Genomic DNA, 72,089 nt, shown 5'->3' with positions numbered 1-72,089 from the left:
CAACCTTGATATTTTACCGTGATTAACTTAGGCTTGGGCCTTTTAAAGGCCCACTAACACATTTAAACACAATTCCCATATTCAGAACACCAAAATATCAAAATTTACCAAAAACCACAAAAACCCGAAAAATTCTAAAAATCAGGGCGTTACAAAATGTCATGTTCCAATCATGGTCTTACATGGTATCCTTGTCTTAGTGCCAATGCCACATCTTGATGTGGTCTTACATGGAGTCTTTAATCAATGCCGATGCCATGTCTTGACATGGTCTTACACGGGATCCTTGCCTTACCAATGCCATGTCTTGACATGGTCTTACATGGTATCCTTAACCGTCAATTCCTCATTAAATGTCATGTTATGAACATGGACTTTTTCATCAATTCTGCCTTAATTGCCATGGTACAACCATGTACTTTGAAATATCAATGCCTTGTCAAGTCATAGCTGAAACATACTTGCTCAAATTCTCAAGGTTATTCACATAACTCAATAATAACAATACTAATAACAATAATTGCATGATAATAAAATGCTACTCAACTTACATACTTACATTCTCAATCTCATCATATCATCAACTTAACTTATTCTCATCAAACTATGCTAGTCAATACTTTCTTGTTATCATACAAAGCCATAATACAAAATATGGTCTTACATATAAATTATACAAGTTCTCTTTCTAATATCAAATTATTATCGAACATTAATCATTATATCTGAAACGCCATACTAAAGTATTTTTGGCCAAAATATCAATTTATCATTCAAATATGCATAATTAAATGCTTATTAAACATATGAACTTACCTCGATACCAAAACGACCATTTTACCAACTTTCTCGATTTTCAGTTTTTCTCCCGTTCTAGGTCCAAATCTCACTTTCTGGGATATAAAACATCATATTTCACTTATTTAATTAATGTACTATTCAAAACTTTCCCTAACTCAAACTTTAGCAAAATTATAATTTTGCCCCTAAACTTTTGTAGAATTACGAATTTGCCCCTAAGCTCGGAAATTAAAATTTATCCATTTTTATTATGTTTTATGACACACTGAACATTTTTCCCTTATATGGAAATATCAAATTCCACTCTATCATGTACTTATGAACATTAGGTATTTTTACCGATTATGTCGTTTTACTCATTTTCACTTAAAATTGCTTAGCAAAAGTTGTTTAACATAATTTCAAGCTCATATTCTACCATAAAACATCAAAATAAATACATTTAACCTATGGGTATTTTCCAAATATGAACCCCAGCATGAATTATTGTTAGAATAAGCTAAATCAAGTTACCGGGACTCAAAAAACGTAAAAAAATGTTAAAAATGAGGCTAGAATAGACTTACTATTGAGTTTGAAAAGCTTGGAAACCCTAACCATGGCTTCCTCCATGCTATATTCAGCCTCCATGAAGAAGATGAACCAATTTTGGCTTTATTTTCCCTTTTTAATTCTTTTAATTACTAAATGACCAAAATGCCCTTAAAGGCTTTTCTTTCAAATTTGTCCTATTCTTACCCATTTTTGTCCAAACTTAAATATAATGGTCTAATTACTAAATAAGGACCTCCACTTTAAGAACCCATTTCAATTAAATCCCCTTTATTATCTAGAACACACATTTTTCTAATTTTACAATTTAGTCCTAATTATCAAATTAGGCACTTATACATAAAATTTCTTCACGAAATTTTCACACAATTATTCAATCTAGATTCGTGGTTTCGTAACCACTATTCCGTTTAGGCCCTACTTTGGGATGTTACAATTATAATCAATAGCAGTAGATCTATAATCAGTACACTAAAATGCATCCACAACAAGGCCAGACATATCCAAACCAAAATCTGATGCAACTGCAACACTCTTCAATACCAAATCAGCATATTCAAGGACATCAATAGCAACTGTACACTCAAACTTCTACTTCTGACCTGTTAGAACCTCTTGAGGCGTTATTGTGGGAGTATATTATTGGTATGGAAGCTATCATACAAGGGAATTCATCTTCCATTTGAGTATTGGAAGCGCAATTAGGACAACTTGCTTCAAATTTGAATACTCGACCACCAGGCTCAATACCTAGTGACACGGCTATCACTCTTAGGAATAGTAAACAAATTGGTGAACCTTTTATCGGCTCTATTGCAGCACCTCACTATATGGATGGAGTAATCACTGATGAGAAGGTTGAATCTGAAGAATTTGTCAATGGATTAGACAAATAAGTTCCACAAATTCACTCATATGCCTAATGTCCAACCTTCTAAACTGTCGATTCAATCAAAGATGTCAGCACAAGGAGATATATCTCTACCTTTACCCTTCCCATAAAGATTCAGGAAGAATGAGCATGACAAGCAGTATTAGTAGTTCCTGGACACATTGAAGCAACTGTAAATCAACATTCCTTTAGTAGATGCTTTAGTACAAATTCTGAGTTATGGGAAATTTATGAAAGACATCTTGTTCAAGAAGAAAAAGCTCACGAATATTGAAACTATTGCACTCACAGAAGGCTATAGTGTTGTTTTGACAAATAAGTTGCCCCATAAATTGAAAGATCCTTGGAGTTTATCATCCCATGTTCAATTGGCAATCATTATTTGGGTAAGACTTTATGCGACTTGGGAGCTAGCATTAACCTAATGCCACTATCTACTTTTAGAAAGTTGGGAATTGGTCACATAAAATCTACTGCAGTGACATTACAACTAGCCGATCGATTCTTGGCTCAACCTGAAGGGCAAATAAAAGAAGTCTTAGATAAATTCATTTTTTGGCTGATTTTATCATACTTGACTGCGAGACAAACAAGGAGGTTACCATAATCTTGGGATGACCATTTTTATCCACCTGTCGAACTCTTATTGATGTTTATAAGGGTGAACTAACTATGTGACTTAATGATGAGCAAGTCACCTATAGTGTTTTTTAATCTGTTCAATGCAAGGACAAAGAAGAATGTTATATTATTTATGTGCTAGATGATCTAATTGAGGAAGAATTCAATGACCAAAGCACCACACTTTTGGAGAGTTTGCAGTGACATCTGATGTCGAATCCTTAGACGATTGTGACAACATGGTTAAAGCTAATAATCTTGAACTCAAGCATGGATAGCATATTGAATCCTTAGACCTAGCCAACAGAACAACCTTAATTTTCAACGGTACTTTCACTTTTTGCGGTATGGCTTTCGGTCTTTGCAACGCATCAACCACATTTAAAATGTGCATGATGGCAATATTCTCAGATATGATCGAAGAATCTATAGAGGTTTTTATGGATGATTTCTCAGTTGATGGGAATGATTTTGATCATTGCACTGACAATTTGGATAAAGTACTGAAGTGATGTAAGGATACACATCTTGTCCTGAATTGGGAAAAATGTCATTTCATGGCAACTGAAGGTATTGTGTTAGGACACCGTATCTCTAGCTAAGGTGGAAATCATTGAGAAATTACCTTTACCAAAAAACATGAGGGGTATTCGCAGTTTTCTATGACATGCGGGGTTTTACCGATGGTTTATTAGAGATTTTTCAAAAATTGCAAATCCCTTATGCTCATTGTTGGAACAAAATAAAAAATTCTTCTTTAATGATGCATGTCTGAATGCCTTTATTCAGTTAAAAAAGAAGCTAGTAAATGCAACCATTGTCATTGCACCAGATTGATCTCAACCTTTTGAAATTATGTACGATGCAAGCAACTTTGCTATAGGTGCAGTGCTAGTACTACGAAAAGGAAAAATATTTCATGTCATCTATTATGCTAGCAAAACTCTTACAGAGGCTCAACTCAATTATACAACTACAGAGAAATAATTGTTGGCTGTAGTCTTTGCTTTTGACAAGTTTTGTTTCTATCTTATCGGTGCAAAGGTAACGATATTCACTGATCACTTGGCGTTGAGATATCTCTTTGCGAAAAAGGATGTCAAACCAAGACTGATACGTTGGATATTACTGTTGCAAGAATTTGACATCGAGATAAAAAACTATAAGAGTTCAAAGAATCAAGTTACAGACCATCTGTCTCAATTGGAAGTTGGCAGAGAAGACAGAAACATACTTTAAATTGTCGACGCATTCCTAGATGAGAAGTTATTTGCTGTAGATGCAACTCCTTGATATGCAGATTTTGTTAATTATCTAGTGTGTGAAAACTCCCATTGGGTGTCACAAGCCATAAAAAAGAAAGATTTCTTCGTGACGTAATGAAGCATCATTGGAACGAGCTGTATTTATTCAAGGTATGCAATGACAACATCATTTGACGTTGTGTTCCAGAAGAGGAGATGCATTCAATCCTGAAGCATTGTCATGATGCTCCTTACAGAGATCATTTCAGTGGTATGAGAACTGCTATTAAAGTTCTCCAATCAAGATTCTACTGGCCAACATTATTCAAAGACGCCCACAATTTTGTGAATCAATGCGATAGGTGTCAACACACAGGTTCCATATCCCGACACAATAAAATGTTGCAGCAGCCAATTATGGATGTTAAATTATTCGATGTTTGGGGTATGGATTTTATGGGACCATTTCTGAGCTCATTTGGAAATCTTTATATATTAGTAGATGTTGATGGTAATTACCCTAACTCGTAACCGTCGCCGAAATAGGTTAAGAGGCATTACCGGACTTGTAACTCAATTCAACACAATCATTTTCCAATTATTATCTCATTTCAGTAACTATCATTCAATCACCTTTAATATGTACTTAAAACGAGCATAGGAAGCTTAAAACATGCATTCGGGACTAAATCAGAAACATATTAAAATTTTGGAAACTTAGAAAAATTTCAATATTTCAAGTATCACACGCCCATATGAATGCTAATAGACACACCCGTATTTTAAACCGTGTGGAAACAGGGCATACATACTGACTTGGGTCACACGGCCGACCACACGCCCATGTGTCAGCCCGTGTGTTACACACGGCAAGTAGACACGCCCGTGTGTCTAGGCCATGCCAAACTTGTAGGGTATATTGGCTTAATTCGAAAGGTAGCCCAGGGGACACATAGTCTTGTCTCTGCCCCTGTGGACAAAAATAGAATATTTGTAAAGCCATTTTTCCACCCTAAAAACACAAGCATTCATAAACATAGATAACCATATTTTTACAACTCAATAGGCAGCCAAGATAACCCTTTCAATACACATTATTACCAATTCAACTTGTTATTCAATTACCTATTTAATACCGATCATAATTCATTCATCTAACAAATACATATCAATACCTCATTTGCATATTTTCATTCAAAAAATACCTTGCCAAAACATACCATAACTAAACACTTAATTTAACCAAAACATGGTGCCAAAATAAGCCAAATCACGTGGCTTAACACATATACAAAATATACCAAAAATCATGATATCAAGTAACATAACTAACATAATTTAAACTAGCCTATACATGCCATATTTACATATCCACAAGTTCAAAAATACCAATAAAAAATTGGATAGTGTGATGTGCAACTCTATCTTATCCAGAACAAGTAAGCTAACGAGCCTCTATAAAATATGGAAAAAGAAATAGAGTAAGCTTTATAGCTTAGTAAGCCGTATAATGCAGAATTAAACTTACTATTTATACATAATCAAAGCAACATTAAAATACCAGCAATTCAATTAACCAACACCTAATCATAAGTATCCATCACATGTTAAACATTTGGAAAATACATAAAACCATCAATTAATACAATACTTTGCATCAATCCAAAATTCACATATCATATATATAGCATTAGTAACATTTATAATCCGTAATTTATCCGTATAGACAGTATTTAGGCTTGTTGAATCTATTAGAACTTCAAAGGATACTCAAGTGAACAATGTCAGTAATCCGTCAATTCATTATCATATATGCTCTTTCGAGCCATGATCTGTAAGCTTCACCTGAGTTGATGAACAGTAAGCTCTAATGAATTAAAACGGTAAGCCCTATCGAGCTGAACAGTAAGCTCATACGAGCTGAAATGGTAAGCTCCAATGAGCTGAAAATAGTAAGCTCTTACAAGCTGTGGTGAGTCCGCAACAAATTCAGAAGCTCGACCAAAATGGTAATCCCAGTAACATGTCACTCGTATCCAATGAATTCATACAGTTCAAACAGGGCTCAGTAACAAATACATCATATCAATAAGGCATTTTGATCGCATGATTCGTAACAAGAAATAAATATTAATAATGAAGATCAAACCTAGACTAACTATTATCACGACAAAAAGGCAAGCGCACCTATCGAACAATAGTATAGTAATGGCAAGACTGGGATATCGTACCCAAGGGAACCAAAAGTACTAGTAATAACTATCTTTTTATTATCTAGCCTAAGAATAAAAGGGGTTTGTTTTAATTAACTAATTATTTAAACTAAAAATGCACAGAGAAAAGAATTAGGGAATTGCTTTTGGGAAAATCGATTGACTTGAGACAATACCTAAGGAAAAATCCACCTAGACTTTACTTGTTATTCTGGCTTCGAATCGGACGATTTATTCATTCAACTTGTTCCGTAGAGATCCCTAAGTTATGTTATTATCCCTATTCAAGACTAATAACATCTAATCCCTAGATTGAATAACCGAGACTTGTCTCTAATTAACACTCTAGAGTTGCATTAACTCAATCTATGGATCCCCTTATTAGGTTTCACCCTAATCTGACAAAATCTTGTCACCCTATTTCTAGGCGCGCAATCAACTCTGCTTAATTATGACAAATGTACTCTTAGACAGGGTTTATTCCTCCTCTGAATAAGAGCGTGTCTTGAATCAGTATCCTGGGATATCAAAACAAGAATTAAGAACACATAATTAAGAACAAGTTAAATATTTATCATATGATTCAAAAAATAATAACAAGATTCGTCTTAGGTTTCGTTCCCCTTAGGTATTTAGGGGATTTAGTTCATAACTAAATAAGAAAACATTTCAGAAGAATAAAGAATACAAAACATAAAGAAAACCCAAAACTCCTGAAGGGGAATTAGGGAGAGATCTTCAGTCTTGATGATGAATCTGGCTTCTGAAATGGATCAATCGGCTTCCTTGGGGTAATTCCTTACCCCTCTTCTCCATCTCCCTTTTTCTCCTCCTCTAGTGCGTATTTATAGGCTTTGGAATGCCTAGAAACTCTTCAAAGTGGCCTTTTCTGAATTGGATTTAACTTGGGCTCAACAGGGACAGCCTATGTGACACGGCCGTGTGACGTGATTACCAGGCCGTGTTCGATCCGTTAAATTGCACACGGCCGTGTGGGTCAATGTCAGGCCATGTGAATCGTGAAAGCCTTGGTCGACACCCTCGTAAGACACGGGCGTGTGAGCTACCCGTGTGGCAAGGCTTAAGCCGTGTCATCTTCTCGATTTGGTATGTTTTGTCCCTTTTTGGCTCGTTTTTGGCTCCTTTTGACTCTTGGTGCTCCCCTGAGTACAAAACATGAAATTAAAGCATTAGGAGCATCGAATTCACCAATTCTAATGAGAAATCATCTATAAAATGCATTAAACATGGGGTAAAAATATGTATAATTTACGGTTTATCAAATACCCCCACACTTAAGCATTTGCTTGTCCTCAACCAAAATTCTCAACTCATAATCAAGATAAATTCTTCTCAACTTATAATTCTTATCGATAATATCTCAAAATAATCCGCAGGTAATCATACATTGAGAGTTCAACTAAAAGAACATAAAAGTTTCAAACATTCCAAGTTGAGTATTTTATTCATGCAAACATGGATGTCTCCCATCATCTAAGTAATTACCTTTGATTCAGAATATCATAGAGTTTCACATCCTCACTACAGATTCACTCAAATCACTCGAGGTGTTTAAGGACAATAAATGAAGCACTCAATAGTCAACAATGAAAAGTCATTACCATAGGCGTGCATAAAAATCAAATCTCCACCACTATAATTTAAGATGATACATCAATCAAAAGGTCTTTAGAGGGTTGTAATGAGGTTTGGTTAGGGGGTGTGGTCACAAGCTGAAAGAAAGGGTTAGAATCAAGATTGAATTGAAAAATTGCCTAACTAGAAAAAGAGTTAACCTTCACTTGCATACAACAGAGTTTCTTCTCAGAATATGAAATTACAAAAATGCATACATAGTTTTTTTTAGAACAAGTTAAATAAAGAAGAAAACATAGCTAAGCAACTTTTTCAACTCAGATCTCGACAAAAATAAGGATCAAATTAATTTGGGGGAGTTCAACTATAATGGGTTAATGGTTAATATTAAGGGTAATACAAGGAATGACTTGTTAGGCTCAAGGGGGTTTACTAGGGGTTAATCGCAGAGGTAGGCTTTTTATGGCATGAGTGGGTTAATCCTATGTGCCTTAATCATTTTGACATATCAAATCAAATGGTGTGGTCTCGACATGCATAATCAAGCAAGTTCTAGAATAATAGTTCAATACTGACGCACTCAAAGCAATAATAAAAGTGAGCATGAAAGGATGAATAGATGCTCAAAAGGCTCAAAAATCTCACAAAAATTATGGCTTTTTGATGTTTAGACTCGTGAATTCTATTCAAAGTAATACCTAGAGTTGGGGAAACAGCCTATAATTTTAATTTCTTAAAAATCAACTTATTATGCTTGATTCTCTAATGTCTTAAAGTTTAAATAATCAATGCATAAATCCCTATGTTTTAATTCAAGATATATCAATCAAAATCATCAATCAATTAAAATTTATCCTAAATATGATATGAGAGCTTTTTAAGAGAACAAGGCAATCATTAATAAATACCCCCTACACTTAAGATGTACATTGCCCTCAATGTACAAAGATAGATATTAGAGAATAAAAATAAGATAGGGAGAGAAGTGAAACTTCCTGTATGATGAATTCCTTGAATTTAGAGTTTTGGAGAGTGATCGGTTTGAGAGTGGAGGAGGATACTCCGATGGTCGTAGAGGTTCATTAGGCCATAAGTCCTGCGCCAAAAGAGTATTATATCTAGTGGTAGCTATTGTCGTGGTCGAGCAGGACATGGCAGTCGTGGAGAACCATTTTTTGGTGGAGTTTTAGTTCCTCTGTGATGATGAGCTTAAGAGCTCTATATAACTGTGATAAAATTAGGAACTTTTTAGGGATATTAGGAAGAATAAGTACTCAAAAAAAAGGAATAACCGAAATTCATGATTAAAAATAAAATTCTAAAATCTAAAAAAAAAGTAGTTTCAATTTAAAACATAAAATGATAAATAAATATTTTTAAATATCCTCATCGCTGGATGGTTCGTGAGGTGGAACTGGCGATGAGATGTGGAGGGCTTTGGAAAGGAAGAAGAAAATGAACAGTGATTTGCTTATATAGGGGAGGGCCACACGGCTTAGGGCCACGCCTGTGTACTTATGAGGGTAAGCCCGTGTGTTTCAAATTTTGCAATTTTAGGTCGTGATTGGTTATTCTCCCACGTCCGTGTGTCTTGGGCGTGTGTGGTGCACGGTCATATTGCACGGCCGTGTCTAGCTTTGTTTGCTTCTCCCATACCCGTGTGTTATGGTAGCACGCCCGTGGATTGTTGTACATGGCTGAAGGGCACGGGCATGTCGTACTCTCGTGTCAAAGAAACAGAATTGAGCGTTGTCCTTGGCACACCTGTGGGTTTCCATCCCCACGCCCGTGTTTTTCCTATCAAGTGCACCCACGACCATGTAGCACGGCCGTGGGGATTTACTGTACCCCATGTTTTAGGGAAAATCATTTACCCTGTTTTTGCACGGTCATATCGCACGACTATGTTTCCCTCCGTGTTGGGCACACGGCCTTAAGCACGACATTGTGATTGGCCGTATCTCTATGGAAACACCTGTATTCAAGATTTCTATTAGTAGGTTAGGAGATAGATATCAGAATTTAAAGAAATTAATAATGTTAATGCTTGGGTTGCCTCCCGAAAAGCGCTTATTTATAGTCTAAGCTTGACTTACCTCTCTGTTGAATGATCATGGTGGTTCGAGGAGTTCATACTCCTTATTCATGTTGTCAATTTTAAAATAAGGTTTTAATCGGGAGTTGTTTACCTTAAAAGTACCGAACTTGGGATGACTCTTCTCAACCGTACCAAATGGGCAAATACTGAGTACCGTAAGAGGGATTTCCTCATTTGGTGTGGTAGTGACAATGTGAGGATCAAAGGCATCTAGTAAGATTGTATCACCAACCTTAAGTTGATTAAGAGAGGTATCGAGCTTGTTTTTACGTAGTTTCAGTTTATCACTTGTTCTCGGTTTGTGTTCTCGCCATTCGTCTAGCTCCTCTATCCGTAGTCTTCGTTCTTCATGGACATCTTTGTTCTCTTCATGTAGTAGCGCACTGTCTCTGTTGTCTTGGTTTGAAGAAATTCCTGCAAGGACGAGTGAATATTAGTTTTATCATTGACAGGTTTTATAGCATTAACTTGAGTCTTAGAGGTTTTGACTAAGTCGCGTACTTGAAGTGTTACTGCGTCGTCACCTGCACGAAGTGTTAGCTCTCGGGTGCCTACATTAATAATGGTTCTGGCAGCTGCTAAAAAGGGTCGTCCCAAAATTAAAGGTACCTCGTTATCCTCATCCATATCTAAGACAATGAATTCTACTGGGTAAATAAATTTATCAATTTTAACGAGAACATCTTCAATAATACCCTTATGAAATCTAACTATTTTGTCAGCCAATTGTATGCTCATCCTAGTTTGTTTGGGTTTTCCGAAACCTAGTTGTTTAAAAATTTTATACGGCATAACATTTATACTTGCTCTTAGATCAACTAAAGCATTATTCACAAATAGACTACCAATTAAACAAGGAATTGTAAAACTCCCTGGATCTTTTAATTTGTTAGGTAGCTCATTCTTTAGAATAGCTGAGCAGACTGCATTGAGTTCCACGTGCGATGTAGCGTCTAATTTCCTTTTATTGCTCAGAAGTTCCTTTAAGAATTTTGCTGAGTTGGGCATCTGCGAAAGAACTTCAATAAAGGGTAAGTTAATATGTAATTTCTTTAAGAGTTTGACAAACTTACCGAATTGTTCTTTTGTTCTGTCTTTCATCATCGCTTTAGGATATGGCACACGAAGTTCATGATTTGTACTTACTTGTTTGGGATCATTATTATTTACCTCTTCTCGTCCTTTGTTCATCGCGTTGTCTTACTGTGTTTCTGGCTCGAGTGCAATGAGTCCATCCTTATTTTGAGTGCTAATTGCATTGAGGTGTTCCCTCGGATTAGGTTCAGTATTACTTGGTAGGCTACCTCGTGGTTGTTCGGAGATTAGTTTGGACAACTGGCCTATCTGAGTTTCGAGTCCTTGGATCGATGCTTGTTGATTCTTAAGTGCTGTCTCAGTATTTTGGAAACTGGTTTCTGACACCGAGATGAATTTAGAAAGCATCTCTTCAAGGTTTGGTTTTTTCTCCTGTTGATAAGGTGGCTGTTGAAAACCCTGAGGATTTTGTGGCTTTGGATTTCCTTGACCTCCCCAGGAAAAATTGGGGTGGTTCCTCCAACCTACATTATAAGTATTACTGTATGGGTTATTTTGAGATCTAAAGTTATTGTTACCCATATAGTTGACTTGTTCTTCTTCAGTTGTAGGATTGAAGGATTGGTATTCTGTATGCACACCTCCTCCGCTTGAGTCACACCTCATTATTGGATGTACTTGCGTAGACCCAAGAAAACTATCAATCTTTTTTTATTGAGAAGTTCTACCTGATTAGAAAGCACGGTGACTGAATCGATGTTATAAACGCCGGCTATTTTCGTTGGCTTTGTCCTCATAACTTGCCACTGATAGTTATTTAGTGACATCTCCTCTATAAATTCATAGGCATCTTCCAGTGTTTTATTGTTGATGGTTCCACTAGCAGCCGCGTCAATCATTTGTCTTGTTGAGGGATTCACACCATTGTAGAATGTTTGAACTTGCAGCCAAAGTGGTAACCCATGGTGAGGGCACCTTCTCAGTAAGTCCTTGTATCTCTCCCATGCATCGTAAAGTGTTCCTAAATCCATCTGCACAAAAGAAGAGATATCATTACGTAATTTGGCCGTTTTAGCTGGCGAAAAATATTTTAGTAAAAATTTCTCGGTCATTTGTTCCCAAGTAGTGATAGACCCTCGTGGTAACAAGTTCAACCACTGTTTAGCTTTGTTTCTCAGCAAAAAGGGAAATAACTGAAGACGAATGGCATCATCAGAAACGCCATTGATTTTGAATGTATCGCAAAATTCAAGAAAATTCGCCAAGTGCGTGTTGGGATCCTCATCCTGCAAACCATCAAACTGAACAAACTGCTGTATCATCTGAATTGTGTTAGGTTTTAGTTCGAAATTATTCGCAGCAATAGCAGCTCTAACTATACTAGACTCACCTGTTAAATAAGGTTTAGCGTAATCATACATAGTACATGGAGCAGGATTTTGATTAGCTGCAATTGCAGGAGGCAGCTGATCGTCTGGGTTTTCAGCCATCTCGTCAGTTGGGGTTTGAGTATCGTCTTCTCGCTCATTCTCCATGTAGCATAAACTACGCCTTATTTCTCTTTAATTTTTTTGATTTTGTACGATCAATTTCTTCATCAAAGAGTAATGGTCCTGACGAGTTTCTTCTAGTCATAAACTATAAAAATCTGCCAAGAGAGAGAAAAAAAGTAAATTAATAAATAATAAAATAAAATAAAATTGCAAGAAAAATAAATGGCTAAAGTACTAAAAATTTAGTGTTCCAAATATTTCAGTTCCCCAGCAACAGCGCCAAAAACTTGATCGCATGATTCGTAACAAGTAATAAATATTAATAATGAAGATCAAACCTAGACTAACTATTATCACAACGAAAAGGCAAGCGCACCTATCGAATAATAGTATAGTAAAGGCAAGACCGGGATATCATACCCAAGGGAACCAAAAGTACTAGTAATAACTATCTTTTTATTATCTAGCCTAAGAATAAACGGGGTTTGTTTTAATTAACTAATTATTTAAACTAAAAATGCACAGAGAAAAGAATTGGGGAATTGCTTTTGGGAAAATCGATTGACTTGAGACAATACCGAAGGAAAAATCCACCTAGACTTTACTTGTTATTTTGGCTCCGAATCGGACAATTTATTCATTCAACTTGTTCCGTAGAGATCCCTAAGTTATGTTATTATCCCTATTCAAGACTAATAATGTCTAATCCCTAGATTGAATAACCTAGACTTTTCTCTAATTAACACTCTAGGGTTGCATTAACTCGATTTATGGATCCCCTTATTAGGTTTCACCCTAATCCGACAAAATCTTGTCACCCTATTTCTAAGCACGCAATCAACTCCGCTTATTTATGGAAAATGTACTCTTAGACAGGGTCTATTCCTCCTCTGAATAAGAGCGTGCCTTGAATCAGTATCCTGGGATATCAAAACAAGAATTAAGAACACATAATTAAGAACAAGTTAAATATTTATACGATTCAGAAAATAATAACAAGATTCGTCTTAGGTTTCATTCCCCTTAGGTATTTAGGGGATTTAGTTCATAACTAAATAAGAAAACATCTCAGAAGAATAAAGAATACAAAACATAAAGAAAACCCAAAACTCCTAAAAGGGAATTGAGGAGAGATCTTCAGTCTGATGAATCCGGCTTCTAAAATGGATCAATCGGCTTCCTTGGGGTAATTCCTTACCCCTCTTCTCCGTCTCCCTTTTCCTCCTCCTTTAGTGCGTATTTATAGGCTTTGGAATTCTTAGAAACTCTCCAAAGTGGCCTTTTCCGAATTGGACTTAACTTGGGCTCAGCAGGGACACGGCCGTGTGACGTGGCCGTGTGACGTGGTTGCCAGGCTGTGTTCGATCCGTTAAGTTACACACGGCCGTGTGGGTCAATGGCCCGGCCGTGTGAATCGTGAAAGCCTTGGTCGACACCCTTGAAAGACACGAGCGTGTGAGCTGCCCGGTGGCAAGGCTTAAGCCGTGTCACTTCTCGATTTGGTCCGTTTTGTCCCTTTTTGGCTCCTTTTGACTCTTGGTGCTCTCCTGAGTACAAAACATGAAATTAAAGCATTAGGAGCATCGAATTCACCAATTCTAATGAGAAATCATCTATAAAATGCATTAAACATAGGATAAAAATATGTATAATTTACGGTTTATCACATTTATACTTCAAATATTTCCATTATACACATTCATTTCAATAATTACAAGTATATAAAAGTTCGATTCTAATTATATGAACTTACCTCGTATTCTCGGATAAAACTATCGGCTATTCGTTGATCTTTCATTTTCCCCAATCTAAACTCGATTTCAACTTATCTTGATCTATATATTATCAAATTTAGTACATTTAGCATTCAATCTATTCAATTTAGTCCATAATTCATATTTTGGTAAATTTGCATATTTGCCCCTATACTTTACAATTTTTACAATTTAGACCTTATCACCTAAAATTGCAAATTTATGCAATTTAGTACCAACCCATGTCTAGCCAAATTTACTATGTATTACTAGCAACCCATATCTTTCATTATTTTACACTTTTAACCACCACACTTTACAATTTCACAATTTAATCCCTATTTTGCATTTTTGTCAAAAAATCACTTTATAAAATTTGTAAAACCATCATCAAGCTTCCATAATCTATCATTAAACATCAAAGAACTCAAGCATTCAAAAATGGCATCATTCAAAATCTATAACAGTTTGAAAAATGAAGGTACAGGCTAGCTAGATTAAGTTGCAACGAGCTCAAAAACGTAAAAATCATTAAAAATCGAGCTAAAATCGTACCTTAATTAACAAATGAAACTTGGCTGAATGAAAACCTAAAAATTTTGGCTTTTCTCCTTGCAAGAATCAGCTAAGGAAGATGATGATAACATAAAATGAATTTTTGTTTTAATTATTATAACATTTATTAACCATTTACCAATTTAACCTTAAAATTAATTCAAAATTACACCAATTTCCATTCTATCATCCTCCACTAACCATAAATGGCCTATTTATCACTTAAGGGCCTTTACTTTAATGTTCTATAGCTATTTGACACTTTTAGCTAATAGGACACAAGTTTTACACTTTACGCAATTTAGTCCTTTTTACCGAATTAAGCATTTAAACAGTAAAATTTCTTTATGAAACTTTCACATAATTAATCTATCATGCTGTAGACCTTATTAAAATAATAAAATAAATATTTTGACTTCATATTTGTGGTCGCGAAACCAATGTTCCGATTTGACCTAAATACGGACTGTTACATTGACTATGTCTCGAAGTGGGTGGAAGCTATTGTAGTCCCAAAGGATAATGTAAAGCTAGTACTAAATTTTTTTCACAAGCATATACTCACCCACTTTGCCACACCAAATGCATTGGTTAGTGATCAGGGTACACACTTTCATTGCAATGAAGTAGCGACCATACTGAAGAGATATAGAGTTAATAATAGAATGGCTACTACTTATCATCTGAAAACCAATGGACAAGCTGAAGTATCGAATCGACAAATTAAAAAGATTCTTGAAAAGGTAGTAAACTCTTCAAGGAAAGATTGGTCTTTCTAATTGGATGACGCTTTATGGGCATTGCGGACAACATACAAAACTCCATTAGGGATGTCGCCGTATTAGTTGGTTTTTGGGAAAGCATGTCACTTGCCAGTTGAACTGGAACACAAAACAATGTGGGCAATTAAGCAAGTGAACATGGACTATGAAGCAGTTGGAAAGAAAAGACTGTTGGATATCATTGAACTAGAGGAGATTAGGAGAAATGCTTATGAAAATGCTGCAATTTACAAGGAAAAGACCAAATGATGGCATGACAAGATTATTTTATAACGACAATTTATCGCGGGTCAACAGGTTTTATTAGTCAATTCTTGACTCGAATTGCAACCCAGGTAAATTGTGTTCACGTTGGTCTAGAACTTTTGAAGTTGTCTTCATATTTCCTCATGGTGTAGTCAAATTTTTTATTGTTACGTGATGGACACCAGTTCAAAGTAAATGGACAGAGGCTGAAACACTATTTTGGCAATAGTGATCAAAAGCAGACAAAGACCATTAAATTGGTCAAAAAGTTTACTTTTTAATTATTACTCCGTAATTTTAATTTATTTTATTTATGTTTTGTTAAAGTTTATTTTCCATCCTTTTTGTAGAATAATTAGGTACCATTGTCGACGCACTGAAATCTTGCTGTCAGCGTATTCCATAAAGCCTGTATTACCATTTATAACTCATCAGAATTCAGAAAAATCAGATTCCACTGTTGGATCAAAAAATTACTCAATCGTTGGATCCTTCTGAGTGGGCACAATTTCTATTGTACACAGCTCTTCCCATCATCCTTATATCTCTCCACAAAATAACAAGCCTCTCTATCTTCCTCTTTCACCCACTATAAATCCTCTCCCACTATACTGACTGTAACGCATACAAGCAACCATTTTTATTTCTCTTCTCTTTTAAAAATCATATCTTTTTACCTTTAAACCATTCTCCCTTAACAAAAGATGGCCAAAACAAGAGGCTCGGTCAAGAAAGTTACCAAATCTATTGGGGAACATGCATCCTCTACTATCACAGTCCATGAATCGGAATCCCCCAGGCCAGTGCTGACAAAGGAGCCAGTAACCTTTTTGAATAAAGTGGCTAAGGGATGATTTCATGACAACATATTGAAGCACAACTTCCATCCCGAGTAGGGCATTTCCCTTTTTCCACAACAAGACTTGGGTAAACAAGTCTCCAAAACCATCTCGAAGTTAAAATGGGAAACTTTTTGCACCCATCCTGGAAGCTACTCGCCTTCACTGGTACGTGAGTTCTATGCTAATCTTTACGATCATGAGTTAGAGTTTATTTTCATTCGAGAAGGTTTAATACCATGGGACGCTACAAAAATTAACGAGTTGTACAAGACCAATGTCAATGTTAAAGAACACTTCGAGTTCATTGATGACATCACAGATGAAAAACAAGACCTGTTGGTGAGAGACTTGTGTGTCGAGGGAGCAATGTGGATGGGTTCCAATCAAAATAACTACATAATACACCGTCACTTTCTAACATTGCAAGGAAAAATTTGGTTTCATTTTTTCAACTGCAGGCTCAAACCTTCCACTCACATCACCACAGTCACCCTAGATAGAATGTGTCTAATACATTCTATTGTAAAGGGCAGAAAAATTGATGTGGGTGCAATACTTTATGAAGAAATAGCTGACTGTGCCGCAAGGTAGACTAAGATCTTAGTTTTCCCATCACTAGTGATGTTATTATGCCAACAAAGAGGAATCGTGCCCCATGCTAGTAAAGAAGTCTCGAAAAATAAGAGCCCAGTCAATGAAGCCTCTGTAAAAAGAATAACTCGAGGGAAGGACACACTAATACTAAAGGAGGCGGAGACCAGCAAGACAAGAAAGGGCAAAACCAAAATCGACAAAAAAGGAACAAAACTGCATGTAGAGACATCATTATGGTGCAAACTAAAGGATGTCGAAAAAATGATCAATTCCATCAACAACAGGTAGATCATACTTGTGGCTACAATTGAAGATATGAAGAAATCACAAAATTTTTTCTATGCTTATACCAGAGCCTGGAATAGTTCTATTGTAGCAATATTAGGCCAACTGAGCCCATCCCCACTACCAAAATTTCCTATGTTTCCACCAGTCATTCGCAATTATGACCCATCTTCCTCAGATGACCACTAAGAAGACCAAGACAGAGCGATGGCATCCCCACCCATTGTACAAGTCTCTGATACTAAGAAAGAAAAGGAATCTAGGGACATTGAAGAATGTCTGCGAAATATAGAAAACTTGTTTGAGGATGGTATTTTTTGTTGATTAAGAGGACATTGTTGTTGAAAAGGAAGTAACCAGTATAGTTCGAAATAAAGAACTATCGAGGGTTCGAATCCCTCTCTCTCCTTTTTCTCAATAGATAGATTTCTTTCTTTATTGATTTTTCTTTGCTACAGAAGAGGAAATTGTTGCAGAAGAGGCAGTGGTTACTGAAAAATAAGAAGTCCCTAAAAATGAGAAAGAAAAAGAAGAAGATTTTGTTGAGAAGATTATCACAATACCCGAGTCTGTGGGTGCAAATATTGATAATTTGGAGCAAACTGGAGCAAGATCAGCAAAAGTTGCTGAGGTAACCAATGAGGAGCAATGTAATTCACTGGCAATAGTGTCCTACACTGGGCCACTCCAAGTGGCCTCTCCTACCCAAACAGCAGCTGATAATGCCAAGGTAGAGCCGGGAATTGAAGAGCAATCCAAAGACTGTACAAAGCCCAAAGAAAAGAAAAGGAAGTGCTCTAAGGACAAAAAATGAAAGAATAAGGAGAAAAAAAGGAGGAGAAAGAAACATCATGTAGCCACATCAACAGCCACATCGACATCATGTAGCTATAGGTTTTATTTTGGTAAATATATATTGTCATTTCATTTTCATGTTAGTGCATTGGGACAATGCAAATATTAAGTTTGGGGGAATGTACACGAGGCTTGGAAACGCACCCACATTTAAAAAAAATTGAAAATAAAGCTGCAAGGTTAATTATAGTTAATGAAAATTGTTCAAAAAAATTTTTGTTACATTCAATGCTTAATTCTTAAATCATGTAAATTAGCAATTAATGAGTTGGGTAAATTTAACAGAAGGTTGTAGCTTCAATTCTTTGATGAATGGATTAGGTTGCACTAGTAATGGATGATTGCCATCATTCGTTAAATCTTGAATAAATCTGCTTTTTACAGCTGCTTATATATGCATATATAGTTATAAAGTAGAGACACTCCAAAGTGGTTGTAGTAGAGAATGTTAAAAAGGGAACACTCCAATACAAGCGTTAGAAAAATCAATCTGGCCAAAGGCTGTCGCTACATGAGTGTGTCTCGAGGCAATTTCGTACTCTTTGGGGGTTTGTTGCACCCCATCGTTACTTCTTAGGAATAAGGTTACAATAATGCAACGATATCCCATATTCTGAAATAATAATATGTATATATATACTTAGTGTTGTACAATAAATGTTGTAATGGTAGATAAAACTTAGGGTTTGAAGCATGATGCTAGCATTTATAAAGTTGCAACCTTATTCATTAATGCTTATTAATTTTCAATACAATATTCTTCCATCTAAATGTGATTCATCCATTAGGAATTTAGAGGGTTCACGTTGCAAGAATGATCATTTGCCTTAGTAAAATTTTTTGTAGCCTTGCTAGTTTCTATTTTACTTGAGGACAAGTAAAAACTCAAGTTTGGCGGTGTGATAGCAATAGAAAGAACACAGGTTTTCCCCTTTACTTTTTGGTTAAATTGTTCCCATTTCATTATCCTTAGCATACATTTTAGCATTTTCAGTTTAGTAAATTGCATTTTATAACTCAATGAATCCTAGCCTATTTTATCCTTAAATTTGCTATCTTATTGCATTAATGTCACAGTAAAAGTTAATACCAGATTACGTTTGGAATTGTCGCCACACCTGACAGCTGCCTCCAATGTCACTACATGAGTTAATTCCAGATTGCGTCCATAATTGTCATCGCACTTGATAGCTATACGGATAAGAACCAAAACTGTGTGAGCTGTCTAGTCTAGCATAACCAACCTGTACGTATAAGGACAGAATAATTTTGAGGAAAGGAAACCTGTACTGTTGGAGGAGGACATAAAATATGGACGTAAGAAGAAAAAGAAAGTTTTTTTCTCCACCATCATCTTCATCATCCTACCTTGAAGCTTGCGGCCATGGTAGCTTAAGCCTCTTACGAGTGAGCCAATGTGAAAACTAGATGCAGACTAGCTTCTGACGAGGAGACCTAAGTGCTCGACAAGAGGGAATAGAGAGATTCAGTTGACTTGTCTAGGAATAATATTCTCTACCCGACTCTTTCTTATTTCTTTCTGAATGTTGGTGATTATTCTCTATTTTCTATAGTATGGAAGTGCAAATGAATTCTTGGTTAAATGTTATCTTATTCAATCTTGCTTTTATCATTTAATCTTAGGTTTTGAATGTTTTTTAACATAGAAGTATTATTGCAGTCACTAACACTGGAAAGTGCAATGACAGTTTGAGCCAACAAGCATTTCAACAGAAGTTGAGTGAGGATTAAAGGAATTTAGTCCACTTGTTATTAATAGTGTCGTATTGCCATCATTGGAAGGTGAGGTTAATATAAATGTTTAAGTCTCAGATTAAATAGAGGAGTTACGCTGGGTAAGATATACATTGAATTTTATTGCCTCGACAATCACCTATATTTTTGTACCTTGTGAGCACTTAGTATTCTGCTGAAGATTCATGTTGGGGATCCCAGTTTATCATTATCATATTTTATTTTATTGTTTTCAAGTTATTGCATCGACAACTATTCTCACAATTTATCTCGTTTCTATCTAGTTGTGCACCGACTTCAATAGACAAAAGACTACCATCCTTATGGGATTGATATCCGACAGACTCACATTTGTCTACTATACTTGCATCAACAATGTACGCTTGCACATTATTGTTGTGACGTTAGTAGCCGATCAGCTGGGTCTTGAAAAAGAAAACCTTTCTCCATACAGAAGGGTCACTTAGATGTGTTCGTGGTGTACTTCTCTTCAGCAGCTTTGCTGAAAAATGTTCTTAGTGACACAAAGGGAGTAGCATGTCGAGCCATTTAGAGTAAGAAAGGGTAACTATAAAATAAAAATGAAAACTTTATATTTATGGAATAAACAAGGAAAATGGTAAAGAAGAAGACATTGTTCGTAATCGTGAAAGAAATTGAATCGGTTAAGGTAAAAGTGAGAGAAAATAGGGTTGTTATGTGGGTGATAAGAAGGCTGAAATCATGGCCTAGTCCGTAATATACCTGCAAAGAAAAAATTTTAATTGTTTCAAATGAGCTATCCACTAAACTACAAGGCCTAGGCTGTAATATACCTGCAAAGAAAAAAAATTAATTAACTGATCAAAGAAATCAAAAGCAAATAAAGTAAAGAGACAAATGTAGATTTGCACACTACGCCGTTCAAAGAGTAAGAGAAAGTTTATCTCGAGTCAAAGGAACACCCCAATAATACTTTAAACATTGGCCATTGACTTTGAAAGTAATACTAGTCTTGACGTCTTTAACTTTTACAGCTCCATGAGGGTAAACATGAACTATCTTAAATGGTCCTGACCAGAGAGGCTTCAATTTGCCAGGAAATAACTTAAGTCTGGAATTGAACAACAACCCTTGTTGTCCAGGTATAAATTGCCATGGTAAAAATCTTTTTATCATGTCATCACTTAGTCTTTTCTTTGTACAGTCGAGCATTCTCGTAAACCTAAGCTTTGAATTCCTCTATCTCATTCAGTTCAGGTAGTCGGTTACTACCAGTAGTAACCCAATCCATGTTCAATTTCTTAATTGCCCAAAATGCTTTATGTTCAAGTTCAACCGGTAAATAACGAGGCTTCCCATAGACAAGCTTCAAAGGTGACATTCCAAATGGTGTCTTGAATGCAGTACCATATGCCCACAAAGCTTCATCTAATCTGGATGACCAATCTCTGCAAGTGGGATTGACTACTTTCTCTAAAATTTGCTTAATATCTCTATTAGAGACCTCCGCTTGTCTATTTGTCTGGGTATGGTATGTCATGGCAATCTTATGTTTGACAACATATCTATTCAATGCAGTAGCAACTAATTTGTAGTCCAAATGGGAGCCTTTAGCACTAATAAGGGCACGAGGTGCACAAAACCCGGTGAAAATATTCTTATGCAAGAACTTCACCACTTATTTGGCATCATTAGTAGGGAGAGTGACAGCTTTAACCCATTTGGAAACAAAATCTACAGCCACAAGCATGTATATATTTCCCCAAAAAGGTGGAAATGGACCCATAAAGTCGATTCCCTACATGTCAGACAACTCAACTTCTAAGATATTTTTCAATGGCATTTCATACCTCTTTGATAAGTTCCCAGTTCGTTGACAATGATCGCAAGCTTGGTAAAAGTCATGTGCATCTTTAAACGTGTTTGGTCGATAAAAGCTAGATTGAAGATCTTTTGCGACAATTCACATTCCCCCAAAATGTCCTTCATATTGTGTTGAATGGCAGTGATGCAAAATACTATGAATCTCATCATCTGGAACACATCTCTGAATTATTTGATCTGCACAATGTTTGAATAAAAATGGCTCATCCCAATAATATTTCTTGGCATCATGAAGAAATTTCCTTCTCCTTTGACTGTTGAGCTTAGGTGGCAGCAATCCACTTACTAGAAAATTACCGATATTAGTACACTAAGGTTGTAACACCCCTAACCCATATCCAACACCGGGACAGGGCTCGAGGCATTACCGGAACTTTACACTTTCAGTATACTAACTCAGGTCACAAAATTTCATTTAAATTTAAAACTTTTCAATCATGAACATCTCGTCTCTTCTACAGGACTTCGAGACCTATAACATATCGAAAGGCAATGCGGGACAAATACGGGCACGTTCGTTTAGCCTTGGGCTTCTAAGAAAATTTTTCTTAACATAAAGGGACACACGCCCGTGTAGATTGGGCCGTGTGAACTCACACGCCCGTGTATCTTGGGGCAGGCCCATGCCCTTCAAACGTGGGCAACACTGACTTATCAACACGGCCATGGAAACACGCCCGTGCTTCCTACCTATGGACAAAACTGTCATTTTAACACGGCCGTGATGCACGCCCATGTGGCCTACCCGTGTACAACTTTGAGCTAAAATTTTAAGTGCAGGGGACACACGGCCATAGCACACGCCCATGGGAGGGAACCGTGTGTCACACACGGCTTAGACACACACCCGTGTGTCCAACCATGTGGACTTTATTAGGCTATTTTTCAAGCCTTTAGTCACCCATTTGTACTACTTGTGCCTAATGGTTACCAAGTTTGAGAAGAAGCGTGATTATATATTTGTAAATAATCTTAATGAAGATAATTGTATGGAAACCTCATGTCATTGGTTTCATACATAAATGGTTATTTCCTATTTAGTATCATGGGTTCCCATATTACTTTAATCCATCTGAAATTGGCTCATTCATGTGATTCATTGCCAATTGATAGCAACCCATCCTTCGTAATTAAAACCATGCATAAAATCGTAGGTCATAGCCTACTTAAATTAAGCCAATTTTCATGGCCATATACAAAGAGGTAAACATATTTTTACATGCCTTTACTGGGCAAAGCAAATGACACATATAACAAAATACTCAAAAATACTATACATGCCATTTAACAAAATAAACAGAGTCTTTATACGAAAGCTTGTTTAGTTGATAGTGTGTTGACTCTCCAATTATCCTCCAATCCTTTTGAGTCCTCGAGCTCTGTGAGACAGGAAAAAAGAGAGGGGTAAGCATTTACATGCTTAGTAAACTCGAATAACTGAAAAGTAAACTTACCGAGTAATTAGCATACATCATATCTAAATCATGAAATCATCCATTATGAAATGATTTCCTATCACATGCACTCAATCAATGAGTTAGTTACATAACAAAGCATCATGTAATTTATATAGATGAGCTCATCATTCATCATCTTGTTAACATACATCATATTATCCCGTTGAGTTTCTAGGAAACCTCGATGGAGTACCTATTATCCGTCAATTCTTATGAATGATCATTTCACATATATGCACTCTCGCGAACCTCACATCCTATGGCAGGATTACCAGTCCAGGCTAAATCCTCCATATCTTGAACTCGTAAGGTGATGTCGTTGTTACCAGTCCAGGCTAAATCCCTTATAGCGACAAACACCCTTAATGAGTTCAGATCTAAATTACCAGTCCAGGTTAAATTCAGACCCTAATCGGACTACCCATCTGGGCTAAATCCATAATGCACACATATTCTTCGGGAGGCCTGATCATTCAAGGAACACCCGTCCGGGCTAGATTCCTTTCCATATTTGAGATCACGGATTACCCGTCCGGGCTAAATCCTTACCGCAACACATGCAGGTTCTCATTTCACATGTAAAACATGGTTTATCCATTGAATTCCCTTTTTAACCTCAACCGAGACAGTTATCAACAAATCATTACCAAAGGTGCATTTCATGCATTTTCATACCATCAATAAATGCAAATATCATGCATTCATAATTCATACAATTATGTATATTAAGGGTTTACTTTAAGTTATCCGAACTTACCTGGTATTCTTTTCGGGATTGTGTTTCGGTTATTCCGAAACCTTGCGTTTACCACGATTGACCTCCAAAATTTGTTCCTCGGGGTCTATAACAGCAAAATTAACTCATTAATACACTACATTATGCATTTCAAGTTTAATATCTACCCCTGGTCCAAATGATTGTTTTGCCCCTAACCTTTCACATTTTTACGATTTAGTCCCTAGGCTCGGATAATGAAACACATGCACTATCTATCTTACCCAAGCCTAATCGAACATTATTCTCTCTTATGGCAACCCACATTTTTCATTATTTTCCTCATTTCTACCACACATTTACATCTTTTGCAAAATAGTCCCTATAAGGGTTTCTCACGAAAACCAACTTGGAAAAGATGTTTAACACACATTTATCTTTCATATTCTTTCATAATCCATCAAAATACCAATAACTCGTGCATGGGTAAATTTTTGAACATGAGCCCTAGCATGAAATATGAGTAGAAATGAAGAGAGCAAACTACTGGGATTTCAAAAATACAAAGAACATGAAAAACAGGGCTTGGGAGCACTTACTATTGAGCTTAAAAATTGTAGAAACCCTAGGTATGGTGTCCTCCAAATTTCAGCAGCTATGGGAAGAAGATGAGCATATTTTTACTCCATTTTTCTCTTTTTATTTCATTAAAATGCTTAATGACCAAAATGCCCTTATGCCCTTTCTTTAAAATTTCATCCATGCAAGCTCATTTTTGTCCAAAAATTTAGAATTTGGGAAAATTGCTCTCCAAGACCTTCTAATTCATAATCTAAAGCAATTTCATACAAATTGCTTCTAGAAACCAAGTTTTACAATTTATTCAATTTAGTCCCTAATTTCCAATTGGACGTCTTATACTTAGAATTTCTTCATGAAACTTTACAAAATACATATACTCATATTCTAGGCCTCATAATAACCATGAAATAAATATTTTGATGTTAGATTTGTGGTTCCAAAACCACTATTCCGGCTAGACCCTATTTCGGGATGTTACAAAGGTAATGCCATGGCAACCAACAGTTTCTCATTTGGGAAATCCTTCTTAATGAGTTGAATATTGCGGCCATAATTGCCTGCTTCAAGTCTTGACAACTGATCAGCCACTTAATTCTCTGCGCTTTTCCTATCTCAAATTTCAAGATCAAATTTTTGTAGCAGTAATATCCATCGAATTAACCTTGGCTTGGTGCCTTTCTTGGTCACCAAATACTTAATTGTAAAATGGTACGTATAAACTGTAACTTTGGTGCCAACTAAATAAGATCTGAAATTTTCAAATGTCAATACCACAACCAATAATTCCTTATCAATAGTAGTGTAGTTCAACTACATATTTGTCAGTGTCTGGCTTGCATAGTAGATGGCATGAAACACTTTATCCTTCATTTTCCCAAGCACTGCTCCTACAACGAAATCATTGGCATTGCACATAAATTCAAAAGGTAATGTCCAATCCGATGCTATGAAAATTGGTGTTGTTACCAGTTGCTTTTTCAATTCCTCAAATGCTTACACACAAGGCTCATTAAAATTGAAAGCTCTATTATGTTCTAACAATGCACATAGGGGTTTGGATATCTTCAAAAAATCCTTAATAAATTATCGATAAAATCTTGCACGGCTAAGGAAACTTCAAATACCTTTAACTGTAGTGGGTGGTGGAAATTTCTCAATAACCTCAATATTCGCTTTGCCTACGGCAATCCTTTCCTATGAAATTTTATGTCCCAGAATAATGCCTTCACAGACCATGAAATGACATTTTTCCCAATTCAGAACAAGGTTAGTTTCTTCACAACAAAAAAGAACTAGCTCCAGATTTTGTAAACAACTCTCAAAAGTATCTCCAAACTCCGAGAAGACATCCATAAAAACTTTCAAAAAAATTTTCGCCATGTTCGAAAATATTGCCATCATGCAATGCTGAAATGCCGCAGGGGCATTGTACAATCCAAACGACATTCATTTGAAAGAAAAGGTTTATAGGGACACATGAACGTGGTCTTCTCTTAGTCAGTAGGAGCTATGGAAATTTAGTTAAACCCTGAATAACCATTCAAGAAGTAATAAAAAGGCTTTCCTCGATAATCTATCTAGTATTTGATCGATGGATGACAAAGGAAAATGGTCATACCGAGTTGCTTTGTTAAGTTTTCAATAGTCCATGCAAACTCTTCATCCTATGATAGTACTAGTTGGAATGAGCTCATTATTTTCATTGCTCACAACGGTGACACCCCTCTTCTCAGGTACACATTGAACATGGCTCACTCATAAACTATCAGAAATAGGGTATATAATTCCAACATCAAGCCATTTGATAATCTTTTCTTGACGACTTCCTTCATAATGGGGTTTATTCTTCTCTAGTGCTCAATAAAATTACCATGGCAATCCTCTAGTAAAAACTTATGCACGCAGATGGCATGACTAATTCCCTTTATATCAGCAATTGTCCACCCCAACGCCTTTTTAGATCTCTTCAAGACTTCTAACAATTTAGCCTCTTGATCAAATCTTAACTCTACAGAGATAACTACTGTCAAAGTGTTGGTGTCTCCCAAGTAGGCGTACTTTAAATATAGTGGAAAAGGCTTTAACTCCAAAGTAGAAAGGTCCTCTATGGAAGGTCGAGGAGGCTTAAAAGAATGATCTGATAAATTTAAAGATTCGAAACTCTTCCTTGACATATTCTCAAGTTGCTTGGACTCCATTAGTTCACTAAGTTCTTCAATTATTTCCACTTCAGTCAACTCAAATAGGTCTACTTCATTGTCATAATTGTTGTGACAAAATTTTGCGAATTCTTTCTCTACTGCTGTGTCAATAAACCCAATGGCATGACATTTTTCATTTTCATTTGCACGCTTCATAACATCAAAAACATTAAAAGTTATTTGTTGGTCATTAACCCTCATTGTTAATTCACCTTTCTGTAGATCAATTAATGTTCTATAGTGGCTAAAAAAGGTCTTCCAAGATAATTGGTACCTCTTTATCAGCATCACATTCTAGAATAATAAAATCTTCTAGAAAAATAAATTTGTCAACTCTTACCAACACATCTTCAATATTACCTTCTAGGTGCGCAAAAGAGCGATCAGGTAGCTACAGCATTACTGTTGTGGGTCTCGCCTTCCCAATTCCTAGCTTCCTAAAAATAAACATACTGTTGTGGGTCTCGCCTTCCCAATTCCTAGCTTCCTGAAAATAAACATAGGCATTAAATTTATACTTGCTCCTAAATCACATAATGATTTGCCTACATAATGATTTGCAATTGAGCAAGGAATAGTAAAACTCCCTGGGTTCTTCAGTTTTGGTGGCAATTTATTCATCAACATGTAAGAGTATTCCCAAAGATCAATCACGAGATGGTTGTAATAACATACTTGATTTATCATGTTTATTGATATAAGGCATTGCCATTATTATTTCAGTTACTTTTCTGTGTACATAAATAAACTGTTTTATAATAATGTCCGGAGAATAATATGATTATTCTTAAAAGATCCTTAGTCAAGTATTATTGTTGGCTAGGACAACAATAATGCATTAAGACTAACATGTAGTTGATTGATGATAAAGAGTTGTCATTGATATGGAGTGTCAAAATCAGTGCATGAATATGTGTGTTAGAGAACAACATATTGGACTGACCTGCTATGGGTATGTTTCTTGGATTATTATGTAATTGTCACAACATTACTCATAGTGATTAATATGTATATGATCCTCATACTTGAGATCATCATTATCCCAACATCGTGAGTTGTATATTTTGATATAGTCAAACGAACATCGTAACTGGTTGTTCTATAAACACTAATGTTGGATATACCACAATTTATGTAGAGGGATATGGTTGATCAATATAGGATAAGTCCCCCCTACATAATGGGAGTAATATCTTAGGCCACTTGATTGAGTGAGACTAGAAATGCATGGCCATGCTCAAATAAGTTGATATGAGATGTCATACTTATTTGTGTATCATAGTTCACTTAAGGTATCAAAAAACATGGGATGGACTATGCAAGTGTGACTATTCCATGACTTGTGTCCATTCCAAATATATAGGACTTAAGGATTAATGCATGAAAGGTTAATCACAAAAGGTTATGTCGAACCACGACTTCTCATAACTTAGGTAGCAATGATGCATTGCTAGATGCCACTCATTGTTTGTAACATTAGAATCGTTCTAATATTACTGCTAACGTTACAAGAACCTATAGGGTCACACCCTATGGTTGAAATGAACGGAGTAAAACATAGCTAGTATTGTATTTTGATTGTCAGATGAATTAAATTAATTATAGAATTAATTTAATTAGGCAATCAAATTGTTGAACATACTATACGTACAAGGATGTTGTACACATAATCAGAACATAATTTCATTAGTATATGAATTTGGTTCGTATATAAGTTTAAATAAATATAGTTTACCGAAATCTTTATTATAATTAATGTAATTATAATTTTCGGTTAAACATTATTATATTTTAATGATGACTATTATGTTCAGATTAATTTTAATGAATTAATATTCATTAAAAAGATATACCAATTAAAAGAGTGTTATATATGGCAAGGGTAAAAAACCTAAAGAGATAATATATAAATAAGCCCGAAACTATGCAAAAGGGTCTAGCAACCGTCAAGCATAAAAATCACTGAAATAGTTTCTGAGATTTTTCTACTGTTCATTGTCAACTGGGTGGACTACGTAGAGGCTGACATAGGAAAGGTTGCGGCTTGGTTCGATAGTGGTTCAGGATTCCCGTTGCCTAGGCGTTGTTGTCTACTCAAATTGAAGTTTCGGTAATTTCGAAACCTTTTATCACCCCGATACGTTCCTTACACATGGATCCATGGTTTGGATCGCCAGAATGTCTTTAATTATTTTATTTTTCCACTGCGCCTTGGAGGTACCGGCATTCCAACAACATTGCTGTGCACCCTTCAGTAAGAGCAACAGTTTCAAATTCCCCTAATATGCAACTCTTTGATAATATGTCCTTCATGAACTTTGCGTAATTGGGCATTTGCTTCAATGCTTCCACCAATGTTATGTTGATATGAAGTTGCTTCAGGACATCCAAGAATTTTTTAAATTGAAAATTTTGCTTCAACTTCTAAAATCGCTGAGGAAAAGGTAGAGGTGGCATTCCTCCGAATTGTTGAGGTTGTTTTACCGTGGCATTCTTATTGGAAGCACGAACTAATTCTTCTTCAACATTTTTTTGTTTGATCTTCTTAGTTGTATATTGCTCCTCTACTGGTTCTGAATTCTTCTTATGTGTAAAATTTGAGCTATCTTCTTCAACAATGGCATTTTTAACAAGTTTAGATAAGTGAGTACCCCTTCTAAGTTGTAATGGCTTTGCAATGCTCCTTCCCTTAAGATCTTGAATTTTTAGTATGACTCAACAATGCTCCTTGTGATCTTGAGCTTAATGCATTGGCAACTTGCCCCACTTGATTTTTTAAAGCTTTTAGAGATGGAGCTTGGCTCTGAATTAAAACATCATTCTTGGTCGTGTATTCCTTCAACAATGCTTCGAAGATGAAGAAGATGATTATAACAGCCCTTTTTGGGTCAAATCAGAACAGTGCTTTTGGGACCACAAATCCAAAGTAGAAATATTTATTTTACTATTTCTTTAAGATCTGCAGCATGATAGAATAATTGTGTGAAAATTTCATTAAGAAATTCTATCGATTGAGTACTCAATTTGACTAGAAGGACTAAATTGCAATAGGTGCAAAATTTGAATTCTATAGGCTAAAGGTAGTAAATTGTTATAAAATTCTAAATTAGATGTCCTTAAATGGTAATTAGACCATTATGCTTTGGGATGGATAAAAATGGACATGGAGTAAGTAAAATTTCAAAGTTTAAGTGAGGGGTAAATAGGCAATTTGGTAAATAAAGCCAAAATAACAAAATAACAGATGTCATCTTCTTCAATTTAGTCCCCTATAGCCGAAATTTTGGGGGAAACCATACCTAGGGTTTTAGCCAAGCTTTCAAGTTCGATTGTAAGTCCATTCTTGTCCCCTTTTTAATGATTTTTACATTTTTGAGATCGTTGTAACTTAATTTAGCTATTTCAAGGACTAATTTGAAGGAAAGTTGAAGTCTAAAACTTGACCCATGTTGAATATGCTTGTATTTTGATGTTAGATGGTAGAAAATGCACGTTTGTTGCTTGTTAAACGACTTTTCTAAAGTGATTTTCAGTAAAAAGGTTAAATAGGGACCTATTTGTAAAAGTTTATAAAATGTGTAGAAAAGTGTGAATAAATGAAAAATGTAGGTTTTATGAGTATAAATAATATTCAATTAGGCTTGGGTTGTGATGAAATCGAAGAAATTCATTTTACGAGCCTAGAGACTAAATTGTAAAATGTTGAAAAGTTAGGGGTAAAAATATAATTTTTGTCATAATGTGTTTTTGCGCTGAATTGAATAATGTGATGATTAAATAAGTAAATGTGGTATTATAGATCAAGAAAAATGAAGTTCGGGTCTAGATCAGGGGAAAAACAAAGTAATTGACGAATAGATCCCTTTGGCCATTTTTGTAATTGAGGTAAGTTCATATGTTAAATAAGCTTCATTATAATTGTATTTTAATTGCTTTAATACTTCATGAATTGTGTAAATTACTTTACAGACACATTCGTTTTGGCAAGTGAGAAATCCCAATCAAACCTTAGGAATAAATTAGGATACAAGTGACATGTCACTAGGGTTTTATGTTATGTGATCCGGGTGCTGGTCTTGTATGTCCTACTGGTGGCTGAGTATACCGACATATGTTGCAATTACTTGACAGCTTGTATGAGTAGCACCGAGTAGTCACGTCTTAACTGACAGCTTGTGTGAGTAGCACCGAGTAGTTACGTCTTGACTGACTGCTTATGTGAGCAAGCCGGTTAATGGCTCGAGAGCGAGTAGATATGTGTTATGAGATAGAGGTAGCAATGGCTACATATGTGGCACCTTGTGTGTAAGGTTTTCCTGTCTATCTGATATTATTATTCTGAGTGGTTCATTGGGTATGACAAAGATGAGAATGAGTATGAAACCATTATGAGTGGTACAGGTATGTACACAAAACTTATGATTATTAAATTCACGTAATGATGAACTCAAGGTAAGTTGTGATGGAATGAATTATGATCATGAGAGTATGATAAATTGCATTACTGTATGTTAAATCTCTTGCATGTTAATGTATGGTAAGATTAACTTATTTCTTTCATACGAGCTTACTAAGATATATAGCTTACTCCGTTTTATTTTCCATGTTTTATAGTGTCACCGAGCTAGCTCAGGTTGGATATTATCGGAGTTCGCATCACACTATCAAACTGTTATTTTGGGTACCGATGATTTAATCATTTTGTGAATATGGCATGTATAGGGACTTGGACATTTTGTTATATATGTCGTTATAAATTAGGCCAAATGTATTGGCTTGTAATTGTCAAAGGCTTGATGTGGTATTTGGCCATGTAACTTGGCTCATTTTGGTTGAATTGGTTGTAAGCTTATATATATACATATATGCATGCACATGCAATTATCGCCTCTGTGATGTGGTTTATAAATGCTTGGTAAATGGTTGAATGAGGCTTAATGGTTTTGTTGTTGAATGGTTAAGATTAGCTTATTGGTATGCTAGCAAAACTAAGTAAAATCATGCATGTTATTGGTAGCCATATTGGAACTTGTAGGATGTGAGTTTGGTATGATTTGGTTTGGTAAAATATGTCGAGTATGCATAATGGAATGACATGATTTGGCCTTGTTTGTGGGTGGTTTGGTTGCCTAAATATGCCATGGTTTGTGCCAATAAGATTTGGGTGTTTATGTGCAAATGAGGGTGACAAATGGCTTGGTAAATAGCCTTTATTTTGTCCACACGGGTAGACACACGAGCGTGTGTCTAGGCCGTGTGTAACACACGGCTTGCCCCACAAGCATGTGTTTTGGCTGTGTGTCCCCTGCACCGTAATTTTGATAAATAGAATGCTCAGTATTGAGCACACGGGTGTGTGTTCCGACCATGTGAAGTCTACACCTATTTTATGAAAATTAAATTAACAACACGGCTTAGCACACGAATGTGTGACTTGGCCGTGTGACCTCAATTTGTTCATGATTTGCAAAACAGAGAGTTACACATGTTAGGGACACGGGCGTTTGTGACCACACGCCTGCCCACACGGGTATGTCCCAAACCACACGAGCGTGTGACCCCTGTTCATAACAAAAATTTTCTAAGTTTTGTAAAATTTTCCTAAGTACTCGGTTTAGTCCCGAACCACTTTCAAAGCATGTTTTGGGCTTCGTAGGCTCGTATTAGGGACTTTATGATTGAATACAAATGGTTTTAATTTGGATGCAAATTTATGACTTGATTTGTATGTTTGCTTGCAACGTAAGTCCAGTAATGCCTCGTATCATGTTCCGGCGTTGAACACTAGTAAGGGGTGTTAGAATGATGCTGAACTTTGTTGAACATTTTTCATGGCATGGGTTGATTATATCTAGGTGGTGTACTTGTGACATTCTGTTGAACATTATTATTGGAATTTCCCACCCCTTTATTACTCTAATTGAAATTAGGATGTTGTTTCCATCCTGGATTATACGTATTAGAATATGGGTTATTATTTCGATTGAAATTTCCCATGTAATATACTGAGGCTAGGTTCGATGGGCATTCATCAAAAACATGATCTTCTCTACAATAAACACATGTTAGCCTAGATGCTTTCATTTCCTACACTACAGCTGCTCTCTTCATTGTTTTAATCATATTACTTAGGGATGATACCTGAGCTATTAATAAAATGATCACATCAAGCTCCATAGCTCCAACAAGTCTTTTGCCTGTCCCTACTGTTGTAGTTGGATATTGATAATCATTATTGGCTATCCTTTCCAAAATCTCATATGCCTTATTATACGATTTATCCAGCAAAGTGCCATTGGCATATGCATCAACTATCATTCTTGTATGTGCATTTAATCCATTGTAAAACACTTCCATCTGTGTCTAGAGTTGGAAACCATGCATCGGGCATTTTCTAATGAATTCCTTGAATCACTCCCAAGCTTCATACAATGTCTCATCCTCAAATTGCTGAAAAGAGGTAATATCATTCCTTAATTTGGCATCATATTTTGAGGATTGTACCTTAACAAAAACCTCTGATAAAGTTCATTCCAAGATGCCTCCGTTCTTGATGGCAAAGAATTCAACCATACTCTGCCATGATCTTGCAATGAATAAGGAAATAGCTTGAGTCTCAGGGCAACTTCAGGAACACTTTGTTGCCTGAATGAATCACGGACCTCCAAAAAGAGTCTTAAATGCAACCGTGGATCTTCAGTAGGTAATCCACTAAACTGTCCTACTGTTTTTAGCTTTTGAAACATCACTGGTTTCAACTCAAAATATTGACCTTGAATATGTGGCCTGATAATCCCTGGATTCAAATCATCCAAGATTGGCACTACATGTTCTCTAATGGGTCTGTCTCTATCATCTATCACATGAGGAATATCAGCGTCCCTACCATTTAGATATAAATGGATCTTATCTGCCTAGATCATTTCCAATCCTTGCCATTTCTTACAATTATTTTCTCATTCTCTTCAAAGTTCTCTCAATTTCTGCGTCAAAAGAATACTCTTCGTTCTCAAGAATACCTCGACTCATAAACTAATAACAAACCTGATAAAACTAAGTAAGATAAAACTAAAAAAATTAAATAGATAATCACAACTAAATTTCACCAAATTGTCGACCTCTGGCAACGGCGCCAAAAACTTGTTGCATGTGATGCGAATGTACAAGTATACACATCGAATCAAGTAATAAAGTGGTAAGTGAGATTGTCTCCATAGAAATCGGAATGGATTAAAATGGTTGAGTTATCACTATGAACTATACTAATTAAGCTATAGCAAAATAAACATAATAACAATTTGATGATGCCTATTAATATATGAAATATTAAATCAAATACTGAATAAATTGTTGTGGCAAATCTACTAGACAAAGTTGGTAGGATTTATACTATTGAAAGGGAAAGTTGGAATTACTCAGATTATATCTTTATAACATAATAATGTCATGGCAAAACCTTAACCAAATTACTGTTTAGAGTATAACTCCTACAGTCTGCTTCTTTCGAGAGCTAGACTGTAAACTACCATTCCAAGACTTTGTATGTCTACAAGTCTTAAGAACAATAGCTAACACTCTCCTTCCATTCTATGTATAGAACATAGCTCTATGTCTAGAGTGCTACGAGTATTTTTTTGAGTACTCATTTACATCATTTGATTATAATCTAACTCACTTAACCTTTTCAAAATTAAATCAAGTCTAAGAACATGCCATGCATTCATCTATGTTTAGAGCTAACATGCATGTATTTAAGATAATCCAAATCTAATGAAATAGTAGATCTACTCAAGATAATATCATGGTCATTAAAAGTAATAAAAATTCACCCAATAATTCTAACCCAATGAAATTAGCTCATGGGTTGGGAATTAAAATCCCAAATATCAACATTATTCAACATCACCATCCACAATTTAAAAAAAAATCAATTAATAGAATGAAGGTAGAACTGCAGGAAGTTTTCGCCACTCCAGCTTTAACTCTAATGCTACAAAATTGTGCAAGACCCAAGGTTGAATGCGTCGTCCCCTTCTTTGTGTCTTTATTCTCTTCTTAAGCTGCTACCCTCTTCCTTTTTTCTCTAAAATTTCCACGAGATTTTTTCTGGAGAGAAAAAATTTATTCTTCTTCTCTTTCTCTTTCTTTTTTTATAAGGTAGGTCCCCCCTCTCTCAGCACACACATTTTCTCCCTCTTTTTTAGGTGAATTTATCTGGTACACGTATAGCTAGAAAAGAGTGACGAGGACTAAATGTTACGTCAGCATCTTCCTAGAATTGCCATGGCTTTTTTGTTGGCAATCTGTCCAACCTTTTGCCGTGGCTATATTCAGTTCCTTCATTCCCTTCCTCCTTTTTCTCATTGTCTTTGTCCTTCCTACACCTGATGCATACAACAACCAATTCATTTCTTTCCAATAATAAAAGTAAAATATAATGACATTCAAGGCACAATCCAAGCTTTATTATGCAATATTCTAAAAATAACCTAGAAATGCAAATATATCCACTTATGTACAGGCAATTCATCAATTTTAGAGGCTTGAGATATAACTCTTTTTAAGAGTTATCAGCGACACTGCCATTGTGTTTTCAAAATATTTTGGTTCGAAATGCAGTTTCACAACACTAGGAATCGCTGTTGTGACATTGCCCTTAATTTCTCAAAAACTAGCTTTTACGGGGCATGTCGAACTATCCTATTCATACCCAATCAGAATACCTTCCATCATAAACACCTTCACTTTCTAGAGTCTTAATCTACACTAATTGAATAAAAATAAAAATAATATAAATAATAAGTTTAAAAATCCAAAAAAAATGATTATGCATAATTTACAACACAAAAAAAAGCTCAATGATAAATGTTTAAGTGTGGTTAAATTAAGAGGTGCTAGGTTAAATTAAGTCTCGACCTCATTTACTTAGATTACTTCTAAGGTCATCAATCCTAGGGTTTAAGCATTCATAATTTAAGACCACTAATTCTAAGACAAACCTTAATTTTTTAATTAATTAATCTCATCTCTAATCGTTAAGCTCCCTATGGGGTTTTGCTACTCATGAATCTAGATGCAAAATTCCTTAAATTTAATTTAAACATTCAAAGCATGAATTAAGCTAAAGATAAGGGAAAAGATATATTGATCTGTTTCGATATTGGATGTACTCAGAGCCTAAAAACCCTTTAATAGTTGTTGAGATAACACCAATTGCAATTGAAAACGAAAGAACAATTATAACTTACTAAAGAAACGAAAGTTTTGATTGAGATCGAATCCAAGTCTAAAAATAATAAATAGAAATTCTATAACATCTCAAAATAAATTGGAACTAAAATTAAGTCTCGTAAAACTACTCTAAAAATAGCCCCCGAACATTACTATATATAGGCAATTGTAATTGCCCAAATTAGGTCAAATATAAGCCAGTAAGCTACATAAAATACATTGTACAGACGAAAACACCCTTGGCAATATTTTGGCCCTCGTCACATAGGTGTTGCGACACTGAATATGGATGTCGTGACACGGAACATCGAATGAGATTTTTGTTGGTTCAAAGTTGGATGTCGCGGCATAGCATTTTTGTGTCTTGACACTGAAGTCACTCATTATATTCCTTGGCTTGAATCGATGTTCTGCACACTCAAGTAGCTCATTAGTCCTACCATAGGCCTATATTGGCCCAATGGGTCATTACAACACCCAAATATGCATAAAAATGCTTATTTTACTAAAATTAACTTTAAACTACTAAAATGGAAAACTAATCAAAATAACATAAAATAGCTCAAAAATAAGCTCATTAAGTGCCAAAAAAAACCTAATTTGCCAAAATAAATTGTGGCAAATCAAAATACACTACTAAAGAAAGAAAGACTGCTCATGGAAACTCACAAACTTTAAATGTTATATTTAGTAGAGTTGACATTGACAAATTTAAGATGATTTCCACTTGTGAGTCAACAAAAGAAGGATGGACTATTTTGTATAATCGACGAGAAGGAAATACTTCTTTCAAAATGTCCAAACTGCAAATCTTGACTACTAGGTTTGAAATTTTGAAAATGCATGGAGATGAAACAATTTCAGATTTTTATACAAGACTACGTGACATATCTAATGAAGTCTTTGTCTAGGTGAATACTTTTCCAAGGTGAAACTGGTAAGAAAAGTTCTAAGGTCTTTTGCAGAATTTTTTGTTATTAAAGTCATGGCTATCAAAGAAGCCAAGGATATCACCACTCTTAAATTGGATGAACTAATATGTTATCTTAGAAATTTTGAGCTAAATTTAAAAGAAGGAAGGCGTGACAGATTGAGACTTAAAGAACACTATCTTTGATATTCAATCTCTTGTTCAGTCAGAAAAGTAAACTAAGGAGGCTATTGATTATATCAAGAAGAAATTAGCCTTGCTCACAAAGAGCATGAATAGATCTTCTAAGAAGAGAACAAATGAAGTTCTGATGAGACAATGAAGACTCATATAAAGAGGGATATTCTCAACCAAAGAAAAAGGCTTTTTTGTGTCTTGAATGCAAAGGGTATGGCCAAATTCAGTTAGAATGTGCCAATACCAAGAAGCAAAAGCCCTTAGCTACTATCTTGGGTGATGATTAGGATAAAAGTAAATTTTCAAACTTTAATGAAGAGATAAGCAATTATGTGGCCTTCACTACGACTGTTCAGTCACCTATTTAGAAACATTACGAAAATCCTGATAAATTAGACTGTGATATTGGTACTCTAGAAAATGCATATTTCGAAATGGTAAAAAAAATGAAATTTATGTGGTAGAAGAATGATGACTTAAGAGATGAGGTGTGCATTTTGAAAGAAGAAAATGAGAAGTTCAAAATGGAAATGCAAAGGAAAGATAATATGATTTTGATCTTAAAATGGCTAATGAGATGCTTAATGAAACTGTCAAAGAAAGTGATGATATATTTTCTATTGGGAGATTCGAATCTAATCATGATGAACTTGGTGAAAAATAGAATAAATAATATGTTTATTATTATTTTGGAAAGGTCAAACATATTAGATCTTATTGTTACAAGCAAATGAAAGATCAAAAGTGGAGAAAAATAAAGCCTATCCAATCTAATGTTGCAACACTAAACAAAACATCACTTTAACTACAACATGTTTGCAACAAGATGAAAGGGTAGACTAGAAATAGAAGGATGATTTGCCACTATTGTTGGAAGGTTAGTCATATTAGGCCGTATTGTTACAAGTTGCAAAAAGACTTGTGGAAAATTAAATACGGTGCAATGCTTGTTCAAACAGTTGATCAAACAACTGTTTAGACAGATAGAAGAATGAGATAGTTTGATGTGAAACGAGTTTGGGAGAGAAAAGATTAACCATACTTGAGCTCTAAAGGTTAGCAAATTATTGATACTCATGTTGATGATATTGAAGAGACTTTAAATATCAAATATAATCCATCTCTTGGAAAAGGTACTTGTTTTTCCATGACTTATAATCCTTATTGTTGAAAAGGTTGCATCCCACCCCCTTGAATAAACTTGAGGCAAACAAATAAGGGGAGCATAGAGTATGGGGAGTAAGCTTGCTGATTTTGGTGTGGTATGGTTCATATTTATGTTGACTATGGTTTATGAATTTGAGATTTGTTTCAATTTTCTCCTTGGTACCTCTTGTGTACTGATGGCATGTTGATTGGAGGAGTATATACCATTTACTTATGTTTTGTCAAAAAGCCAAAGGGGGGATGGTTAGTGTAACAACCCGTTTTAAGTGGTGTCAGAAACAATGGTTTCGAGACCACAATTCTGATGTGTAAGTTCATAATTATTATTTATTCAATATTTATGAGGTTATTATAGTGTCATATTGAAATTTGGTCTGGTAATTTTGATGTTTGTTTAGTTAATTAAAGAAAAAAGGACTAAATCATAAAAACTGCAAAAGTCAATCGCTATAAGTTTATAAGGGCTAATTGAGTAAAAAAATCATAATTGAATAGATTTAAAAGGCAATCAGGCCATTCTTGAAGTTAGTGGTCGGTTATATGTTTGATTAATTAAGTTTTATTATTAAAAATGTATATTAAAATAATTTTAATGTATTATTAATAATAAAACATAAAGAAACCAAAATCATCTTCCCCATTTCTTTCTATTTCCAACTAGAAACTACATTGTTGTTAGCTAAGAAAGTTTCAGCCTTGCATATACTCTTGCATGTAAGTCAGTTTCACACCTGTTTTACATGAATTTTATGTTTTTAAAATCGTTGTAGTTTAATCTAGCTAGCCCAATGACTATTTTAAAATATTTTATAAGTTTTGAAAACTTACCATTAATGTTCTTAAAGCTTTTTAGATGTTAACGCTTGAGTTTGAAGCTTAATGATGAAATAGGAATATTTTGTAAAGTGATTTTAAATATTTTTTAAGTTTAGGATTTAAATTGAAAGTATGTTAAATTTGGCATGGATTTCTTGTAAAATTTTAGTATTGGAGGGCTTTATGGGGATGGATATGGATTCAACATGTTATTCTAAGGCTTAATTGTGAAAAATAAGCTTGTTTTGGTTTTAGGGACTAAATTGAATAAATGAAAAATATTAGGGAAATTTTGAAAAATGTTAATAGGAAGTCAAATGCATCAAATGCAATGTTATAATGTAATTGAGGTTGATATTGAAATAAAATTACTGTATATATCAAGAACTGATAGATAATCATGGAAAGAGAAAATTGCAAACTAGTCCCTGAAACTCCTATCTTTATTGTTTGGCCCTGGTAAGTTCAAACGATATTTTCTTTTTTATTTTGGTAATTTATTTATTAAATTATGTATATTGTGGATATTTAATGTGTTGGATCGCCGGTACACCATGTGGCGCTGTAACAGCTCGACTTTGGGCCTAGTCAGAATAGTGGTTTCAGGACCACAAATCCAACGAGGAAAATTTTATTTTTATTATATTTTTATAGTCTATATTTTTATAAAATGATTTTGTGAAAATTTCGTTTGAAAATTTTGACGTTTGGGCACTCAATTTAGTTAAAGAGACTAAATTGTAAAAAGTGCAAAAGTTGAGTTCTACATGTTAGAGATGTCCAATTGTTATGAAATTTTAAATTGGAGGTCCTTATATGGTAATTAGACCATTGGTTAATTTTTTGGACAAAAATAGACATGAAATAGGTGAAATAGAATATTTTTAAGTTAGGGGCATTTTGGTCATTTGGTAATTAACATGAATTAAAAACAAAATTAAAAGCCATTTTTTGTCCATCTTCAAGCTATGGCCGAAACTTGCACGGAGAAACCATGGCTAAAGTTTTTCAAGCTTCCAAGCTCGATTGTAAGTCCGTTCTAGCCCCGTTTTTAATGATTTTTACGTTTTTGCAATCCCCGTAATGAGATCTATCTATTTCTACCATTTATTTGAGCTAGAGTTGATGTTTAAAAATTTACCCATGTGCTACATGTGTGTATTTTGATGTTTAAGGGAGGAATATGAATGTTTATTGTGTGTTAAACGACTTTTGCTAAGTAGTTTTCGGTAAAAATGCTAAAAATGACTAATTTGTAAAAGTTATAAAATTTGTCATAAAAGTGTGATTTGGTGGAAATTGTGGGCTTCTATAGTTATGAAAATGATTTGGCTAGGATTAAAGAACAAAGAAATTGAATGAAAAATCATTTTACAAGCCTAGGGGCAAAAGTATAAATATGTGGAACTTTAGGGGCAAAAATGTAATCTTGCCATAATGTGATTTTTGGATCAAATTGAATTATGTGACTAACAAATAAGCTAAATGTGATATTATAGATCAAGGAAAATGAGATTCAGACCTAGAACGAGGGAAAAATGAGTATTTGACGGTTCAGTCTCTTTTCGCCATTTTTACTATCGAGGTAAGTTTGTATGAAAATAATGCAACATGTTATTATTATATGTTTAATGCTTAAATATTGCATGAAATGTATATGTATATGTATTTGTCTTTATGAAATTGATTCATGATGTCTCAATGACGACTCGTCAAAAGTTGGTGTCTCAAAAATCCGGTTGAACCCTAGGAATAGCTAAGATACGGATATCACGACTTGTGAGTATTGAGATCTCGTATAAGACAATATCTAAGATATGGCATCGGCATCGAGATGAGATCCTGTGTAAGACCATATCTGGGATATGGTATCGGCATTGATAAGAGATCCAGTATAAGATCACGTCTAGGACATGGCATCGACATCAGTATGAGATCCCATGTAAGACCATAACTGGGATATGGCATTGGCATCGATATGATGTCCCGTATAAGACCATGTCTGGGACATGGCATTGGCACCTTTATGAGACTTCGTGTAAAACCATAGCTGAGCTGTTGGCATCGATGTGAGATCTCATGTAAGACCACGTCTAGGACATGGCATCGACATCTTTTCATGTGTATGAGATTTTCAAGTATCCTTTAGTATTTCAAGTGGTTCAATGGGTAATTCAAAGATTATATCAAAGTTGTGTTAATGTATGATTACGTTACGAAGTAGTACAGGTATGTATACAAAACTCATGAGAAATGATTTTGGTTTATGATGCACCTTTGGTAAGGATGCAAATAAGTAAGTCATGCTTATGAGATTGAAATTGTGATGACATTGTGATTATAGGTCTAGGCTTGTGATGTATAAGAAAAAAATTATTTTTACCATGATGGTGGAAATGATTTGTAAAGGTGTTATAAACTTAGTATCATCACTTTACATTAAAACAATTTTGGACAGCGGTAGCAGTCTGATTTTGAAAATCCACCAGAAATTGTGGAAATTGAGTTGGAGGTTGAATAAAAAATGAAATTAAATCTTATTGAGTCTAGTTTCACATAGAGAAATGGTGTAAGCAAAAGAATTTCATATTATGAAATATTTGAATTTTTGTGAGACAGGGTCAGAGTGATTTCGGGCTCCCCTGTCTTAACTTTGGAAAATCATTAAAAATTGTATGAAATTAATTATTGGTTAGAATTTGTATGACTAAGATTCTTAATGAGTCTATTTTCAAGAGAAATAGATGAGAACATCATCCAAATCTCGTTCTAAGAGATAATTATTTTTTAGTAAAAAAAGGTCGCAGCTGTCAAATAGCAAAATAGGGGTAACTTTGAAGAATAAACTGTACTTATTGGCTAATCCATAAATTCTGAAAATTTTATGGTAGAAATATATATGAGTCTAGTTTCAAATTCTTTTAACAGATCTTAATTTAGAATTTTGTAGCTCAAGATATTAATAATTTAGTGACTATGACGCGAGTAAATAGCTTGACATGAACATAAGTAAAAAGTGTAATTATGATTGTTTTACCTTGAGATCATGATGTGAGAACTGGTAGAAGCATGTTAACAAATTGCTTATTATTTTCATACATACTTACTAAGCTATATAGCTTACCCCATCCTTTTCATTTCTTTAGTGTTGCCAGGTTAGCTCGGGGTTGGAGATCGTCGGAGGTAGCATCATACTATCAAATTATCAATTTTAGGATATCGATAAACCTTAAGTATTTTCAAGCGAGTGGCATGTATAGATACCTACTCCTTTGTGTTTTGTGTTTAATGGTTTGGCCAAATGTATTGGCTTATAATGATTCAAGTGTATATAGCCATGAGATGTGGCTTATATTGGTTATGAGTTTGTAAACCTATTTATCCATGTGCAATGTGCTAACACCTTGAAATGTGATCATGTGCTTATATGGACTGAGATCTTGTGTGATGTGGTTATACTTGTTTGCTATAATTAAGTTGAAGTTAATTAATATGATGACAACCGTGGTATAAAAGTATAAGTGGTATTATAATAGACAAGGCCAAATAAGTATGAAAAACACGAGTATGATGACATGCAAATGTTATGTTTGTAACTTAATTGAGGTTCTTTAATCTTTAATTGAATACCATGTTCTATGACTTTAATGTTGTATAAGTGTGTGAGGGATTAAGGTTGACCAAGGCTTGGAAAATAGCCTACGTGTTGGCCACACGGGCAGAGACACGGTCGTGTGTCTCAACTGTGTAGAAGACACGGCTTAGCACACAGGCATGTGTCTTGGCTGTGTGACCTTAAAATATTGTTGACATCATAAACAGAGAGTTACATAGGCTGAGGACACGGGCATGTCCAAGCCACACGGGCGTGTGTGACCATACAGCCTACCCACATAGGCGTGTGACTCTCCAAAACTAAAAAATTTTCTAAGTGTTGTAAAAAGTTCGTAAGTTCTCGGTTTAGTCCCGAACCACCCCCGATGTATGTTTTAGGCCTCGTAAGCCTGTATAAGGGACATTACGAATATGAATGAATTTTTTTAATTTGAACAAAAAATTTTTATGGCCTGATTTTACATACATTTAAGTCTGGTAATACCTCGTACCCTGTCTCGATCTTGGGCTTAGGTAAGGGGAGTTACAGGCACAGCGAAAAAATTATTCCAATGATCATCAACTATGGATCCATGTACGAGGAATGTGTCAGGTTGAATATATACTTTTTAAAACTGAAGAATGATGAATAACTATGTTGGTTGGATTCCTTTAGACAATGTCAATCCTATCCGTAACAAAACGTTTTGGCTTCTACGTAGTCCACCCAATTAAACACGAACATCAAAAACTTTTTGAAATCTTTCAGAGAGAATCCAAAATCCGACTACTAGGCCCTTTGAATTTTTTTTACTTATTCACCCCCACATAATTAGGCAATATATTCCTTTTATTAATATAATATATTAGCACGAAATAATTCCCCCTTTTACTTTTTAGAGAAAATCATGGAAGATATTGAAATTATATTCTTTTAAAAAGAATACTAACTTCCATAAATTTTAACTCTAAAAGAAGTTGTGAATCGCATCCGCCAGGTAATTCTATCCGCCAACCGATATTACTCTCCAGGTGATACTGTAACACCCCAAAATAGGACCTAAGAGTTTTAGGGGTATTTTAGAGATTTTAGCCTTAGAGTGTTTGGAATTTTTACAACATGATTTATCAGTAATGTTTTTTTACTATGGTTTTTAAAAAATTTAATCAATTTCTGAAAATGTGTTTAAAATACCTTTAATTTTGAAAATTGGACTGATTTGTAAAAGAGTCAAAATTGTAAGTTTTTAAGAGGCAAGTAGACCAAATTTTAAACCACAACCTAAAAACCCCCATTTATAGTTTTATTTTCATGTTAGTCTTCTTCTCCTCCCGTACTTGTGACATGCATAGTTCTCCCAACTTTCCAATTCCAAATCCTGATTCCTTTTTATTTCTATCTTCTCTTAAGTTATAAATCTCCATAGAAGCTAAGAAAAACACCCAAAAACACCATAGTTTTCTCTATTGTCAAGCTTTCAATTTTTTTGGATTTTCGATCGAACGCTTGGTTTTCATCATTTAAGGCAATGATTCAACTCTAATTAGTTTTAAATGTTATTTAGTCCCTAAAACTGAATTATTAGTCGTTAAATCGCATGTTTTAAATAAAAGCCAAAAATTGGGTTGTTAATGGTGGATTTTAGGATTTTGAGTAAAAATGTGGTTTCAAAGCATTTTTCAACTTATTTTCACTTGATTAGAAGGTTTCTAAATTTTCTTTAAAGTTTCATTAAGAATTTCTAACGTTTTAATTAATTTTCAAAAAATAGCTTTAAAACATGTCGAAAAAGTCAATACCATGAATTGAGTGTTTTATTGTAGTTTAAAGGTTGGGAATTAGTCGTAGATGAATAATTAGATGAATGAAACTCGTTTTAGGTGAAAAATTAAGTGTAGATTGAGATATTTGGATTTCAAGTTGGTTATGTTAAAGGTTTTGGTTACATGAGAACATAACTTAGGCTTATGTTTTTTTATTGCTTGTGGTGAGTCCTTGGCTGATTTTGTATGTATTGTTGTGTGAATTATTGTGTTGAAGCTTCAAATTTGCTAGGACCATCTATGAGCTAGGAATGGCTAGTTTAAGCTTTCGGCTTTTCGGCGAAAGCGTAGTGGTGAGTGTTTGGGATAATTGCTTGTGGACATGATTCAATGCGTTATTTAGGAATTTAGTAGTAGCCTAAACCCCTACTCTAAATTTCGAGTATAGGCTTTCTCATACCTATGTTATCTTGTGAACTATGTCCTTATGTGTTTCTGAATATGTGAATTGAGATGAGATGTTGTAACTTGTGGTATGTGGTTATAATAACCATTGTGAGAGTGCAAATGTGTACATGTTATGCATATGTTAAATGTTAGTGATAGTGTTTTACTAAAGATACAAATATGCATGATTGTACACAAATAATCGATAAGTGATATGTATTTGATTTTAGATATTTTGGCCTTATAATCTTGAAACTGTTGGATATAGTTGGCATGTTATAGGATTGTGAGTGCTCACCTATATGTACAGTGATTTTGGGCGTTGAGGCTCTAGAACATGTTCGGGAGATAAGGGAATGTGAGCTAAGCTCCATTCAACGGGACATGTAAGGGGAAATAAGGAAAGTGTTAGCTTTATGCTTCACTTTTTTGACATGTTTGACTTTATGAGTCTATGTGGTGTGTTGGAGATCCGTGTATCCGATGAGTGATGATAGAGCTCACTTTTATGTTTCATAGCTCAAGTGCTAAATTATCTTAAACTATGAATATGTGTGTATTGTGTTATGTGTTTATATGTCATGTGACCATTATGCAATTTATCTATAAACATGTTTTTTAGTATTGTGATATATGCTTGAATGTTATGTGATTATATGAGTATTGTGATATATGCTTGAATGGTATGCGATTATATGAGTATTGTGATATATCCTTAAAGGTTATGTGATTATATGTGTAATATGGTATATGCTTAAAGGTGAATATGTTTACTATGTAAAAGAACTAGAAAATAATGCACGAGTAAGTATATTATGACACTAAAGTTGGAACTGTTAAAGTTTGTGCTATATAGTTGTTTCATTAGTGCTTAATGAATTGTTTGCATGGTGCTTATTCTAATCATTCACCGAGCTTGTTAAGCTCACCCACTCTCTTTTTTACCCATTGTAGATTAGCTGTGTGCCGGTGTGAGCGGTGTGGTTTTTGAGAGGTGATCCAAGCAATACTTTGTTAATTCTCGTAGGTGTTTGTTCATTTAATTATGTACTAGAGAATAAGGCAATATGGTAGATTTATGGTTGACTATTGCCATGATGTTTTTGGTCTATTTACCAATTTTTGGCTTTAGTATTTGAGATTTACACGTTTATATTATGCTCGATTTTATGAACATTGAAGTTAGTATTATTTTTCTTATTTGGACATGTTTTGACATATTGAACTGTCAATTTAGCCATTTGGTTTGTTGGAGTAATAGATGCATGATGTCTAGAAACTAAATTGGAATGAATTGTTTGCATAAGTATGCTACATTTTTTAGGTCTGGGGCAGAGGTATCGATAATCAAGTTTTTAAAATGATACCTCTATGTCTTGAAATGTGTAGGAAATCATAATAGAGATTTGGTATCGATACATTTGCTCAAGTATCGATACTCGGGGTAAATTTATCGATATTTCATGATAGATACCGATAATTTTTTAGACTTTGATTTTAAAGTGAGAAACATAGTGCAAGTTTGGTATCGTTTTTCTAGGTGGTATCGATGCCACTTAAAGAAAATATCAATACCCTAGGGTCAGTATTGATACCTACGTGATTATCTTGGAAATTTTGCTAAGTGGTCCAAATGCTTAAATTTTTAACACAATTAGTTACATTGATTTATGTCCAGCACGATTTAACAATGATTAATGCATGTATGTCTTAAAACCTGTGAAATGCTATAAATTACATGTGTCTGCTTTAATAAAATGAACATTATAATGTACAAGTAGTGAGACAGTGGTATGGCATCTTTATATTCGGGTTCAACAACCGGGTCGGGTCTAGGGTGTTACAGATATTGTTCGTTGGACGAAACTATTTGTCAAGTCATACTTATCCGCTAATGATAAGAATCCACCATAGTGGTATTTAGGAGGGTATACGCCCATTCTATTGGTGTGAAGTCTATTCATTTTAACCATAGGGTGTGACCTTGTAGGTTCATGTAACGTTGGTAGTAATACTAGAACATTTCTAATGTTACAAGTAATGAGTGGTATCTAGCAATGCATCATTGCTACCCAAGTTACAAGAAGTCATGATTCAACATAACTTTTCTATGATAAATTTTTCATGTATTATATCATTTTATCCTTTATATCTAGATTGGACACAAGTCATGGTATAGTCACACTTGTATAGTCCAATCTCATATTTCTTGATATTCTGAGTAGACTACAATAAACAAATAAGTGTAATATCTCATATCAACTTATTTGAGCATGACTCTGCATTTCTAGTCTCATTCTATCAAATGGCCTAAGATATTACTCCTATTATATAGGAAGGATAAATCTTATATTGATCAACCATATCCCACTACATGGATTGTGGTATATCCAACATCAATCTTTATGGTACAACCTGTTACGGTAGACGTTTGATTGTATCAAAATATACGACTCACGATGTTGGGATAATGATGATATCAAGTTTGAGGATCATGTACATAGTTATCGCTATGAGTAATGTTTGTGACTCATAATAATCCAAAAAACATACTCATGATAGGTTAGTCCAATTTTTTGTTCTCTAACACATATTCATGTATTGATTTTGACATCTCTATGTCAGTGACAACACTTTGTCATCAATCAACTACACATTAGTCTCAATGCATTATTATTGTCCAAGCTCACAATAATACTTGACTAAGGACCTTTTAAGAATAATCATATTATTCTTAGGCCTTTATTATTGATTAGTTTATTTATATATATAGAAAAAGAAACTGAAATGACAATGACAATGACAATGCCTTGTATCAATAACGAGGTAAAATAAGTATGTAATTACAACCATATCATGATTGGTCTTTGGGCATACTCTAACAGAATGTAAACTTAAATATTACAATTGAAACAATAAAAAAATATATTTAAATGGAAAGTGTTATACTGTTACATGTATCGAGCCCGGATGAATATAGGATAAGATACAATTGGCATGTCAATAGGTTATTTTGCACGTTGTACGGGATTGATATGTGATATGGTGATATATGACATGATATTATACATTGAATATATAGAAATCCAACATTCATTATGGATTTTTGAGTTATATTTACAATGATCTTGGCATATTTCTAGGGGAGGATGTAAAGCCTACGGGCTTGGCATTTGGTGCCCAGGCGTGTTTTTGGAGGGATGTTAGCCTTTGTGTTAGGCATTTGGTGCCCAGACGTGTTCTTGGTTGGATTAGCTCAGTTGAGAATTTTGGTGTGACTTGGGTGGATAACAGCGTATCCGTATCTGATCATATTAGTTCATTGGGCTAAATAGTGATTGTTAAATGATGTAATGATTTGTATTGATGCTTGGTAATAGTGTCTTGGTAAATGACTTGAAAATATGTACTCACACTTATGGATATTATATTATGTCTTGGTATTGAATGATATTGTATAGCTTGAATGGTTATATGACTTGAATATAATGAACTCACTTATCGAAATGGTTGTGATGACAAGATTAAGTGTTAGTTAATGTTTTTGTTAAATTTTAAATGTGACATTAAGGTATGTTATATCATTTTTCTACCTATGAACTTACTAAGCTCAGTTGAAGTTTACTCTATCTCATTTTCCTATTTTCCTATAGTTGTTGTATTGCAGAACTGGACGATTGGATCAGCTTAAAGATCACACTATCCAAGTACCTTTTGGTAGAATTTGAAATCGTTATATTTCAGTTTGTGGCATGTAATAGGAGTATTTGGTATATATACTTTGTGTTCATGAAAGTATATATGTCTTGTGCTTGTACAAATTATATATGTTTGATAGCTAAATGGTAAGGATGTACACGGTTTATATGGTAATATTAAATGTGGATTGTGAATGGTATATGATAGAATGAGATGAAATGTTGATAAGTTGTCATTTGTTATGGAAAGAATGGTTGAGTGATGGATTGATTGGATGTTATAGTATTATGGTTGGATACTTGATATGGATGTCATGAAAATTTGATGTGTGCATTGATTCTTTTGATGGCAAATTTATTAGTGAATATGCCTTAATAAATGGTTGTTAATTGATGAAGGAAATGATGGCATTTTGACACTTTACATGACATTATTTAGTTAAGCTTGAATTTGATAGAAAATGGAGTTGAACTTTAGGTTTGAATGTTGTTTGTGATGGTGCCCTATGGCATATTGGTTAGAACTAGGCAAATGACATGTTTTGGTATGTTTTTAGTGTGTTTTGAATTGCTTGAATGAATGATTAATGGCATGTTTGTGGCCTAAGTAGACAAATACATGTACAATTTGCATTTCAAGGTATAATTTAGCAACATGGGTAGATACACGGGCTGTCACACAGCCGTGTGTCACGTATGGTCAAGTGACACAGCAATGTGCTTTGTTTGTTCATGATGGTTTTAGTTCCATACGACCATAGTTAGTTACACGGCCTGGTGACACAGCTGTGTGACTTAGGCTTACATGAAATTGGTTTGTTGCATGGTTTGGAGACATGAATGTGTGATATTGCACCATATGGTCTCAACCTGTCACATGGCCTGACCACACAGTTGTGTGACCCATGTTTAGCCTTTTTACCTTTTTTTGTAAAAGTTTCTAATTAGTTCTGGATTGTTTCTAAGTTGGTTTAAGAGCTACGTAAGCTCAATTAATGCTCAATTTTGGTTTTCAATCATAGTATATCCATGATATTGAATGTTTGTTGTTTAATTGCATATTTAAGATGAATTCATGTATGTTAAATGTTGTTAACTGTTGTAGCATCTTATAGCTCAAGTCTGATGATCGAACCAGGTATAAGGTGTTATAATTAGAGCCAAGACTGTCTAGCAATGTTTGTTCAGTTACATGATCACTCAAAGACTTGGTCAATCAAGACATGAGACAACCTGGGCATATTTATATGTTGGCCTTTGTAACGTGTCATATTGGATGTTGTTTTAATAAGCAAATGGGCTTCTTGGACATTCTTATTCCATTCGTTAAAGCTGAAATTGAAGTGGTGTGTATTTGTAAAGAGTTTAAGTGTGTTCAAGAGTTTTACTTCAACTTGGATTATGGTGAGAGTTTTTCTCAATCTCAAGGATGTGTTTTATGGCTACTTTTAAGGAAATTAATTTTACTTTATTTTAAATAATAATTGTATATAATTCAAGAAGTTATACTCAGATTAAAATTGAGAGTTTTACTTTATCAAGACTACATGGAGAATATGTCGACTTTAACCTATAAATAGGCTATTGTGCTGCACATTTGGAGGTAGCTTTTGAAGTGTTTTCGGTTGGTTCTTGTTTTATCTTTTACTTTGTATTTTTGTAGTCTTGTGTTAGGCTTTTATTGAATAGTTTATATTTGATGTAATTGAGGTTTTGGGGTAACTGAATGATAATAATTAGGGTCGGTGTTGGGCTTAAACTAATAGGCGACCCATGAAATTGTTGAATATGAATCATTCATTGAGCGAGGCTCCATAGAGTAGTATTGTTTTCGAACTAAGCTAACAAATAACTGTGTGCAAAATCTCTCTTTACTTTTCTATTTTTCGTTTCTATATCACTGTCTGATCAATACTGTGACTAAACACAATATGGAATAGTTAGACTAAACTTGCAACAAATTGATATGTTTCTCCATATAAATTAATCAAAAACTTATTTTGATTCCAAATGAGAAAGTCAATTAAGCTTTTTCTATTTTTATTTATATATATTTAATAAATTATTTGAAGCAATTGATTTCTATATCAAACAATACAAAATCGTAAAAAACTTCTACCATATCAAAAGTAAAAAAGTTGGTACTTTTAAATTTTCACCATCACCTCCACCACCACTAAGCTTGAATTGCCTAAATCTTTTAAACATTATTTTTAATTTGCTCATCCTCTATAAAAATTGCCAATTATAGTATAATATTTTGTAACAAATATTTTTAGGTTGTATTTATTTCACTAATAAAAATTTTTAGAAAATAATTTTAAGAAAATTTAAAAAAAACAAAAAAATAGTTTATACAAAATTATCTAAACACAGACAATATCAATTTGTAAAAAATAAATTTATTTTTTTAAAAATCATTTTCCAAATATTATTTTTATCAAGCAATTGCAAATTGATTTAACCAAAATAAACACAAGAAAGAATCAACAAAATTAGTGGTATACGCTAATTTCAAGAAAAAAATAGGGGTATAGACCAAAATTTTAATTTTTTTTAAGGGAAATGGGTCATTTCTCTCTCAAGCACTTATGTTTTTTTTTTATTTCACATTGTTTAAAGTTTTTTTAATTTAAAATTTTTAATTAATGTTTTTAATTAATAAACATTTTGTTTTCAAGTTTTTTATTTTTAATTAATAATTATTTTATTTATATAAATAAAATAATAAATATGTAATTATATAATAAAAATATATTTATATATATTATTATGTTAAAAATATTTTTAATTAGTAACTTATTTATTTATATAAATAAATTCATATAAATATGTAATTATATAATAAAAAATATTTTTATATTTATCGTTATGTTAAATATATTTTATTTTCTTAAAACATCAACTAATTTTTTGTTATACTTTTCTTTATGTATAATTTTTATATGTCAAATATTTATTTTTTCCACCTACATTGTGGGTAAGGTAATTTTTAATATTGTAAAATCAAATAATTATTTAAAGTATCATTTTTATTTTTATATATCATTTTTTCCACTTACATTGTGAGTATGATAAATTCTAATATTATAAAATTAATTAATTATTTCAAATATAATTATTTTTAGTAAATATAATTTTTACATTTATTTTTCAATCTAAATCATGGGTGTGATAAATTTTAGTATTATATATTTTTATATGTGCATTTGAAATAATTATTTGAAATATTTCACATATAAAATAAATGATATTTGAAATAATTATTTTTGTAATATTAGAATTTACCATAACTACAATATAGGTGAAAATATAATAATATTTGAAATATTTTATATATAAAAATAATAATATTTAATATAATTATTTAATTTTATAATATTAAAATTTATTATATTTACAGTGTAGGTGAAAACAATAAATATTTTACATACAAAAATTATATATAAAAAAAATAAATAAATAATAATTGATACTCTTAAAAGATAAAACATTTTTAACATAATAAATTATATAAAATATATTTTTATTATATAACTACATATTTATTATTATATTTATATAAATAAAATAATTATTAATTAAAAAATAATTTTATGATGATGATATAAAAAAATATATTTTCAATTATATAATTACATACTTATTATTTATTTATATAAATAAAAATTATTAAAAATAAGAAAAACTTGAAAATAATAATTAAAAAAAAAAGTCTCAAATGAAAGCGATGTTTTAGAAAGAGTTTTCTGAAACAACAGAAGAAAACCCTAATTCCATTTTGGTCAATTCGCCAACTCTTCCATTCAATTGCGTTCCACCCCTAATTTCTCGCTTGAATTTTATTCTGCTCAAAGTGATTGACAGTTGCCATCTAACTCAGCTGGGCTAAATCTTCTATTTAATTTTTTTTTTCTGAATAAGTGAATTTTGTATTTCAAGAAAACCTTTCAATTTGATAACCCAAAAAGGAAACTTGAAATATCAAACTTCCAAAATACCCATTATCACCGCCAAGCACCACCGTGGCACGGTGGGACAACCCCTTGGTCCCATCACCTCCACTACCCTCCAAATATAAGAAAGTATAAAAATCCGGTTCATACTCATAACCCATTTTAATCTCAGTCGCCAGTTGCTTATTTGTTTATTTACAGTCAGAGAGATTTTTATTGTTCAAAAACTTTTGAGATGGAAAGTTGCAAAATTTTTGCATGTAAAAGAGAATGAAATTTGATGTGAAGTAGATCTGTACGTAAGATTTGGTTTCTCTTTTCCCTTCTCTTGCTGATCTGCTGTCTCATCCCTTGTGTGTTAAGCGTTGAATTTTCACCAAGATTCTTTCCTTTCAGATCCTTTCTCTCTCTCTTTTAGAGGCTTTTGTCACAGATCAACATTAGCCACAGTTTTCATTTTTTATTTTTCACAGAGAGGACCAATTGTTGGTAAAATTGGGTCTCTCTCTCTCTCTCTCTCCTTGAAGGAATCGATCAATAAGATGACAGTGTCAATACAATAAAATAAAAAGTATTTGTTTAATACTATAATATTATAATCATTGACAGTCACACTATTATATTTCTAGCTGTCTTCCCATTTCTATATTTGGTTCTCTACCTCTCTCTCTTTCTCTCTCTCTCTCTCTCTCTCTCAAGCTGTGTTTTTGTTCATTTCATTGTATAATGGTGTTGTTCTTGTAAAGGGTGCTTGAGAGAGAAACCGAGAAAGAGAGGTGGGAAGGTAAAGTTTGGGTTTTTATGAGGTTTGAGTGATGAAGGGGAAAGAGAGGTAGCTATATTGAAGTGGGGTTTGTCTTGCTTTTGAAGCTTCGAGCTGTGTTTGTTGTTGGGGTTGGGGTTGGGAGGTAGATGGATACCAAAGGAAGACTTGTTGCTGGTTCTCATAACAGGAATGAGTTTGTTCTCATCAATGCTGATGAGATTGCAAGAGTAAGCACCTTCAAAGCTTATCGCCTCTTTTAGTATTTTGTTTCCCGTTACGGGCTACACCAATAGTTAGTGAAGGATTTGGGACGAGTAAGAGCTGGTTAATGTGTTGTTTCGTATTCTTTAGGATTTAAAGCTTTTTTTTTACCACCATTTTTGGGTTTCGATGAGTCTCTCTCTCCCTTTCTCTCTCTTTCCTTATAAAGTTCTGGTTGGTGGATTAGCAGAAATTTTTACCCTTGCTTCCGTGGCTGTTTTCTTCAGCTTGGTAGAATATCACATTCCAGGAAAATTTCTTCTCTTGTGGTTTTTTTTTGGGGGGGGGGTGGGGGGTTGGCATAGTGTTTATATACACCTAGATTCAACAAAATCAAATATCATTAACCCTCCCTTGTTATCCCAATTTAGTATCTTTTCTAGTTTGTAGATCTCAGAGCTGGTAGATGCATCCCATTTAGGCAATTAGTAACTCTTGTTTTTTGTATTTTCATTTTTTGTTATTTAAGCTATTAAAAAAGCTGAATCGTTGGGTAACCTAAATTGTTCTGTTCGGTTTACTGAAAAGCATATTTAATGATCTGGTGGCGATTGACGTTGTTAGTTGTGTAACTATGACTTGCAGGTGACTTCTGTTAAAGAACTAAGTGGGCAGATTTGCCAGATCTGTGGAGATGAGATAGAGATTTCACTTGATGGAGAACCCTTTGTTGCCTGCAATGAGTGTGCATTCCCGGTATGCAGACCTTGCTATGAATATGAAAGAAGAGAGGGCAATCAAGCATGCCCTCAATGCAAAACCAGATACAAGCGCATTAAAGGTGAGCCTTTAGAAGTTATCTTTTAGTAAAAAAGAAAAATTCCCTTGAAGATGATAGATTTAGCTAAAAATGTGGCCTACTCCAGGTTGCCCTCGTGTGGAAGGGGATGAGGAAGAGGACGGTGCTGATGATTTGGAGAATGAGTTTGATATTGCTAGCCAAGATAGGAGAGATCCTCACCATATTGCTGCTGCTATGCTCTCTGCTCGACTCAATATCAATCGTGGTTCCCAACCTCATGTTTCAGGGATAAGCACCCCTGCGGAGTTTGATGCTGCTTCTGTTGCTACAGAGATCCCACTTCTGACATATGGTGAAGAGGTGAATTATTTTTTGGTTAAGTTCTGTTTCTTATGTATCGCATTGTTGGTTGACATTTCTAATTGATTATTACTAAAGGATGCTGGGATTTCCTCTGATAAGCATGCTCTTATCGTTCCTCCCTTTATGAGTTGTGGAAAACGGGTCCATCCAATGCCAGTTCCTGATCCTTCCTTGACTTGTAAGTTGTATCATATGATTGGTAGAAATGTCCTAATTGTGCACATTGCTGTTATTCACATGTCCGTTCTAGTGTATAATGGTTTCTGTTGCTGACAACACAGTGCCACCCAGACCAATGGATCCTAAGAAAGATTTGGCGGATTATGGGTATGGAACTGTTGCATGGAAGGAAAGAATGGAGGATTGGAAGAGAAAACAGAATGAGAAACTCCAGGTGGTTAAGCATGAAGGATATAACAGAGATGAATTTGAGGATCCTGATTTGCCAGTGTAAGTGCATTTTATCACTCTGAAATTCTTAACTGCTGCGTCTGAGCTTGTTTAAGTCACAAAAGCTTGTTCCTGCAATTGTTTGTTTACTAGATTCCTCTTCCTTTTTTGGGTTCAAAGAATATGGGAATTGTCAATTGATTCAGTTAGTAATTATCAAAGACGGCATGAGTTGATAATTATTAAAGGTATTCGTGGTTAATTATATAAACATAATTGCTGTTTTTCACTTCTGCTAAACGAACCATTTTTTCATTGGTTCCTTTTCTTTTGAGAAATATCAATCTTTTATATGATTGCATTATCTACTTTTTGTTGGCTCTAGAGTTTGTATCCTCTTTACATTTATGTTACTTTTTTCATGTGAGTGAATGACTGTGTTAGCGAAGTTATTCAAACTTGTATATAAGGTTTCTGCATGAAAAAAGCCATAATTAATATCTGTTTCATTTGCCAAACTTACTGTAGGCTAGAAGTCACTATATTCATTTATGACTGCTGTTTCACATTCACCAACTGTTTCAACTAAAAATGTAAACTTTGTGTTATTGTAGGATGGACGAAGGCAGGCAGCCACTTTCAAGGAAACTGCCCATCCCATCTAGCAAGATCAATCCATACAGATTAATTATCCTACTCCGGCTTGTGGTCCTAGTGTTGTTTTTTCACTATAGAATTCTGCATCCTGTGAACGATGCTTATGTTCTGTGGCTTCTTTCAGTGATTTGTGAAATATGGTTTGCTGTATCTTGGATATTGGATCAGTTCCCAAAATGGTGCCCAATTGAACGAGAAACATACCTTGACCGTTTATCATTGAGGTGATTTCATCCTCTTTTCTCTTCCCTTACCCACCTTTTTCTCCCTTTGGATCTTAATCCATCTTTATGGTTCCTTCTGTTCTGACATTAAATTGTATGCATGTCAGAGAGAGAATACAGTTAGATCTTAATTTAGACTTATATTATTAGATTTCTTTAACTTTTTTTCAGATATGAGAAAGAAGGGAAGCCATCTGATCTAGCTTCTGTAGACATATTTGTGAGTACAGTTGATCCCCTGAAAGAGCCACCGCTTATCACTGCAAATACGGTTCTTTCCATCCTTTCTGTAGATTATCCAGTTGATAAAGTAGCTTGCTATGTCTCTGATGACGGTGCTGCCATGCTCACTTTTGAGGCTCTATCTGAGACATCTGAATTCGCAAGAAAGTGGGTGCCATTTTGTAAGAAGTTCAGCATTGAACCTCGAGCTCCAGAATGGTATTTTTCTCAGAAAGTTGACTATTTGAGAGATAAAGTTGATCCAGCATTCGTAAGGGAACGCCGTGCTATGAAGGTTTGTGACTTTTCTCCTAATTATAGTATAACATATTTACTGCTGGCAATTGTCTGCCATTTGACTAGCTTACCTAGTACTTACATGCTACATGAAAGAATCAATTGAAAGCCAAGAAATTGCATTACCTAAGTATAAACTTTAGCAGGCAGAGAGGTTCTCTATTTTCTTTTGGCAAAAGAAATCCATTGCTTTCGTTCATGGCATTTTTGTACACAAAAAGGTGTTCTCCATTGGTTTCAAGTAATGATATCCATCTTGGGGGTTCCTAATTTGTTGATACAGAGGGAATATGAAGAGTTCAAAGTTCGAATAAATGGCTTGGTTTCCACGGCACAAAAGGTTCCAGAGGAGGGTTGGACGATGCAGGATGGGACCCCATGGCCAGGAAACAATATCAGGGATCATCCTGGAATGATTCAGGTGAAGTGTTTTCTTTATGTTCTGTTTAAGATATGGTTCAGATGCTATCCTATCCCCAAATCGTTTCCAGTATGCATAACATTAGTAAAAATTGGTTATTCTTCGCTATAGGTTTTCCTTGGTCATGATGGTGTTCGTGATATTGAAGGGAATGAATTGCCTCGTCTAATTTACGTTTCTCGTGAAAAGAGACCAGGATTTGATCACCACAAAAAAGCCGGGGCCATGAATGCTTTGGTTTGTCTCTCTTTCCAATCTCAAGCACACACACACACGACACAATCTCAATTTTGCTTGCCCTCCTATCTGTCTGTTGTTTGATTATCTAATTGTTGAACATTTTTGGCTGATCAATGAAGGTGCGTGTTTCTGCTATCATCTCCAATGCTCCTTTCCTACTGAATGTTGATTGTGATCACTATATAAACAACAGCAAGGCTCTCCGTGAAGCTATGTGCTTCATGATGGACCCTATTTCAGGAAAGAAGATTTGTTATGTCCAATTTCCTCAAAGATTTGATGGCATTGATCGACATGATAGATACTCAAATCGCAATGTTGTATTTTTTGATGTAAGTATAGATTTTGGAAACTTTAATGTTGCACTTTCAAACACATTTCTTCCTAGAAGGAATAGGTGATATCTTTTCATTTTTGTGAAAACAGATCAACATGAAAGGACTGGATGGAATTCAAGGGCCTATTTATGTTGGAACTGGATGTGTCTTCAGGAGGCAGGCACTCTATGGGTATGATGCCCCTGTCAAGAAGAAGCCTCCAAGAAGAACATGCAATTGTTTGCCAAAATGGTGCTGCTGTTGCTGTTGCCGATCTAAAAAGAAGAATAAGAAATCAAAGTCCAATGATAAGAAAAACAACAAAGAGGTTACAAAGCAGATATATGCTCTAGAGAATATTGAGGAAGGAATTGAAGGTAGGGATTATCTTCCAATTGGTTTCCGGCATGCATTTGCAAAATGTCCTATTTCTCATAGCACGTAATTCGTGTATTAAGGCGTAAATATAATTTATCCTGGACTAGTCTCCTTTTCAGTCGTTTTGTCCCTGTCTAAGTTATTGATATTTCCAGATATATTGTGACCTAGAATCAATTGCCTTTATCATTTTAGATATGTGCTCTCTTGCTTAATGTAGATTATGTTAGACCATTACCATTTAAAGTGCCAACATTCCATATTGCAGGTATTGACAATGAGAAGTCATCCCTTATGCCGCAAATCAAATTTGAGAAGAAATTTGGTCAATCACCGGTTTTCATTGCTTCAACACTTATGGAGGATGGAGGAGTTCCAAAGGGAGCAACTACTGCATCACTGTTGAAAGAAGCCATCCATGTTATCAGCTGTGGTTATGAAGATAAAACAGATTGGGGGAAAGAAGTATGTAGAAATTGTTTCTAACTTTATAAGTTAATTTGTCTTTCAAAGTTTTATTTTTTCCCTTTGAATTATTGCACTTCTATGGTGATGCTCATCAATGCTGATCTTCACCCAGGTTGGGTGGATATATGGCTCCGTTACAGAGGATATATTAACAGGCTTCAAGATGCACTGCCATGGCTGGCGGTCAGTGTACTGCATTCCTAAAAGGCCTGCATTTAAGGGTTCAGCTCCTATTAACCTCTCAGATCGTCTGCACCAGGTTCTTCGTTGGGCTCTGGGATCTGTTGAAATTTTCTTGAGCAGGCATTGCCCAATATGGTATGGGTATGGCTGTGGATTGAAACCCTTGGAGCGCTTTTCTTATATAGCCTCTGTCGTATACCCATTGACATCAATTCCACTGCTCATTTATTGTACGCTGCCGGCTGTCTGTCTCCTTACTGGAAAGTTTATTGTCCCTGAGGTAATTCGGAATGGAATATCATTCTCATGTGAAAATGCTCCTATTCGGGCTGAAACTATAATATTATTAGATTATTGCTAGATATACCATGAGAATCTCAAAATCTTGATGCTGCACTTAATATGGTTTTATCTGAGTTTCAGCTAATTCTGATTTTTCCTTGTGCAGATCAGCAATTATGCCAGTTTACTTTTCATGTCTCTCTTTGTTGTCATTGCTGTGACTAGCATCCTCGAAATGCAGTGGGGAGGTGTTGGAATACATGATTGGTGGAGAAATGAGCAGTTCTGGGTGATTGGTGGTGTCTCGTCACACCTGTTTGCTCTCTTCCAGGGTCTGCTGAAGGTTTTAGCCGGTGTTAACACAAACTTCACGGTTACCTCAAAAGGAGGAGACGATGGGGAATTTTCCGAGCTATACTTATTCAAGTGGACATCTTTGTTGATTCCTCCCATGACGTTGTTGATCATCAACGTAATTGGAGTTATAGTTGGGGTTTCAGATGCCATCTCTAATGGATATGACTCATGGGGGCCTCTATTCGGTAGACTGTTCTTTGCGATTTGGGTCATCGTTCATCTTTACCCATTCCTCAAAGGGTTGATGGGGAAACAAGACAGGCTTCCCACCATCATTGTGGTTTGGTCAATACTTTTAGCTTCAATTCTCTCTCTTTTATGGGCTCGAGTCAACCCCTTTGTTTCAAAAGGAGATATTGTTTTAGAAGTCTGCGGTTTGGACTGTGACTAAATACAGGAAAAGAAAAGAAAAAAAAAAAAGGGGGTCGTAGTTCATGAAGAAAGGTTGTCTGAAAATTGCATAAAATCAGGCAGCCCTTTCGGTGGAAAATGAAGACATGCTGGGATGCGACATTGTTGCCCTCAGCATGTAATAAGGTAAAGCAAAAGGGAAAAACATGTTGGCATGATTGTAGATACATAGAACTGCGATCCCCATATTTGTTCTGTTGAGTTTTTCATTGATTCTTTCGATACATGTCGATTTTGTGAGTTGGAATTCATAAAAAGTCCTTGTAATTTGCAGAGGAGAGAAGATTGATGCCTATGGTATCATATTCCCTTCTCAATAAGGGACTTTGACATATATGCCATGAATTGTAAAAACTTGGATTGGAATTTGTTTCTGCATTTTATTTTAAGATTGTCTGCATTGTGTTGCTAATAAGATATGGCTACAAAAGCTGCAATATTAGTGACAAACATCACCATTGAGAAATGAAGGCTTCAGCCTTTTATTAGTTCTGGTTTTCCCAAGTAGTTTTAGAACAAAATTCAATGTTTCTGATTGAGCATTCTTATGATCCATATAAAGCTTAAAATTATGATATAATTTAAAGTTCCTCTTTTATTTACTTGGATCTTTGAGGTCTCTTTTTATCAAACATAATATATTATTATGGGGTGTGATATCCTTAGGATGGGATACAAATAAAATTATATATTTATTTATTTCTGTTTTTTAAATTTATATTATATTTGAGCTTTTGATTCAATTGGTGTCACATAATGAAAAAGCATTATGCATTTTATAGAGTATATTATAGTACTTTTTTTATAGTTTTACTAAACTTCTCATGTCATGCATTTAGGGGTGTTCAGTCGGTTAATCGACTTGAAATAACATTAGTTGAATTAACCGACTTTTTAAAATTTTTAACTGTTAATCGAATCAAAATTTTTTCAAAAAAATTAACTGAATCGAATTGTTTTTTGTTAATTTGGTCGGTTAACCAAATTAACCGAAATTATATGTTTTTTAATTTTTGGTTAAAATAAGTATAAAATTAACTAAATTAACCGAATTACCCAAATTAACTAAATTATTTGTATAAAATTATTTGTTTTTTATTTTTATTTTTATTTTTATTTTTAGTTTTAGTTTTAGATTTTTATTTTTATTTATTAAATTATTTATAATTTTTATGATTGGATGGATTGGGTTGGGTACTTTGGTTAATATTTATTAGATGGGGTATTTGGGTTTAAGTTGGATTGGGTTTGAGTGAATAGTAGGCTATTTATATATTATAATTTTATTTATTAATTTTTTTGGTTAAACCGAAAAAATTTAATTAATCGACCGGTTTTGAACCTAATTAACCGTTAACCGAAAATTTTAAAAATTATTAACCGACTCCCGACCGAATTAATTCGGTTAACCGACCGATTAATCGAATTTTTCAGTTTTACCCGAATTTTGCACACTCCTACATGCATTGTATGAGATTTTACAGGTTTACTATTTAATTATTTTTTTTAAATATTGTACTTTTAATTGAAATAATTAACATAAATAATATTTCATATTTGAATCATTGAATATAATTAAAATATATTAACTTATCAAATCAAATATTATAATAAATTTTTTTTAAAATAAGAATTAAAGTCTTTTTAACATATTCAACCTATAATATAATTTTACTTTATATAATTAAGACAAAGTAACCTTATTTAAATTAATAATTAATTAAAAATCTAAAATTAATTAAATGATAATCAATATGGTTAGAATTCTATTCAAATATTAGCACTATTTTACATCAATAAAATTACCCTACCTTTTTAAAAAAAAAAGTTAGTACAAGTTTTGTTTATGTAAACTTTTTTAACTAATAATGGTAAATTATAATTTTCAAGTAATATATCTATTTTAAAATTAACGCAAGTTTTTTAATTAATAATTTGAATTTAAATTCTAATTATTTTTTAATGTTTAATTATCACAACTTTTATTAAATTATAATTATTTGTAAATGTATAATTATCACAACTTCTATTTTACTTAAATTTTTAACTAATAATTCTAAATTAATTTTTTAGTCTGTTCAAAAATTTTTCTAAACTTGTGCTTATATTATTATTATTATTATTATTACAGATAAATCAATAAAAATTCGCATATTTGAATTTAAAAACACTATAAATTTTAAACATTCAATTTTACCTCCTTCATTTGATTTTTATATGTACTTCTAATAAATATATTTATTAAAAAAATTTCACCCATATGGTAATTGTGTTGTAATTTAGTATAAGTCTATGTCGAAATTTTTCCGAAATTTTATTAGTGCAATTTTTGCGCTCCATCAGCCGTTAGAAATAACTATAATGAATACTTCAGCGGAGTTGAAACAACATAGCTTTCACCAAGAAATGAAAATAGGCAGCCACAAAATGTTAATAAATTGCATGAGGCATATGTTGCAGCTCTAAAAAAATGGAGCTCGACTTGGGGATGATGTTCCTTTCATGCTTTACCACACAAAAAAGAAAAACTAATTAAAAAAACTCAACATGCACGTTTCTAAACTTATAAAAGCCCAAGAGGCTATATGCTAAAACAATAACGCCACATGAAATTTAAAGGAATCAACACTTTACTTAAAGAAGTTTCTACTTACCTTAAAGGTTATGCCCAAAGCGTGAGCGCTCAACCTCCCCAAAAAAATAGGAAGTTGGCGAAAAACCAGACTTGGATAGTCAATGGAACCTTAAAGTTTGATTATATATACCAAAGTTAACTTGGCATTAAGTATGTCCACACATTAATTTCAATTCCCTCTCATCATCTTCAACCTTCGATTCCTTTTATTTAGATAATAACTTATATATCGAATAGTATCTTAAAGTTTAGCTCAACTAGTATCCAAGCCCAACAAAAGAGATATCAACAATTGGCACTGTTTGTGAGAATATTAAACTAAAAGCCATATATTCTCTCTCTCGATTTAACCTAACTTTATAGTAATTGACACCCTTGTTCTTTAATTAGCCCATCTACTTACGATAGCTCCTCCCTACGTTTTGATAGAGAGTACTAGCCCAAACATTATCCCACATGGATACAAGTTTCAAAAAGACCAACTTACCAAGAATCTCAGCTCCAACCAATCAATATGTTTTTTTAGATACTTTCAATAGTAACCGGTTTCCATACGATCATTACCAAAATATTTTGAATACAAGTTCTTAACAACCATCTCTACCATCAACCATGACTATCTATATTGCTAGAACACTTTGCAGATTGTTCGGCTATAAAGTGTAGCTCAACTAGTCTTCAAGCCCAACAAAAGAGACATCAACAAGTGGCACTGTTTATGAGAATATTAAACTAAAAGTTATAGGTTCTCCCTTGATTCAAGCTAACTTTACAATTGCTAACGCCCCTGTTCTTGAGTTAGCCCAACCACTTACGATGGCTCCTCTTAACCTTTTGATTGAGAGTTTGAGCCCAAACATTTTCCTACGTGGTGACAAGGTCCAGAAAGACCAACCCACCAAGAATATCAGCTCCAACTAATTTGTATGTTTTTCTGACATACTTCCAACAACAATTGGTTGCCATATGATCATTACCAAATATTGAGTACAAGTTCTCACAATCATATCTACCATCAACCATGACTACCCATATTACTAGTACACTTTGGTAGATTTTCTGGCTATAAAGTTTAGCTCAACCAATCTCCGAGCCCAGTGAAAGAGACATCAACAATTGGCACAATCTGGGAGAATACTGAACTAAAAGCCATGGATTCTCCCTCAATTCAACCTAACTTTACAATTGCTAACACCTCTATTCTTGAGTCAACCCAACCACTTATGATGACTCCTCCCAACCTTTTGAGAAAGAGTTTTAGCCCTAACATTATCCTGCATGGGGACAAGTTTTGAAAAGACGAACCTATAAAGAATCTCAACTCCAACTAGTCGATATGTTTTTTTTTTCTGAGATACTTCTAGCAACAACTAGTTTTCATATGATCACTCCCGAAATATTTTGAGTACATGTTCTCCACAACTATCTCTACCATCAACCATGACTACCTATATTGTTAGTACACTGAACATACCCTCACTCTGCATGATATGCCTAATGGTTGATTGGATGTTATAAGTTGTTGTAAAGATGAATGTGGTTATTTGTACATGTTTCGCTATGTATTGGAATTGTTTTGATGTAGGTAACGTTGACCGTTTATGTACAATTTGGTGAAATGTGTGGTACCATTGAAATAAGTACCAAATGACTCAAATTTTATCAAAAACAGAGTCCACGTCCCAACAAGCAATCTTCTTTATTGCAATGTCAACCGACAGTAAGCCACGTTGCTACATCGAATGGCTTGAGGTCAAGACTTGACGTCACGACGTGCAAGAGGTGACGTCACGACGTCAAACTTGATATTTTGAAACTTTACAATTTGATACTATTTCGTGCACGGGCCAACAAAACATCTTTCATAAGCTCGATTGGGACTCTAAATAGATTGTGTATTATGATGTAAATGTGTTTAACACTTAATTACATGTTTGAATGATTATGTTACTGTTTAATTGACTGTAGTTGCTCCAGAAACAAATGTGGCATCTTGTAATTCGGACTCGAAGATTGGGTCGAGTGAGGGGCGTTACATTTGATAACATACCATATAAACTAGGATGAATGCCACTTGATTTATTAATATTAATAATATACAAATGTTATTTACAAAAAACCTTTGCAAGTTTTTTTTTTAAATAAAGATTGAGTATGAGAAGATTCCTAAACAAAACCCATGACATTTTTATTTGTCTTTATGTGTAAGCATGTAACTCCTCAAGATAGTTTTGTCATTGCCAAATTGTATGGGTAGGTTGTTTACCATTGTTGGTGTTGAGGCAAGTAATTGAACTTGTTGCAATGTGACAATGGAAGTGCCCACTTCCATCACCATTGTAAGAGAATGCAACTTGCCATTTTTGGAGGATTGACAATTTATTGAAAAAAAATATTATTTTTGGAGGATTGACAATTTATTGAAAAAAAATATTTGGACTATGCTGATATTGTGAGATTATTCAAACCCATCAATGAAGATCAATTCACTTGAAAAAACATATTCTGAGTATTGGATCGAATTGGATTGATTGTACCACATCCCTTGAATTAAGGATGTTGAATCAGAACAAAAACTTGAAGACTTATCGTACTTGTTGTTTAGAAGGAATTGTAATTGATCTTTACACAAAATTAAAGGTTTTTAGGGATAAGGCAGGACATAAAAAATCATCCTCTTTTATCTCTAATTTAAAAGTTTCAAGGATATTTTCTATTTTGGTCCCCAATTCCTCTACAGGGATGCAAAAAACCTCAAATTTGATAGGTTCCAGTGTGACTCAATTTGTTAGGGTTGATTTTTTTTTGAAAAATCGGGTTTGGTCCAATTGAGTGAATTTAAAAAAAAAAATAGTTGAGTCGGGTTGGGGTTTGATTTGAAGTAAATTCACTATGCTCTGAGATATTTAGAAAAATACCATTAATATATATCTGTAATACCCCTTACCCGTATCTGTGGTCGGGACAGGTTACGAGGCATTACCGGGCAAGTACACAGATATTCATGCAAAACCGGGCTATATGTAATAGCTCGATTTAGGGCCTAGTCGAAATAGTGGTCTCGGGCTGCAAATCCAGAGTCGAGTAAATTATTTTATTATTATTTGCTTATATTAGTGTACGAAAAATTTGGTGAGTTAATTTTGACGTTCGTGAACCCAATTGTGAAAAAGGACTAAATTGCATAAAATGAAAAAGTCTTAAATTGATAGCTAAGGGTGTCAAATTTGCCATGTATTATAAATTGGGGGTCTTTAAAGTGAAATTAGGCCATTAAATAGATGATGGCCGGCCATGATACAAGGAAAAATCAAAATAGTCAAATATTAGGTGAAGTTGGTGACTTATTTTGACTAAAAAGAAATAAAATAAAAGAAAGATGATATCATCCTATTTCCCATTTCTTCTCCACCGATTTTTCAGTCATTTTTTTAGGGGTTTTGAGCTTCAAAAATTTCAGCAACTATTTCCTCTTACAAGTAAGTGATTTACATACTTTTGTTGATGATTTTTGCATTTTTGAGACCCTTGAAGCATGAGCTTTCAAATAAGGGTACTATTTTGCAAAATGATTAAGAGTTTAGGGTTTTACCATGAAAGTATTTGTAATGTTTTCTGATTTTTTGTGGAAGAAACTAAGTCTTGGGGGTCTTATAACCAACTTTTGTGAAAGGTGTTGGCATGAAAACACCTAAAAGGACCATTTTGCACAAATTGTAAAATAGATGTTAAATATGTGAAATAGTGAGAATTTGGAGTTGCTATAAGAGTAAAAAGGGTTCGAATAGGCTTAAGATGTGAAGAAAATCGATAAAAATCGATTTTCTGACTTAGGGGTAAAAAGGTCATTTTGTAAAAGTCTAGGGTAAATTGGTTATCTTGTCCAATTATGAATTGTAGAGTGCCTAGATTGATAAAGTGACTAAATAAGTGCATTTTGCTATTATAGATCAAGAAATACCGAATCCGAACCTAGACCGAGGAAAAGCTAAGCAAATCGACTAAATCGACTAGTTGCCACATTTTGTAATTCGAGGTAAGTTATATGTAAATAATACAACTACATTGCTTATGTATGTTTTGAATTGTATTTGAATTATTATAGCATGAATTGCTTGATTTCGGAAATGAGAAAATATGATGAGAATAGTGATACTAGAATTCTCGAATGAACTTCAGGAAATAAATCGAATATTCATGCCATGACATTTGGGTCACTCGTGTGAGCTAGTGTAAGACATGTCTGGGACATGCATTGGCCACATTATGAGAGCCAGCGTAAGACCATGTCTGGGACATGGTATCGGCATTGAGACGAGTGCGCGTAAGACCATGTCTGGGACATGGCATCGGTATTGAGATGAGTGCTAGTGAAGCTAGTGTAAGACATGTCTGGGACAAGCATCGGCTACGAGATATGTCAATGTAAGACCATGTCTGGGACATCGCGTCAATGTCTGACCCCATATTTGAGGCTAAATAAGTATCCGATAATGTTCCATATGGTTCAACGGTGAAAGTATGATTTAAAGTTAACTAAGAAAGTATAACCGTGATGTGAATGGTACAGGTACCTATATGGTATGTATGAAATGTGAGCTCAATATATGCTATATGAGGTGTAATAAATATTGATGAGTAAGTTTTACTCATGCCACTTGTGTATTATGATACTTGTTGATGAATGGTAAAGATATGTTGTATATTTATTTATGTGCAACTTACTAAGCTTTATGCTTACTCCCTCTCCTTTTCCATTTTCTTATAGTGCCGCCTATCTAGCTCAAGGATCAAGGGAAGTCAGAGATATCGATCACACAATCAATCGAAGCTTTCGGTATAGTTTGATTTATATTTTTGAATATGGCATGTATAGGGCTTAGACTTTGCTATTTTTGTGTTATTGAAAACTGGCCAAATGTGTTGGCTTGGGTTGGGAACCCTTCATTTTGTATTAAGCCTTGAATGATGGCTAATATTCATTTTGATTTATATGCAAAGATGATATTTTCATAGATGAGTAAAATTCACAAATGAAATGTTGTTTATTGTGGCTGATTGGGTTACTCGGGATAGTCTTATCTTGATTGTGGTTGCTATTATGCAGGTTGTGTAAGTAAGGGTGGCAAATAGGCTTGGTAAATAGCCTTATATTGTCCACACGGGTGTGTGTCTAGACCGTGTGTGATGCATGATCTGCCCCATGGGCGTGTGGTTCGGCCGTGTGTCCCCTGCATATAAAAATTTCAAGTCAGTATGCATTATAGTAAACACACGGATAGAGACACGGTTGTGTGTCTCAACCGTGTGATGGACACGGCTTAGCACACGGGCGTGTGCATTGGCCGTGTGATATTTTGGAGATGCTGACGTTAGAAACAAAATGTCCATTTTTTTGCACACGGGCAGGCCGTGTGAAAACCCCTGTAGGTGTGCATTTAAAATTATTTCAATACGAGTGGAGGACACGAATGTGTCCCTATATTGTTTGGGCCGTGTGAGCCACACGGGCCATCACATGACCATGTCAAAATGGCTACACAGGCGTGTGCCTTGTTTCAAAGTCAAAATTTCTATAGATGGTTTAAGGACCCGGGTTGATTCTAAATAGTTTTTAATGGTTGGGGCTCGTAGGCCCATAATAAGAAGTTTTAAGTAGAAATTGAAAAATTTCTAATTTGGATCAAGTCTCGCTGACTTGGGGAATGTTTGTGTGCATGAGATCAAGTTAAGTAATGCCTCGTAATCCACTTTGACATGGGTTACGGGTATGGGATGTTACATTTAGTGGTATCAGAGATTTGATTTAGTCGGTTCTAGGACTAACCTAGCAAGAGTGGGTCTAGCTATACATGTCATAACTGTATATTGATAGTGTGACGACTTTTGATGATTATAAATTGTATTTTTATATAGTAAATGGATCCTGATAGAGCCACGGTGGATGGTGTGAAGAGTAACGCGCCGGCTCCGGCCGAGGGGACCGCGCCAGTTTAGAGTGAGCCAGTGACTATGGCCCAAGGCGGAGGGGCTAGAGAAGTCTATCTCCGAATGATGGATGCTTGGTACATGGAGTTCGTTCGTGCAAATCTGAATAGTCCACCTCCCCCACCTCCTCCGATTCCTCAATATGTCCCGGTAGCTCCGCAAAGCATGGCTTGATTAGGAGGGAGAAGCCTGCGGTAGACAAGATTAGGAAGTAAGGGGCCGAGGAGTTCCGGGCTAACTTAGATGAAGACCAGCAGAGTTTTGGTTAGATAATGCCGTTAGGGTGTTTGATGAATTTTCATGCACGCCTGAAGAGTGTGTGAAGTGTGCAGTGTCACTCCTACGGGATTTGACTTATCAGTGGTGGAATACTCTCGTGTCCGTTGTACTGAGAGAGAGGATCACTTTGGTATTCTTCCAGGAAGAATTCTAGAAAAAGTATATTAGCCAGAGATTTATAGACCAAAAGAGGAAGGAATTTTTAGAGTTGAAGCAAGACAGTAGGACAATGATGGAGTATGAACGAGAGTTTGTGAAATTCAACAAATACGCGCGGAAGTGTGTGTCCTTAGAAGCCACCATGTGTAAAAGGTTCAAGGATAGTCTTAATGAAGATATCCTAGTATTTTTTGGCATCCTAGAACTAAGAGAATTTGTAGTGCTCATTGAGAGAGCATGCAAGGCAGAAGAACTGGTGAAAGAGAGGAGGAAAGTGGCTATTGAGTCACAAGATTCAAATAAGAGACAAATGGGGAAGCCACATCAATCCTCATCTAAGAGACCGAAGGAATTTCTACTCGATCGAATGCTTCAATGGGGTTTTCGAATAGAAACAAGAACTGGCAGAACACAACTTCTAGAGCCCAGACCACTTCTATCGCTAGCGTCGGCAATGCTCGGCCGAATAGGCCAGAATGTTCGCAATGTGGTAGGCGTCACTTCGGTGAGTGCCGGGGGAATGAAAGGGGCTGTTTTAAGTGTGGATCATTAGAACATTTCATCTAAGACTATCCTAAAACGGAAGAGAGAGAGAGAGAAAAAGCAAGAAGCGAAGGCAAGTAGTGCTCCTTCGAGGGGTAGACCACAAAAGAACTTTGGAAGCGGGGCTACTAGCAGGGTTGCGCCTAGAGATGCTACAGTGAGGTCCAAGGGTAGAGCGCCTGCAAGGACTTACGCTATTCGTGCCCGTGAAGAGGCAGAATCTCCCGACATGATCACAGGTACTTTTTTCAATTCATGGAATATCTATTGTTGCTTTAATTGACCCGGAGTCTACCCACTCTTATATTTTTATGGAATTGATACCTCGTATGGACATGATAGTAGAGTCCACTGAGTTTGTAATAAAAGTGTCTAACCCTTTAGGCAAACATGTGCCAGTGGACCAAGTATGTAGAAATTGTCCTTTGACAATTAGAGGTTATTGTTTTTCGGCTAACTCGATGTTATTGCCATTTAATGAATTTGATGTAATCCTTGGGATGGATTGGTTGACTTTTTATAGTGTTGTAGTGGACTATGGGAGAAAAGTTATTGAGTTAAAATGTAAAGACGAGAATGTTCTTCGAGTTGGACCAGATGAGTCAGATAATTTGCCTGTAATAGTATTGTCTTTGACTGTTGAGGAATATTTAAGGAAAAGATATGAAGCTTATCTCGCTTTTGTGTTGAACACTCAAGTGTCTGAGTTGAAGATAGAATTGGTACTAGTGGTTTGTAAGTTTACAGAAGTATTTCCAGAAGAATTACCAAGATTACCTCCAGTGAGGGAAGTAGAGTTTGGAATTGAGTTGATACCGGGTATGACACCCATCTCGATTGCTCCGTATAGGGTGGCTCCTACGGAGTTAAAGGAGTTGAAAGTTCAACTACAAGAGTTAACTGACAAGGGCTTCGCAAGATCGAGTTTTTCCCCGTGGGGCACTCTGGTGCTCTTTGTGATAAAGAAAGATGTGTTGATGAGGTTATGTATCGACTATAGACAGCTCAATAAGGTAACAATGAAGAGCAAGAATCCTTTGCCAAGGATCGATGACCTGTTTGATCAGTCAAAGGGAGCCACTGTATTTTCCAAGATTGACCTGAGGTCAGGATACTACCTAAAAGAGCAAGACGTACCAAAGACTGCGTTTCAGACAAGATACGGGTATTATGAGTTCCTCGTCATGCCTTTTGGTTTAACTAATGCTCCAATGGTATTTATGGATTTGATGAACCGTATTTTTCGGCTGTACTTGGATAAGTTCGTGGTAGTCTTTATCGATGACATACTGATTTACTCGCGTGATGAGAGTCAACATGCGAAGCATTTGAGGACTATATTACAGACCCTGAGAGATAAACAATTGTACGCCAAGGTAAGAGCAAATTTTGGCTTAGGGAGGTTGGATTTTTAGGACACATTGTGTCTGGTGACGAGATTAGAGTTGACCCAAGCAAAATCTCAGCTATTGTTGAATGAAAACAGCCGAAGAATGTTACAGAGGTTCGAAGCTTTTTGGGTTTGGCCGGATACTATAGGGAGTTTGTAAACAGATTCTCTATGATAGCTACCCCGATGACACGACTGCTGCAAAAAGATGTCAAGTTCGAATGGATAGAAAAGTGCCAACAGATTTTTGAGAAATTAAAGACTTTACTGACCGAGGCCCCAGTGTTAGTGCAACCAGAGTTGGGTAAAGAGTTTGTTATATATAGCGACGCCTCCTTGAATGGTTTCAGGTGCGTGTAATAGCCTAAAATTTCAGTAGTGTCGGAACAGTGATTCGAGATCACTAAATCTGAAAAATGAGTAGAAAATATTATTAATTTAGTGAATATAAGTTAAATGTGAAGTTCAGAAATTTTTTGAAATAGTGAATAGTGTACTAGAAATAAATATTAAAAAAATTAGAATCAGAAACAAGGTATCGAGACTTTGAAAATTTTAAACCGAGCCATAAATATTTTTATAAATATTTATGGAGTGTTAATAAGTTAGTATTAAAGTTTCGTCAAGAAATTTGAAAGTTCCGATAGTTAATTGAATAAAAAGGACTAAATTGTAACAAATATAAAAATATGGGAAATGATTAAATAGCTTAAATGATAAAAGAAAGAGGGTTTAAAAGGAAAATAGACCCAAGGTCTATTTGGGCTGGACGGTAAGGGGCATGAAATCAGCAGGAAAATTGATGAATTAAGGGCAAAATTAGAATATTGAAAAATTTACTTTATAAAGATAGGACTAAAGTGGAATTATCTAGATTTCTCCTTATTTTTCTGCATTCTCATCAGCAAAAACACCATAGAAGGGTTTTCTTAAGTGGTTTTTCATATTTTTACTGCAAGTAAGTTCAATTCTTGATTATTTCTTGAATTTTTTGTGTTTTTGTGACTTTTACAACTAGGTCCACTTGTTGAATTCATTAGTTTTTTATTCTATGAAAGAAATTGAAAGTTTCTATGAATATGTGCTGGAAGTATATGATGATTTAGCATGGAATTAGAGCTTTAAATTATTTATATGCTGATTTTATTGAAAGAATTGAATAGAAAGTGAATGTTTGGGACCTAATGGTGAAAGAGTTTGAAGTTAGGATTTTATGTGCAAATTCTAAGTTTAAATAGTTGTGAAATAACTTTTAATGTCTAGGTAAAGTATTAATTGAGAAAAATTAGTTTAATTGAGGG

The 72,089-nt window shown here is 34.6% G+C and overlaps 1 protein-coding gene and 2 non-coding genes across 3 annotated transcripts; all 3 read left to right on the top strand.

Moving 5' to 3' along the window:
- Positions 1 to 12,009: 12,009 nt before the first annotated feature.
- Positions 12,010 to 12,116, top strand: LOC121231732 (small nucleolar RNA R71). The gene has a single exon (XR_005929787.1). It is a non-coding gene; the product is annotated as a small nucleolar RNA R71 (small nucleolar RNA).
- A 21,291-nt stretch (positions 12,117 to 33,407) lies between these two features.
- Positions 33,408 to 33,514, top strand: LOC121231435 (small nucleolar RNA R71). Its single transcript, XR_005929494.1, has one exon. It is a non-coding gene; the product is annotated as a small nucleolar RNA R71 (small nucleolar RNA).
- A 19,101-nt stretch (positions 33,515 to 52,615) lies between these two features.
- LOC107962315 (cellulose synthase A catalytic subunit 5 [UDP-forming]) lies at positions 52,616 to 60,282 on the top strand. Its single transcript, XM_016898655.2, has 14 exons — positions 52,616 to 53,808; positions 54,428 to 54,623; positions 54,709 to 54,944; positions 55,023 to 55,125; positions 55,229 to 55,397; positions 55,952 to 56,218; positions 56,390 to 56,735; positions 57,021 to 57,158; positions 57,270 to 57,395; positions 57,518 to 57,730; positions 57,825 to 58,092; positions 58,362 to 58,558; positions 58,674 to 59,024; positions 59,193 to 60,282. Exons 1-14 carry the CDS (start codon positions 53,728 to 53,730, stop codon positions 59,772 to 59,774), a joined length of 3,273 nt encoding a protein of 1,090 aa, XP_016754144.2. The 5' UTR covers positions 52,616 to 53,727; the 3' UTR covers positions 59,775 to 60,282.
- The last annotated feature ends 11,807 nt before the right edge of the window (positions 60,283 to 72,089 follow it).

This window comes from Gossypium hirsutum, chromosome A06 (assembly GCF_007990345.1).
Source record: "Gossypium hirsutum isolate 1008001.06 chromosome A06, Gossypium_hirsutum_v2.1, whole genome shotgun sequence".
NCBI lineage: Eukaryota > Viridiplantae > Streptophyta > Magnoliopsida > Malvales > Malvaceae > Gossypium > Gossypium hirsutum.
Note: the sequence above shows the minus strand (reverse complement) of the source record. Positions and strands in the feature narration are given on the sequence as shown.

Coding starts and splice junctions, on each gene's coding strand:
- LOC107962315 (XM_016898655.2), top strand. CDS start 53,728: ATGGATACCAAAGGAAGACTTGTTGCTGGTTCTCATAACAGGAATGAG. Junction 53,809..54,427: donor ATGCTGATGAGATTGCAAGA/GTAAGCACCTTC, acceptor TATGACTTGCAG/GTGACTTCTGTTAAAGAACT. Junction 55,398..55,951: donor GAGGATCCTGATTTGCCAGT/GTAAGTGCATTT, acceptor GTGTTATTGTAG/GATGGACGAAGGCAGGCAGC.